Genomic DNA, 72,089 nt, shown 5'->3' with positions numbered 1-72,089 from the left:
TATTGGAAGACACTAATTTAATCTTAGACTTAATATTTAATTTAAGGGTTTTTAATTAATTAGTCTCATTAAATTAAAGCTGCATGTTAGGTGATATGTGTAAAATATAACCATGCACATACATACAACAACCTAAAAACAAACATGTCAACACACAACCATAGCTAATGTTAAGTCTTTTAAGTTAAAAAGAGTTTGAATGGTCAACTTAAGTGAATCTTCATTTTCTGGTCTTCGCGTTTGTCCTTTCGCCTCTAGTCTTCAATAATTATATGGCTTTGTTTCTTATTTACATAATTCTAAAAAAATAAAATAATAACTTCAATTAAAGAAAAAGAGGGATTAAGCCAAGGTGCACAAACCCTATTTTAGAAATACAACCTAAGGAAAATAAAATAAAATAAACATTCATATCACTTATTTGGCTATGTATTGGGCACCATACGTACATACACCCATGTATATACATCCAAGTAAAATTAAATTTTAATTATTATTTAGCCAAGTGTAAAATTTTTTTGGTCCCTAAAATTTTGTAAAATTATTATTCAACCCCAAAGCTCAAGAAAATTTCAATTCGGTCGAAATTCAACAAAATAAGAGCAAACTGTAATTTTCAACTTTGTTAAGCATACAAGCAAGACATTTAGTTGTGATTATAGAATTCAACAAAATTCTAGAAAGATGCACGATTGATGCATGACAAAATGCCATGTTAAGTCACGACTGGACCAATATGAAAAACAATCCAATCATGACACCATTGGGTGCCACCAGCCATAATGTGTCATGGTTGGACCAAATTAGAGAATGGTCTAATCGTGACACTTTTAGGTGTTTTTTTTCTTCATGTGTCACAACTGGACCAATTTGAAAATGGTCTAGTTGTCACACCTATGGTGCCAAGCACTAAATGAGTGTCACAGTTAGACCAATACCTCTTTTGGTGCAAGGTCCTTGCAAACGACACCTCTACTCACTATAGGTTTTTCAAACAAGTCTTAGATTTTCTAGTGACAAAAAATCTAAAAAACTCCTATTCTGAGTAAGCCTCCATTGGGGTGAGAAAATATAGCACATGAATAATACTTACACTAGTGATACAAGTTTTAGCCTGAATTTAGCTTGCAAAAATAACAAAACAATCGGAAATTGTCACTCGATAATTTAACACACATTTATACTGTTCATGAAACTCTACAAATCATGCAACAACACGATTGCAAATCAATTTTATCAATTTTAGAGTTTTGATTAATTCAATTACAGGCAACAACAAGTAAAATAATCAAAATAAACTGATATTATTTCATGAAAACATGCCTAAATGGTGACTCTGATACCACTATAAGGTTTTAAGGTGTTAATAACCAATAGCACAATGGAATTAAAAATTATAAAATCATACAATCCTAAAACGTTGACTAGGATACCTATTTTAAAACATATTTATCATGAATATTCAAATAACCATAGGGTGTTTTTAGGTTTATACTTGAGTTGGTGGCTCATCTATGTCTTCACATGGCAAAGAAACGAACTTTATCCAACCCTTAGAAGATGGTACCCTAGTATCCACATAGAGCATAAACACGGAAGACTATCTAAGAAGAAAGTTGTTAGGGCTCCTATGCTAGACAAATGGCATGTTCACAATAAGAGAGAATTTCAGAAAACCTAGGCAATAACTTAGGTTTTTGTCTATGTATGTGCTATGTATATTTTTGGACTTTTATCTGTAATCTAACTCATGCTTTGTATTTATATATTTGTGCAGGTATCTGAGTCCTAATGAAATTTGATCCAAATTTATCTCTTTCAACACACGTGCATGTCACATGCATTACACAAGGGTGGGCACAAAGATATGCCACTTGGCATGTCACATGCATTGCACGACTAGACAAGGCTTGTTTAGTTGTACCATGTATTGGCCTTGCACGACTGAACTAAAAAATGGTTCAATTGTGTCATGCTTTTTAATTTTACATAGTGACAAATGGCACTGTGCACACCAAGTCAAACTTGGTCAAAACGTGGTAAAACATATTCTCTCTCCTTAAACACTAAGATCGTCATCAAATAATCCTTGCCTCTAGTTTCGTATCAATCCCTATATATGTGTGACCTATGAGCTCTCTATCAAACTGATAGTGTCTGATTCAAGTTGACTCATGCATAGACCAAGATTGGCTTTTAGCAAAATGTCATAACCACCCAAATGATATAGTGTCAGCGAACATCTCTTAAGATTTTACAATATCATAGTTACGTGTAATTTAATCTTTTTGTCAACCAATATCTCTTAAGGATAAGACATAGAAATGTGTCTATCTCAGTAGTTCTTCGATATGAATTGATACACAATAATGACTAACATGGATTAGACTACAACTTTATTCCACTGTGGTCATAGATTCAAGCAATCATGAATATCATTAAGTATTCTTATGTGAGATATCTTCTCTTATGCTTAAGAGTGACGAATCTTTTATTGATCAATTATAGTCCCCATATATCTCACGATATGGTCACACACTACATTCATGATACCCTAGTTATGATGGTATATTAGATAATGTCAAACCATATCAATTATTACACGAGACAGTTTGACAACCTCAAGTTATAGGATTATATGCACTTGTGGTATTCAGAGGATTTATTTTATAGACATTGGAGCAATCATCCAAATGAATATCCTCTGATATGGTCAATCTGACGAACACATCTACAACGTGCACTTATGTATTGTACCAAATTGTCTACAAACAACTTTGACACACAAGAACTGTCACCACCTTTTAGTGGGGTCACTCAATACTATGATAATCTCATCATTATTACATGCACCCTCGTTCATTGTAATGTTAGGATTACAAATATTTTTAGAATGACTACTTGATATGTACATAGGGTTATCATGACCAATCATTTGATCCCCTCATCATAGTTCTATCATTCTAAGGGTATGTTATTCATACAATCATATAAGAAAATACACATATGAATTGAATAACAATTAATGCTTTATTAATTAATGAATGTAAAATTACAATTACAAATATTAAATCAATTAGCTCTAGGGCATCTACCCTAACACGTCAATGGTGAATCAATGACAAAGGTCAATGCTAAAAGGATGAAAGAAGCTCTAAATGGACTAATCAAGGATATTTGGGCTAAGAGTCATGCATAACATGGGTTTGACATGTTGGAAGAGTCACAAAGGCTTAAAAACATCATTCAAGTCCAAAAGCATCAAGATTGAGGTCAATTGGGCAGAACATAAGAAGGATGTTTGGTTTAGCTTGGCATGCACCATTTAAGCTTAATTTGTTATAGGTCATGCAATTGAAGATAACACTTATTATCTCCATATGGGGGTAACATTTTGGGCTTAGTTATGCTTAGTTTTTATCTATGTTAGCATATGTTTTTTTGGGTTAAAACTTTATTTTAACTTAAGCCCATTTGTTTAATTTTAGGGTTTTGTTAAGATTAGTTTTTCGTCATTGGTTTAGGATTATTTTGCCTATATAAGTGTTGTGTAACCCTAAACTATGGTAGTTGTCTTTGATTATTGAAAGAAAAATTTTTATCTTCGTTTTTTTATGAACTTTGCGATCTGATTAAGTTAACATTTGTGACAATTAAACTTATAACGTATCTCCCACCTTCTCAACTTGTTCTTGGGAGTGACGTATATACCTTTAGTTTGTGATTGTCCATAATCATTGGGTTAAGGTTTTTCTCAATAAACTTGCTTTAATCCTTCTTGCGATTGTAATTCTAAATATTGATTGAAGGTGCCATATTAGTGTATGGGATTTGCATCACAATCTCTCTCTACATTTTCTTCATTTAATTTCAGTCTCAAACTCTCTTAAATCTCAACCAAATTTTAATTTTGTCTAGCTCTAACAATTTATTTCTTGTTTGTTTAAAATTTTGTAATTAAAAATATAATTTTTTAAATAAATATTTAACTTTACTAGTTTATATTTCCTTTCAAATTAATACTACCAAGATTCGTAAATAACAAGTCAATCCTTCAAATCACATTGTTTTTATATTTTCAAATTATGTAAAATCATTTTCTATTACTAATTATCGTATTCTAATTAAATAAAACTCTTTATTTTATCGGTGACGTCGTATTGTGACTTGTTTTCCTAACTACGTCTTCTTGGCTTACCAAGTGTTTGAGTCTAGACAGTTGTTGTTCATACACTCTACCAATAACAATAAGAACTAGGAAACTCGTGGATGTGACTTTCAGACAATGTCACTCTTTTTTTTTTTTTTTTATCTGCTATTTCCACCATTCCCTTAAGTTTATTAATAACTTAATTTCTATTTTGTTTTTATAATTTTTTAATTATTATTTTTTTAGAATATTTTATTAATAAAAAATCTTGATATATTCTAAATAAAAAATGTGTGTAAGCATTTAGGACAACTTTACTTTGTAGACTCGATTGACCAGAAATAAGTGTAATGTAAACACTGTAAGAAAGACCTTATAAAAATAAGAGTCCCAAAACCTTAATACGTCCTTATTTGTTTTTATAGTGTCTTTATTATAGTGTTTACATTACACCTATTTATAGTCAATTAAGTTTACAAAAGTGAAGTCATTTCAATTGTTTGAATACCTTTTTCATTTAAAATATATAAGTTTTTTTATTATCAAAATATTCTAAAGAAAAATAATAATTAACAAAAAGTTGAAGGACTATTTCCCACCCAAGTTTTAATACAAAAACAAATACACGCCTATAAGGTTTCAAAAACCCAAAGCCCACCCATCACCCAATTTTTGTTAAAATTTTATGTTATGATTAAGGGTAAAACCTCATTCCACCAGTAATATTAAAAAAATCATAATTTTATTATATTTTTCCTCCTTCCCCAGGTTTTGAAAATTGGCAATTTCAACCCATTTTCAAAACTTTTCCAAATTTGAAAAGTGACTTTTTCTCCCAAATCCTTAGGGTTTTTATTTTCCCACCAGCCACCATCTCTAGCAATGGCAAAGAGGAAGAGATGGTGACATCTCTATCAATGAAGAGACATCTTTGTCTCTTCGTTGACGTCCAGAAAGAGACATCGACATTCGTCTCTTTCTAGACATCAACGAAGAGATGAAAATGTCTCTTCATCAACGGCAAAGCTTCTCTTTGTTGATAGAGATGTTGTCGTCTCTTGCTATTTGCCATCATTGGAAATGGTGGTCAGTGGGAAGATAAAAACCCTAAGGATTTGGGGGGAAAAGCCACTTTTCAAAAATAGAAAAGTTTTGAAAATTAGGTGAAACTATTAGTTTTCAAAACTCATGGGGAAAATAGGAAAAATTATAATTTTTTAATATTATTGTTGAAGTGACAGATTTACCTTTAACCTCAACAAAAAATTTTAACAAAAATTGGGTGATAGGTGAGACTTTGGGTTTTTGAAACCCTACACGTGTGCATATGTATTTGCATTAAAGTTTGGGTGGGAAATAGCCCTTAAAAAAATGGTGACAATAACAGATATAACAAAAATATGAGAAGAGAAACTGTCTAACGATCGTGTGCATGAGTTACTCAGTTTTACTTGTTAGCAAAGTGTATGAACAACAATAGTCTTGTATCTCAAGTGTCGGGTAAACCAAGAAGACGTAGTTAGAGAAAACAAGTTCTAATGCAACATCACCGATGAAATGAATAGTTTCTTTTAATAAAAATACGATAATTAGTAATAAAAAATAATTTTATATCATTTGAAATTTTTTATAAAATGTGATTTAGATGATTGATCTGTAATTTACGATCCTTAGTTGTATTAATTTGAAAAGAAATATAAATTAGTAAAGTTTAATGAGTATTTAAAAAAAAATTGATATAATTACTAGGGCAACCCGTCACAAGGATTAAAGGTTGACTCAACCCACAAAACATGTTACTATATGGGTCTTGACTCGATACGACCCACAAGTACAGTAAATTATACTAAAACTAATTCTTTCTGATCTGACATGACTCACTATCGTCTCTACAATTAAGCTTATCATTTATTACATTGTTTTATTCATTGTAAAACCAACTGTCCATCTTCCTTACCCTGTTTTTTCATATTCTCACATCCAAGTTCGCTGTACTTCTAGCTGTGCAAACTGTCACACCAACATTTACTATTCTATTCTAGATTGTATTTTGAACTCGATTATTTTTTCCATCATAATCAGACATGTTACAGCAAGTTTTGTTGTTTTGTTTTATCAAAGAACTGAGTAAGGAGATGGCGCCAGTGTCTAACTATCCTCTTCAATTTGGAATTATTGAATCAGGAAGGGTGACTGTAGCCATTCAGGAGTCTCACATGGTAAGCTTTTTGGAATCTTGGCCTTTACAAGGCAAAAAAGTCAGATATATCAATAAATTGTCGGGACTGGTCAATAAATTTGGCAATAATTAGTGGGAAAAAGGTCGATTGAAAATAAGTTGTGACAGACGAGTGGAGTTTTACCAAGCTCCGCTGACTTCTCTATCCTGGATTCTTTCACATTTCAGACTCTTGAACCCCACCCATATTTTCACGTTCTAATGATTCCTATGACTATTTCAAGCTGTTAAAATCCCACTTAAAATTTTTGTTGAGATGGGAAATAATGGATCCCAAGAAAGAGTTTGGTATCCAATGTTTCAGAGTTCAATATTTACTAGACTAAAATAACTGAACGTGTCTCATATGGTGATGTGCCTCAGGTGGTGAAACTGTAAGTCAATTAAACTGTGAGTGGCAAATTAGGGTTGGACTCGAGTCTAAACAAGACTAAAATTGAGATTAATTTAAATTTAAAAAAACCAATTTTAAATAGTTTTAAGATAAACGAATTGAAATTGAAATTTGATTATTTAAATTGATTAGAATTTAAGTTCAGAGAAATTCAGTGAGCCTGAGGAAACAATGGGAGGTGGGTCCAACTTTTTAAGACTGTATGTATGGTAATTTATTGGAGATCTAGCTGGTATGAAATAAGTAGCTGGCATCTCTTATAATCTTTAACTTTCTCTTTAAGTGACTGTTGACCATTTACAATTACAGGTTCTGAAAAAACCCATCCCATCAAGTTTAATGGTGGTGTGATATAAAGCATGACTTCGAAGAAAATGAAAAGAATTACCTTGTCAACACCCGCATTTCCAGGGTCCAAGAAAACCGCATTTCCAGTACCGGCATTAACATGGCTTGTACACTATTGCATCTTCATAATTTATTTTTAATCCTTTTATTTAATTTATCAAAAATAAAAAATTATGATAATTTTTTATTATTAATATTAATATAATAAATAATATAGATAGTAATCTGATTATCACTTTTATCTTACGTATTAAAAGATTATCAAGATAATTTTGATTTTATTATAATTATATTATAATTTATTAATTTTTTGAGATAAAAATAAATTTATTTTTAATTAATATAATAAATAATTTAAAAATAATTATATTTAAAGATATTTAAATAAAACAATTTACTAGTATTTTTTATTATTTTTAATCAGACATATTAATTATTTATATCTATCAAATTTTATTAAATATAATAATCATGTTTACTTAATAATTTTTTAACTAATTATTTTTAAAATAATTTTTTCATTTTAATAATAAAATATTATGCTCCTTTAGTGTGAACATCCAAACAACAGGTATCCTAAACAAGAGGGCATAATGAAAGTCTAAAGTTTGACGCAATGGTCATGAATAATAGACACTTTTATTCCACGCGTAGCAGCATCTACCCATAAAATTTATTATACAAAAATTTTTCTTGTCACTTATCCAAAGCAAGAGCAAATGGGAAAAGGACTTTCTGCGGGGATGGAGCCGACGATTTGGCCAGTCATCTTCCCTGGTGGACGGACACTTATAGCACGCCATACTCTCTTTCCTTTTTTTTTTTTTTTTCATATTTATTATTTCAGTCAAAACTTCTAGATATGAAATCACCATTATTTATACTAGGTGGGTTACCACCACAAGGACACTTGGCATTAGTAAGCCTCCATATATGACTTTCTGTAGCCTAATGGCAGTCCCCCCCGCCGCCTTTTCTCTTCGTATTTAGATTTTTATTCGAATTATATATAAAAAAACCTCTCTCAATTCTTTTTCACTTCCGTTGCTTATTTTTTTATCTTCCATATTTGTTAAATTAAATTTATAATACATTATCAATACAATCAACTTAGATATATTATAATCTTTTTATTATATTATTATGTTACTTCTTATATATTATAAATATGAATATCTCAGTTATGATATCCCAATTATCTTTTATTTTTTATTATGTTTCTATTTAATTTTTCTATGATAATTGTACTATATTTACCATCTAAAGTTTATAAAATTATAAATTTGAATCTGAAGTCTTGAAACCTTTGAATCTAAACTTGAAGTTTGGAATATCATAAATCTAGATCTGAAGTCTTGAATATTATTTATAACCTGAAGTTTACAAAATTATGAATCTAGACCTGTAATATTGAATATCATGAATCTGGATCTGAAATCCTGAATATCATTTGTAATCCAAAGTTTACAAAATCATAAATTCATACCTGAAGCCAGAAATTTCATTTATAATCTGAAGTTTACAAAAATCATGAATTTGGATCAGAAGTCTTAAATATTATTTGAATATTTATTTTTATTATAGTAATTGTATTCAGTTTATTTGAATATTTATTTAATTGCATCTTTAGTTATTTGAATCTTTATTTTCATTATAATAATTGTGTTCGATTTGCAACCTAAAGCTTATAAAATCATGAGAATATATATATATATATATATATATATATATATATATATATATATATATATATATATATATATATATATATGTAGGTCCGAAGTCTCAAGTTTCTTCAAAGTCTTTAATTTAGAATAATTATATCTCCTTTGCAACCTAAAGTTTGTGTAAAGTGTGAAAATATGGACTTAAAGTCCAAAATATAACTAGAATATGTATTATAATATTCTGAATATTAATTACAAAATCAAAAGTTTTGTAAATATGGGATAATATATGGACTTGAAGCTTCCAATAATTCTCCTACAAGATCAACTATTTTGTTAATATGAGGTAATAGTTGAACTTGAAGTTTCAAAAATTAACTCAAATATATTGTCTACAAAACTAGAAGTTTTGTAAATATGATAATAGTTGGGCCTGAATTTTCTAAAATTAGATGGATAATATTAAATGAGTTTTTTACATGATTCTCCACCTAGAATTTATGAGCCTTAAAAATTGACTAAAAAAATATCTCAGAATGACAAATACAAGACTATTATTTTTCGGCGTCATATCCCTGAAAGATTGCAAGCGGAAATATGGATATAATGATAAATCCATTAAATTTGTGGAGAAATTTGAAAGATAGAGTTGAACATCGGATACAATAACTTTCAATGGCTCTATAATTTAGTATAACTCTGCGATATTCAGAATCTTTTCTTGAATGTAGAAGATAAAATATTTCCCACATTTTACTTTATGCTCCTGTAGTAGCAATATCGGAAAAAGAAATTTTAAATTAATATTTTCTCGTTATACATAGTTCTCTGAAGTGAACGCAACTACCAGAAGTAGTTATCATAAGTATGAGTAACTTGTCTCATAAGTATTATGTCGTTCCCTGAAGTGAACGCAACCACCAGAAGTAGTTATCATGGGTGTAAGAAATAATTTTTGATTCAAAGATAGTTATAATAAAAAATATCAGTCATACCACTAAAAGTGCTCTAAGATTGAAATGAAATAAATTATAATGCAGAGTAAACCACAAAACAATTAGTGTGGTTATAAATGTCATTGGTTGTGTACCTATAGTATACATAAACATTTGGTTCATATATATTAAACACTCATAAGAATTAAATTTTGATAAATTAGATCTTGTCGATATAATAAATCTTGATGTTTCAAATCCTCTTTTAAAGAATAAAAATATGGGTCACTTGAATAGTGACAGAAATGCCCAAGATTTTTATAATTAAAATCTATCATATATATTTATTTTGGAGTTATGAATATTATTTTGTATTTTACTATCATGTTCTCTTCCTTTCAATATTTTGTGTACGTTATAATTAATTTTATTTTTAAATGAAAAGAAATAGACTCCAAAATTGAAGCGTTGACTTCAAAAGCTGATGAGGGAGATATATGTTTGGTGGATAGTACAACAACGCATACAATTTTCATGGAAAAGAAATTTTTTTTAACTTTACCATTAATTGAAGCTAAAGTTAATACTATATCAAGATTAATCAATCTGATTGAAGGCTCTGGAAGAGCCACAATTATGTTAAAAAATAGGATCAAATTAAGCATTAATGATACATTATATTCAATTAGATCTAAAAGAAATCTACTTAGTTTTAAAGATATAAGAAAAAATAGTTATCATCTTGAAACCATGAGTGAAAATAGAACATAATTCATTTGAATAACTAGTAATGTATTCGGAAGAAGGCTTATACTAGAAAAATTGTCTACTTTATCATTTGAATTGTATTATACAATCATAAAGACAATTGAAACATACGTGGTATTGAACCAGAAGTTCTGTGATCCAAAAACATTTATGCTTTGACATGATCGTTTAGGTCATCCAAGATCTACAATGATGCGTAGGATTAATGAAAATTCATATAGACATGCATTAAAGAATCATAAAATTTTATTGTCCAGTGAAAAATTATGCACCGCCTATTCTCAAGTTAAATTAATAGTAAGACCATTTCCTTCCAAAATTGAAGGTGAATCCCCACCATTCCTGCAAAAGATTCAATGGGATATATGTGGACTCATCATCCATCAAGTGGGTTATTTCGTTATTTTATGGTCTTAATTGATGCATCTGTACGATAGTCTCATGTTTGTTTATTGTCTACTTGAAATGTTGCATTTGCTAAATTGTTAGCACAAATTATCAAATTAAAGTCACATTTCGTAGATTATTCAATCAGGTCAATATGGCTAGATAATGCTGGTGAATTTACATCCAAAACATTTGATAATTATTACATGTCTATAGAAATTGAGATTGAACATTCAATCCCGTATATCCACACACAAAATGGATTAGCTGAGTCTCTTATCAAACGACTCTAGATAATTGCATGTACCTTATTACTAAAAAGTCAATTACCTACTTCTATGTGGGGACATACTATATTACATGCTGTAACATTAATTCACTTGCGACCTTCTTCTTATCATCAATATTTTCCCCTACAATTAGTTTTTGGTCACCAACCTGATATTTACTTGAGAATATTTGGTTATGTTGTATATGTCCTTATTGTGTCTCCTCAATGCATAAAAATGGGACCCCAACGTTGTTTAGGAATATATGTTAGATATAATTCATCATCCATTATCAAGTAATTGGAACTATTAACAAGTGATCTTTTTATTGCACAATTTATAAATTGTTACTTTGATGAGACAACTTTCTCATCTTTAGGGGAAAAGAAAATGCCTCTTGAAGTTAGACAAGAACTTACTTGGTATGTATCTATCATATCTCATTTAGATACTTGCACATCTCAAAGTGAAATTGAAGTGTAAAGGACAATGCGTTTACGAATTATTGCTAACCAAATGTCTGATGCATTTGTAGATATGACAAAAGTAACAAGATCACATGTTCCAGTTACTAACACACCAGTAAGAATTAATATGACTGTTGAATAGTCCATTCAAGCTATGACTGATCAATCTACCATACGTTAGAAGCGTGGTAGACCTATTGGATCGAAATACACTGTTTTTCGTAAAAAAAAAACAAATAATCAAACAAATATCAATCATGATAATCTTAAAATAAATGAAAAATCCACACTTCCCTGAAGAAGAAGAGGTTATGGTGTCTGAAGAGACTTAAGCTCCTGAAATGGCATAACCCCTGAAGTGGTACAAAATCCTAAAGAACAAAAAAATGATAATATTGAAATATCTTTAAATTATGCTCATACACGAAAGATGTGAAACCGTGAAATAATTATAATTGATAATATATTTTCATTTGTAGTAATTACTGAAATTCTAAATGATGATGATTTTGAACAACGTATTGTGTTTGAGTGCAAACAAAGACCTAATTGGCCTAAATGGGAAGAAGTAATTTGAGCAAAATTAGCTTCTCTAGCAAAACGTCAAATGTTTGGGTTTATAGTTCCAACATGTCAAGACTTACAACCCGTTGAATATAAATGGGTATTTGTAAGAAAAAGAAATGAGAAAAATGAAATTGTTAGATATAAATTCAGGCTTGTAGCCCAAGGTTTTTTCCAAAAGCTCAGTATAGACTTTGATGAAATATATGTACCTGTTATAGATATAATCACATTCAGATATTTAATCAATTTGATAATCTCTGAAGGACTGGATATGCATCTAATAGACATAGTTATTGTTTATTTGTATAAAAATTTGGACATTGAAATTTATATGAAACTCCTTGAAAGATATAAATTGTCTAAAGCAAAAATGGTCAATTCAAAAGACATGTACTTAATTAAATTACAAAGATAATTGTACGAATTAAAACAATTTGGGCATATGTGGTACAATTACCTCAATGAATATTTGGAAAAAAAGGGCTTGTGAATAACCTTATATGCCCATGTGTCTTTATCAAAATGTCAGAATCGAGATTTGCTATTATAGTAATTTATGTTGATTACATGAATATAATTGGGACTCCTGAAGAGCTCTAAAAAACTATTGAATATTTGGAAAAAGAATTTGAAATGAAAGATTTTGGGAAAAAAAATTATTTTGGCCTGTAGATCGAGCATAATTCAAATGGAATACTTATCTATCAATCAGCGTATATTGAAAAATTTTTAAAACGCTTTAATATAGATAAGGTTTATCTTTTGAGCACCCAAATGGTTGTTTAGTCTCTCGATCCAAAAAATGATCTATTTCGTCCTAAAGAAGAAAATGAAAAGATATTTGGTCCTAAAGTACCGTATCTTAATGTCATTGAAGTCTTATTATATTTGGTCCAATGTACGAGACCAGATATATCCTTTGCAGTTAATTTATTAATCCTATTTAGCTTTGCACTAACCCGTCGCCATTGGAACAGAATCAAACATATACTTCGTTATCTTTATGGAACTAAAGATTTGAGATTATTCTATTTTGTCAAATCCCCTAAAAATCCTAGTTTAGTTGGATATGCAGATATTGGTTATTTTTCTGACCCTCATAAAGTCCGTTCACAGATAAGATATGTTTTCACTTATAATGACACATCAATATCATGACGCTTCATCAAACAGACCTTGGTTGTAACTTCATCAAATCATTCAGAAATTTTAGCTCTCCATGAAGCCAGCCAAGAATGCATATGTTTACTGTCTGTTATCCATTATATCCGAAATGCATGCAATCTTCCTTCTACAACAGACACTCCTTCCATATTATATAAAGATAATGCAACATGTATTTATCAAATTAGAGGTAGATACATCAAAGGAAACAGAGTCAAACATATCTCACCGAAGTTCTTTTACACTCATGAGCTCTAACAGAACAAAAAGATTGATGTCAAACAAATAAGATTTAGTGAGAATCTTGTAGATTTATTTACCAAGACACTACCGACATCAACATTTGAAAAACTAGTATATAACATAGGTATACAACGGCTCAACAAGCAACCAAATTAATCTTACTACAAAGAGGGAAAATATTCATCAGAGGGAGCATTTGTCAAACAAATATTTAAAGTTTATCATATACTGGACAAAAGGCGTATTGTACTATTTTTTCTTTCACTAGATTTTGTCCTACTAGGTTTTCCTAGTAAGATTTTTAATGAGACAGTTTAAGCACGTGTAACACCAACTTACAAGACATTAAATAATTATGTTTCTTTGCTTTGGTTTTTATCCCACTGATTTTTTCCTTAGCAAAGTTAATATAATTATCTGTAAGTGATAGAAATCCAAGAAAGAGTATTATATACTAGGTGGCTTCCCACCACAAGGACATTTGGCATTAACAAGCCTCCATATATGACTTTTGTGTGTGGAAACATTTACTACAAAATGAAGAAAGTCAAAAATTATAGACTAATGGCAGTGGCTTATGCCTATATATACTGCCCCTTTCTCTTTGTATTGAGATTTTTATTCAGATTATATATAAAAATACTCTCTCAATTCTTTCTCACTTCCTTCCTTCAATTCTTCCTTCATTTCTTTATCTTTCATATTTGTTAAATTAAATTTATAACAACCATATATATATAAAATTTAAATTAGGAGAAGATGCCCCTTTTGAGCTTGTTTCGAACGAGTTTAAAATGAGTCAACCTTAAGCAACCTTGAGCCAATATTTTTGAGCTCGAGTTCGAGTTTGCTCATCAAAGTTTGTAAATTAAAAATTTTAATACAAAACGATAGTGTTTTGACTAATATATATTAAAACGATATCGTTTTAATAACGAAATAATTAAAAACTTGAACTCGAAATGAGCCGAGTTAGAGCCCAAATGTAACAAGCTTGATGAGCTTGAGCTTGAGCTCTATTATATATAAGTCGAATCGAGCTCAACCTCAAACTCGATTCGGTTTGAATCCAACCCTAATTACTATGATCAATTGAAAGTTTCTTTTGTTGGCATATTTGACAATTATTTACCTTTTGAAATAAGGGTATGCATAATTAAATATACAATTATTTACCTTTTGTTGGCATACACACACAAACATACACACACACATATATATAAAACTATGTTTGACAGACTTTTTAAATAAATAATTAAATATATAAATTAATTTTTTATATTTATTTTGTTATTTTTTTAAATATGTATTATATATATATTTCACATTTATTTTATATGTTTATATTATATTTTAGAAAACTATAATTCAATTAATTTTATTAATTTTTGTACACATACACACACATATATATAATTTTAAAAGGTTTATACCATGATAGTTGAATCGTGCATTAAAAACTTAATTTTTTATATGATGTATTATGTATCGTATCGTATTATGTTCTTTTTAAATATTGAAATAATAAAATATTAATAAAAATAATGAAAAATTATAGTTGACATATCATCATTTTAAAAAATATCACAAATAATCTTAACATTAAAATTTTTTCATAAACACCCATATTGTACTATCATTTTTTCAAAAAAAAAAATTATTAATCCATATTGATAATATATATTATATTAATTCAATATATTTTATAATATGTATAATTTTTTATTTAGATTATATCATATTATATTATAAAATTAGAGTAAATCATATTTTTAATTTAATTTAAAAATTTTTTAAACCATTATTTTTAATTTAAGTTAAAAAAACTCTCATCCAAGAGTGTGTACATTCCTATTGGGAAATATTTTAAGAAAATCCATTAACCGTTTCACGATCTCTGTGTCTCCTAATTATTGGATGCTCACCTAAAACCCTGTGCTGGGAGCCGGAACCTATGGCTCCAGGTCAATCGTCATTCATTGCAATATTGAAATGCTGGTGCGACTATTTTTCCTTTTAATTAACTAAGAGGTTTTCAAAATGAATATATTAAATAATAAGGTCGACCAACTGTTTCTTTTGAATTTCTTTCCATTGTGGCTCCTTCTTCAACCTTCCTTTCAATACTTTCGGTTGCCTTTTCGTGCCAAACTTCACATGGCGTTTGGTCAACCATCAGTTGAAGCTATAAGCCAAAAAGGTCATGCGGGTGGGTATGCAGCTTCTTAAAGTCACAACAAGATTTGTGTATATCCCTTAAGTTTCAGCCGTTCGAAGTGTTTTAGGTTATGGTTACCAATGAAAAGTCGTATGTCATGGATTTCCCTGATCATCTTTTTCGCAATCTGCTTCGGAATCGATATGGTTTTGGTTTCTGGCCAATGTCAGAATAGTCAGCAATCATTGCTGCTCCAACTCAAGAACAGCCTCGTATTCAATTCTACTTTATCTGTCAATCTGGTGCAGTGGAACCAAAACACAGATTGCTGTAAGTGGAGTGGTGTTGATTGTGATGAAGCTGGATATGTTTTTAGTCTGAACTTAAGCAATGAGTCAGTCTCCGGTGGAATTGAAAATGCGACTGGTTTGTTTGGTCTTCAGCATCTGAAGCGCCTAAATTTGGCTTATAATAGGTTCAATGCAACTCAAATTCCAAACAGGCTAGCTAATCTCACAAATCTGACTTATTTGAATCTTTCTAATGCTGGCTTCAGCGGGCAGATTCCATTTGAGATTTCAAACATGGCAAAGTTGGTTACCCTTGATCTGTCAAGTCTTACCTTCTTGGGATCTTCTGTCTTGGAACTCAAGAACCCAAATTTGAGTTTGCTTATGCAGAACTTAACAGAGCTCAGAGAACTGTATCTTGATGGTGTAAATATATCAGCCCATGGAAATGAATGGTGCGAAGCTTTGTCTTCTTCACTGCCTAATCTACAAGTCTTGAGCTTGTCCAACTGTTTTCTCTCAGGTCCAATCAGCACTTCCTTGGCACAACTTCGGTTACTTTCAGTAATCCGTTTGGATCAGAATAATCTGTCGTCTCCTCTTCCGGATTTTATAGGAGATTTCATGAATTTGACCTCCCTGCACCTCGTTTACTGTGGGCTACAAGGAACGTTTCCAGAAAAGATCTTCCAGGTACCAACACTAGTGAATCTTGATTTATCAAGGAACGAATTACTTCAAGGTTCTTTGCCACAGTTTCCTCAGAATTTGTCACTTAGGACACTGATGCTCAGTTTCACAAATTTCTCAGGGACAATACCACATTCCATAGCCAACCTCAAAAATCTGTCAAGAATAGGGCTGTCAGGTTGCAATTTTACAGGACCAATTCCCACTTCAATCGCCAATCTGACTCAAATAGTTTATTTGGACCTGTCAGGGAACAATTTGAGTGGTTCAATCCCATCCTTTCACATGTCTAAGAATCTATCTTACCTAGACCTCTCTCGTAATCTGTTGACTGGCGTGATCTCATCAAGTTGGGAACAGCTTCAGAATCTTTCATATGTTGACTTGAGGTTCAACTCCCTTAATGGCAGTATTCCCTCGTCTCTGTTTGCAATCCCATCATTGCAGAAGCTTCAGTTTGCCAACAACCAATTCGGTGGCTACCTTCCTGAATTTTCAGATGCCCCCTCCTCTCTGTTGGATACCCTTGATTTGAGTGACAACAGATTAGAAGGGCCAATTCCCATGTCAATCTTTGAGCTAAAAAACCTTAAAATCCTCTTGCTTTCTTCCAACAAGTTCAATGGCACTGTACTGTTGGATAAAATTCAAAGTCTTACCAATCTTACAAGGCTTGACTTTTCATACAACAGCTTGACAGTGAATGCTACTAGTAATGGCTCTTTCCTTCCCCAGATTAGCACATTGAGATTGGCCTCCTGCAATCTGAAAGTAATTCCTAATCTAAAGAACCAATCAAGACTATTTCATCTAGATCTTTCTGACAACCAAATTTCTGGGGAAATACCTAATTGGATTTGGAAAATTGGTGATAGAGATCTCAAGCTCAACAATCTAAATCTTTCACATAATTACCTGGTGGGTCTGCAAGTACCTTACGTTATTCCTGATCTCAGTGTTCTTGACCTGCACTCTAACAAGCTACAAGGAAAGATACCACTTCCTCCACCACATGTTATCTATGTGGATTACTCAAACAATTCCTTTTCTTCCATCCCAACTAGAATTGGTTATCTCCTCACTTTCACCATTTTCTTTTCCCTTTCAGACAATGTCATTTCAGGACCTATCCCCGAATCAATATGCAATGCAACACTTCTTCAAGTTCTTGATCTCTCAAACAACAGGTTCAATGGCAGTGTACCAAATTGTTTAATTCAAAGGAGTGAGACTCTTGGTGTTCTAAATTTAGGGAGTAACAACCTCACTGGAACTATTCTTGATACATTTCCAGAAACTTGTGCATTAGAAACGCTAGTTCTCAACGGAAATCATTTAGAAGGAATGGTTCCAAAAACTCTGGCTAATTGCACAATGCTGGAGGTTTTAGACCTTGGTAGGAACAAAATAAATGATAAGTTCCCATGCTGGTTAAAGAATATCTCCAGCTTGCGTGTTCTAGTCCTGCGATCGAACAGATTTTATGGAAATATTAGTTGTCAAGAGATTGATGGTGCCTGGCCAAAGCTTCAGATAGTCGACTTAGCTATCAACAGCTTCAATGGAACGCTACCCGGAAAGTACTTAACAACCTGGAAAGCAATGATGGCTGATAAAGATGCAGCAGTCAAACACCTTCGTTTTGAGTTCCTGGAACTCAACAAATTTTACTACCAGGATGCAGTAACAGTTACCAGCAAAGGTCTGGAGATGGAGCTAATTAAGATCCTAACTGTATTCACCTCCATCGACTTGTCGCTCAACAATTTTGAAGGGCCAATACCAGAAGAGGTGGGCACATTGAATTCACTCCGTCTCCTCAATTTGTCACATAATGCTCTCACAGGCCCAATCCCATCATCCATGGGGAACTTACTACAGCTAGAGTCCCTGGACCTCTCAGCCAACATGCTGACTGGGGTGATCCCCTCAGAGCTTGCAAGGCTAAGCTTCCTTTCGGTTTTAAATCTGTCAAAAAATTGCTTAGCGGGAAGGATCCCAGTAGGTACTCAACTCCAAACATTTTCAGCATCTTCTTTTGAAGGTAATGAAGGATTATGTGGCCCTCCATTGACAAACAATTGCCCAACAAATTCCAGCAAGTCAGAACGTTCAGTGCAAGCTTTAAGTGAAGAATTTGATTGGCAGTTCATAGTCATTGGAATTGGATTTGGAATAGGCTCAGCAGCTGTTGTTGCACCCCTAATGTTTTCAGAGAAAGTAGACCAGTGGTACGACGATCACATCATCGACCATTTTCTAATGGCGATTCTCCCAGTGTTTGGGTTTATGTACAAGACTTCTCATCAAAGAAGGATTGAAGCAGAGGAAGATCTCGAAGACGAAAAATCAGACGAAGACAAAGATGATTACGATGAAACGGAACCTGAAGAACTTCGCGGGCGGTATTGTGTGTTTTGCTCAAAACTTGACGTTACCAGGAAAAGGGTTATTCACGATCCTAGATGTACTTGTCATCACTCACTACCAGTATCTTCATCTATTTCCATTTCATCCTCGTCTTCTTCATTGGCTCATTTTGATAAAGATTAACTTTCGTTATTTTCTTCCTTCATGAATCATCCTCATCTTCTGCACATTTTGATACAAGATATCCACGTATTACCACACGTGTCTCCATTTTAAGCTCTTTGCTTCTTCTCTAGACAACACGAAACTTCTCGGAACACCTGTCACTCGACCTCACTCTTTATATAAGACAATCTCAATAATCCTTACTTGTAACTAAAGTGAAGCTTGTAATAAGAAGAAATGGCTAGTGATGAGTTTAGATTGGTTTCTCCACAAATAGATAATGAAGGAAGGTTGCCAAGGAAGTTCGCAGGAGAGGGACAAGGTGCAAAGAAGAATATATCACCGCCACTAGAATGTTATAACGTGGCACAAGGAACAAAGAGCCTGGCTCTGGTGGTGGAGGACATGGGTGCGCCGGACCCGAGTGGACCCATTGGGTTGTGATGAACATACCACCAACTTTGAACCGTCTTCCTGAAGGGTTCTCTGGGAAAGAAGAGGAGACGGGTGGTGAATATGAAGGGATCAAAGAGGGTAACAATGACTGGAAGGTTCCTGGGCGGCGTGGACCCAAGTTGCTCTATGCTCTGGATGAAGAGATGAACCTTGGTAACAAAGTACGTGGTATATGCATATATATATATATGATGAACGAGCCTGTAATTATATTCACTTAATCTCATAATTAAATTAAAGTAGTATGAATTTGTGTTGCAGGTAACGAAAGAGAAGCTGCTGGAAGCCATTGAAGGGCACGTGTTTGGGAGTAGCAGTGTTGACGGCCAAGTTCTGAAAATTGTTTCCAGTGTGCTGAATTGAAAGTGTACTCTTTTGAATATGTAACTCCTTTTATCAAGTAATCTTCGATATCTCCTTCTCATATATCAATGGGTAGGCAATGTTTCTCTTGCTTTATTCCTTGAAGAAATGGACTGACATCTTTCTAATACAGAGGATATAACTTAAGTTGAACTAACTAAATTAAGTGATTGGAAGAGGGTGGCATTGATTATGGGATCCCCGGTGAGTTTAAGTTGGAAGAAATTTCAGTTGCAATTTGATTAGACTTAAATTTTAACTCTGAATCCTTTTATTTTGAGGTGAGTTCTTTGAGCTTGAAAAGGTTAAAGGGTAATTTGGTTAAGTTGAAACTCTTTGTGATTTGTATGTATTAAAACTTATTTTCTTGGTAACGATTCTTTGATTTAACATTTTGAAAGAATCCACATGATTTTTCAGATTTTAGTTAAACTTAAACTAAAGACGAGTTCATTCTTTTTACTTTTAGATTTAGTTAATTCTTTGAGTCAAATATGATTTGGGTTATTGAGTCAATTCCTTTTCAAATATGATTAAAAATAAAAGTAATTATATCTCATATTTTCGTATGATTTTAATGATAAGAAATGTGAGCAACTTACATAAGGTTAACAATAATTTAGTGATAATTTTGAACTTTATTATGTTATAGTTATACTACACCATTTTCATAAGTCTCCCTCTTGTTATTGCCCATGCCACTCTTAATAACCTTCCAACTATTCGTATTATAAGAGTAGCCCAAATGATTATTCCTATTTAACATTTGATGGATGACATATTTTTACTATTTTTTTTTTTCAATTTGAAAATCTAATTTTTTATTCGTATATTAAAATCAATTATTAAATTTAATAATCAAAAGTATATATATTATATTATCAAAATATTACAAATATAAGATTTAAGTATATTTTTCAAAATTTATAAGCGACATATGGACATTTTCTTATCTTATTTTAGACATTATCATATTCATTTATATATTTTAAAGATATATTTAAAATCATGGTAATTTATAATATTACATTAATATTTCTAATTTGTAATATTCTATATTTTTTTTTTAGGGGTGTAATTGTAGAGCTTGAACTTTTCTCACCCTTAATTTTTTTTTTTAAAGTATAATTATCTTAAATATACAATATATGTTGTTGACATTTTTATCTGTATTTGTATTAATAATTTTGATTTTTTTATTAAAATTTATATAAATTAAGGGTACAAAATTCATTTTATAAAATTTTAAATGCAAAATGCTATTTAGCTTAAGAGTTTTCTTGTACCTTCAATATTTTCATTAAAAACTTAATAGAGTTTTAAACAAATTTAATTGATAAGTAGAGATTTACAGGATTACCATTTCTTCAAAGGCCAAAGAACTTATTCCCATCTAAAAATTGTTGTTTTTTCAAGTTTTTATTTTTTAATTTTGAAAAACCTTTTTACTCACCCTTGGTGCGTTAAGTTTGTTAGTTTTAGAAGCAAAATCATTATTTTACTTATAATATTAAAAAAAAATTAATATTTTATCTTTTTTTACTAAAAAGTAATAATTTTTTCTCTGACTCAAGTTTTAAAAAAATAACATTTTTTTCCATAGGGTTTACTCTTCAATCTTTGATGTCATCGTCAACGACCTCTCCCTCCAATGGTTTCTCTCCCCTCATCTCTCTCTCCGACTAGCGTTGATCCAAGTTAAGAAGATGAAAAGTTTCGTTTAGAAGACAAAGATCTCATCTTTCCAGATGAAAACAAGATTTTTGTCTTCTCAGCTTGGATCAATGTTGGCTAGAGAGATAGATGAGAGGAGAAAGATTGCTAGGAAAAGAGAAAGTATCAGGAGAGAGACCATCAATAATGACATTGTAAATTAATGAGTAAACTTTAAGGGAAAAATGTTGTTTTTAAAAACTTGAACTAAAGGAAAAATTTTTACTTTTTATGGTTTAAGAGAAAAAAAAATTTTAAACTAATAAATTTTGTTAATTTTAATAGCGTATAAGTGAGTAAAAATGTTTTTCCAAATCAGAGGATGAGAAGTTGCAATCTGCGGGTGGAGCTACGTCGTTTGGCCTTTCTTTAAATCTTGGGTGAAAAATAAGTCACCTGGCCGTTAAAAGCACTCTAAAAACCCTCCTCTCTTCAATCAATAAATATGACCAGTCAACTCTCCGCTCCTCTCTAATTCTAAAAATTATTTCAGGATCTGACTGAAATTGAAACGACTGCGTTTTATCTTGTGTTTTCGACGATGCGGAATGCAAACTTCCAGAACGAACAACTGGAATGGGAGATGAGGCCTGGTGGCATGCTCCTCCAAAGAAGAGACGATGAATCTGATCATCATCATCAAGACGTTGCTACTGCTTCACGTGGCCACATGATCGAGATCAATGTCGCTCATGGTCAAGCTCAATACAATGTTCCTGTTCCGGCTCAATCCACTTTTGGTAATATTTTCAAACTATTTTGCGTCTAATCGAATCCCTAATTAATTAATGTTAGAAATTAAACTAGGCAATTTAGTTTATTAAGGATCTTATTTTGTAGCATTCGTATTTTCAGTTTTTAAATCGAGAGAACAAATAATAAGCGAGTAAATTTTATTTTTTAAAATTTTCCTACGTTAAATCGATTGATAATTTGCTGATAATAATTATAATTTTTATATCAATGACAGGGGAGCTGAAGAGAGCTATTGAGGAGAAAACAAAATTGGGACCTCAACAGCAAAAGCTTTTGTTTAGGGGAAAAGAAAGAGAAGACAGTGAGCATTTGCACGCTTCTGGTTTGAAAGATAAGTCAAAGGTTTTGCTTTTGGAGGAATTGACAAACGAAGAAGAGAAGAAGCCTGAAGATATGGAGGACAGTGAAGAGATGAGAAAGGCTCTCCAATCTGTTGCTGGAGTCAGGGCCGAGATTGATAAGCTATCAGAAAGGGTATATGTGTTTATATGAAATTTCTTTCAATTCTTATAGACAATTGTTAACCCTAGTATGCATGAGTTGAGCTGTGTTCCTTGGAGAGGTCATCTAAGAAAGTTAAGTTCAGTCATTCTTAACTTGGATTATTTTGTTATTGTAGGTAACTGCATTGGAAGTGGTTGTGAATAGTGGGACCAAGGTGGCTGTAGAGGAATTTGATATGTCTGCGGAGTTACTCATGAAGGAGTTGCTGAAATTGGATTCTATTGAGGCTGAAGGTGAAGCAAGAATGCAGCGGAAGGCTGAGGTCAGTATTTTATGGCATCCATTTTATGTATTATATGACACCACCATTAGAGAGAATTAAAGGATTGTTTGGTATGTGACTGTATGTTGTTCTATTCTATATATAGGTTTGGTCATATCTCTGTTGTTGGCTATCAATGCCAATGACTATTACCTATTGATTTATTGAAATATCATTGTCTTCCCAGAATGCATTTATTAGTTTGATTTTGCATATTTGGTATTAAATGCAATTCAAACTGATGAATAGTCCCCCGTCCCCACCCCCCCCCAAAAAAAAATCCAGAATAAATTTAGAAGGATTAAATATGATACTATTAAAGCTTGAGATTGACGTTTAGGATGTGATTAGCATAGGAATCACATAGTACTGTTGTCGATTAATCTGGCAATACAGATGTTAGTGTTTAATTTTTCACATATAAGGATTTTTACAATGCAGCAGTTAGAGGTTGGGAGCATTGTGATAGTTGACATGCTATACATGGTAGTTAATAGCTCTGCCCAAAGCCTTTGATAATTCAAGGATGCTATATGTATAGAAAGAGCATTGGGGATTTCGTTGTCTAACTGATCTAGCTAATAACTATCAAGAGCACTGAATGCATTAGAGGGTTCATTGGTTGCGGCAAAACATTGTGTTAGGATTAGATAATAATTATTAGGATAAAATATTTTATTAGGATTAGGATTGGAACATCAGGATAATGTTAATTGACAAATTAATATTAATTAATATAGCATTATATATAAATGAGGAAGATAAAATTAGATTTTAATTAAGAAGATAGTATTTGATTTAGGTGATATTTGATTGATTTCAATAATATTGGATGTGATAATATTTGGTATTCGAATGATAAGGATTGGGATAAGATTAGGTTATTATAAATGACGGGTTGGATGGAAAAAGGAGAGAGAAGAATATTGTTATTTGGATAGTTTGGGCAGCCTTGGGCTGATTGAGAGGCTACGACCTTTGGGAGGGGTTGGCAGCTCTTGTTGCCACTTTTTTTTTCTTTCAATATTAATAATATTTGAGTTAAATCCCTATCAAATTGGTATCAAAGTTGTGAGATCTAGACAATAATAATAAAAGGTGGAAAAGATGGAGAATAAAGTTGATGTGAAAAAGATTTTGGAAGCCATGGTACTTACCAAAAGAAAAGAAAAAGATTTTGGAGTCAGTGAAGGAAAAGTTGGAAGCCATTGAATCTGGTTTGGATAATATGACCAATGGAATTAAGACAATGAAAGAGTGTTTGAAGGAATGAAAGGAGATTGTGAAAAGGAAGGTGATTGAGGAGGAAGACAACAAGATTGATGCTCAACTACCATTACTATTGTTTGAGGAGGAAGTCGTAAAAAAAGTAGCGATTGAAGAAGAAAAAGACGAGATCGAGGTTGGATTTTGAGTTTTTGGTGCATTCTCGATGGTGGATGATGTTGAAGTTGGCAAGAAAAGGGTTGCAAGTATGAGATTTGAGACATATGTGATGGTGCTTAGGACGAAGGATGCTAGAGTGGTGTTTTTAGCAATGGTGAAGACTTTTCCGATTAATGGTGACAACTGGATTAATGGTAAAATGGGAAGGGTTTTTTCAAATTGGGTAGGAAGAAATGTAAAAATGAAAAAAAAAGTTATCAAAATGTGTACAAGTGTGTAAAACAAAATTCAGAAAAACAAAAAACAAAACAAAACAAAAAGAAATAAAAAAGAAATTCAATTTTCCACCTTGAGGACCAGGTGGTTTTCAAAGGCGTTGGTAATGTTAGGATTGGATAATAATGATTATTAAGATAAAATATTTGATTAAAATTAGGATTAGGATTTGAATTTGAACGTTAAGATGATATTAATTAGGAAAATAATATTAATTAGTAAGTTATTATTAATTAATATCATTTTTAACTTACTAAATAATATTATTTTATATATAAACTAGGAAGCTTATATTAGATCTTAATTAATAAGAAAATATTTGATTCAGGTAATATTTTATTAATTTGAATATTATTGGATGTGATAATATTTGGTATTTGAATGATAAGGATTGGGATTGTCATTTGGTATTTTGGATAGTCTTTGGCTGATTTGAGAGGAAAGACACCTTTATTTGCCTTGTAAAGAGTTGGCACTTCTTGTTGCCAACACTATTTTATTTTAATTTTAATAGAATTCACATTAAGTCCATAATAATTGCTCTCAAAGCATTACGATTCTGATGTGAAGATTAGACATCACACAAGATGAGAGTGGAAGATGGAGGAAGGTCTAACTACTAATGGAACTAGAAGCTCAAGTAATGATGGAGAACAAAATCTGTCTATGTTATGAAAGCAAAGAAGAACCAAATAATGACAGTAAACATAAATCATGAGATATGTTGTTGGTGGATAAGGACGGATCAAATGACGACGTTATTTTGATCATGTATGATGAGCAACAAGAGAAGAAAGAAATTGATACGATTGAGATGATAGATTCCAACCAAAAATCTGCAAGTTCTGACGAAGTTAGTAAGTTGACAATGAACCACGAATGGGAATTGATGGAATGTGGGGTTGAGTTGGTTGAAGTTGAACATAGCAACTAAGAGGGAGAATTGACAAATTTGAGGGTTCAATCGATAGATTCTGATGAATTCCAACAGTTAGAATCCTTTTATTCACTTAGTGATTTGATTCAGTTAGTAATGGAGACAAAACGGGTAATAAATAAAGAAGAGAACGTGAAACAAAAAGAAGAAGAAAATGAGACATTGTTGTAGACACACTAGGGGTTGACTTATGGCAATTGGAATAATGATTAAATGAGAGGAGGTTTTCCAAATTAGGCAGGAAGAAATGTAAAGACAAAAATAAAGTCATCAAAATGGGCATGGGTGTGTTAAAAAAAAAAAAATCTAATTTTCTCACCTTGAGGACAAGGTGTTTTTCAAAGGGATGAAAAATGTTAGGATTAGATAATATTAATAATTAGGATGAAATGTTTTACTAGGATTAGGATTGGAACATTAGCATAATATTAATGAGGAAAATAATATTAATTGTTAAATTAATACTAATTGATATAATATTATATATAAATTAGGAAGATAATATTAGATTTTAATTAAGAAGATAATATATGATTGAGGTGATATCTGACTGATTTAAATAATATTGGATATGATAATATTTGAGATTTGAATGATAAGGTTTGGGATAAGATTAGGTTATTATAAATGAGGGGTTGGATGGAAAAATGAGAAAAGAGAATATTGTTATTTGGATAGTTTGGACATCCTTTGGTTGATTGGGAGGCTATGACCTTTGGCTTTTTGGGAGATTACGGTCCTACGGAGGAGTTGGAATCTTTTGTTGCCAATATTATTTTGTTTCAATATTAAGAAAATTTGAGCTATGTTCCTAACACATAATTTAGTGTATTGGTTAATGAAAAGTTGCACAACTTAGTCCAATGGTCTTCTCTTCATTCTCTTCATGATAAGCTTGTTAGGACACACATAATGGCATTTGCCTATGTGATGCTTTTGGAATTTATGGTTGCAAGTTAAGTTGTTATCTAGTGTTGGATCCTTTAGTTTCATTGCGATATTGCTGTAGCCTGCTGGAGTTCGGGTTATGGTCTTATCCTTTGGTAAGCTGAAAAGTGAATGTTGAAAGAATGGAAAATTTCAATTTCATTGTTGTGGCATAGCAGTAGATGCATTAGTGTGTACACAAAGTTGCACATGCAAGGTAAACTTTAAAAAAAAAAAAGAAGAGCATTGTCAATTTTGTGATTCCACTTTTCACCTTTTGTGGATCAACATAAACCTGGATGAGCACAGATGCAAAATTATCACTATGTTTTACTTAAGATAAGATTTCACCATGCTTTCAGACTTAAATATTCTTTGATGTATGAAGTGATGTGATTTAGCTTCTACAAGATGCTGTCCCCTGTATGGCCTAAATTGTGATGTAGAGTTATTAATCTGGATGGACGAATTTCCTGTTCCGTGTTTGAATGAGTATTTTGACATTACCTGAATAGTTGTGTAACATCTGTCTTCCCCTTCATGAAATATAACTTGTATTATTTAGTATCATTTCATACATTATGCTAGAGAGTTAGGGTCTTCTGCAACTAGTAAACTGTGTATGTAACTCTGTCATAATTAACATGTGCACCAAGGGTTAAGCTTTATAAATTTATGTATAAACTTTCCGAGTTATCTTAAATTTCCTTGAATTGTGTTGCATCAACTTATAGCTCCTCTGAACAGGTGCGTCGTGTTCAGAAATTCCATAATACACTGGACAATCTTAAGGCAAAAAATTCCAACCCATTTAACGACAGTAGCAATGCTGTCAAGGTGACAACCCAATGGGAGACCTTTGACTCTGGAATGGGAAGCTTGAATCCTCCTCCCCCGATGTCATCCTCAACTACCATAAATCAGGACTGGGAACAGTTTGATTAATTTAGTATCTGCTTTGTTGTTTTAGTCTGGAACTTGGCAGGATATATTATATATAGCTTGCAAAGTACCTTTAGTAATGATTTCTATGCCCCCTTTTATGTTAATTTTCTGTTTGAATTAGAGAAACTGTGAAGAGAATTAAAGACAGTGAGAATCTGTGTACTGTGATTTGAATTTATATAATATTACATGATCTAATATTCCATTGTCGTCTTCAACTCTCAAATGTGCTACTATCTCACTAGATTGTTGAGAATTACTTGTATGTTTCTTCTCATTAAGGTCAAACCAGGGACCAGACATCTTGACAGCCTCTTGCTCCCATTAATATATGTATATCTTCCCCTTTGTTCTTGTCCAGCTGTAGGACAGGCTTCTTTTCCATGGACTGCAGCATCTGCTATCTTGAGCTCCCAAATCAAAACAAGCTTCCAGCAACCGCTTCAGAAATTGCATTCCAAAGCCACTTCCATGGAAGGCACCTTTTGAGTTGGGCACTGCCAGGAACATGCTGCTGAGAGTTGGATGGGCTGTAAGAGCTTCACCCAAGGTTCCAGCGACAGCATGGGTATGTATGTAATACACCCAGTGTGTCATTGACCTTTTGCAGCACTAGCAGCTTGTTGCTCTAACACATCATGTTGTATCAGGGAATGCTTCCTGAGGCAATCACAGTGCAGCCTATCCCTGAAAAAGGCCTGTAGAGGATATATGGTTGGGAATTAAGGAAGATGATGATTATTATCTCAATGATTTGGAGGTTTAGTTGTTCAATAATAGTAATCTCACCTGCAGCAGGCGAGTTGCAAACCAACCCAGTTATCATTCACTGAAGCTCCAAAAACTGAGGCTTTCATGAAGATCACATCCCAGCAAATCCATGCAAGGAGACTGGTGGCAGCACAGATGTCAGTGTTCAGAACTGCAAGTGAAGAATCTATGTTGGCAGCAAAAGGACCTTCCCCACTGAAACCAGTCTAGCCCAGCCTAAGAATACCAGCTCCAAGTAACCAAAGCCAGTGGGAAATTGTTTGGTTGAAATTCTTCCGGGTATTCCTTTAATCTTGGTCCGTCCTACAGGAGAAACAGAGTAGGTCAGATTATATTGATATCACAGTTTGCCATGTATAATGCATCGACTTGCTTAGAAAAGAGGCCTAACCCAATAAACTGCTGGAAATCCTACTGCTCCAGATGCTAAGTGGACAACATAACCACCTGAATAGATGAGCAAGCCTCCGCCCCATTTCTAAATGCCACAACACTGTAAGAGTGATGGATACCTGGGCCAAATGCAGATTGCAGAACCGTTTCTGGGCAACTCCTCTGTTCTCCCCTCCGTCTCCAGTAGACTTCAGCTAATTATGGAGCCTGTCCTGGACATCCCTTCTGCACCCTCCACAGCTTCCAGTAGAACTTCCACAACACACAACAAGAATACTCATGCAGTAGATTACAAAAGGAATGTAAACAATATTATAGCAGCTGAAGAAAATATAAATTGTATTGAATATTGATTGTAAGATTACAAAAGTTAATTCTTCAATACAATGAATATTTCCCAAAATCAATTGTGCATATAATAACTAATCAGAAGTTGCAATTACAGTGATAAGTTAGCTTCACAAAATAATACACAAAAACTCAGTTGAGTTCCCCACTGCATAAGCCCCACTTCCAAGAGACTTCTCTCTCCCCACTTTTCCCTAAATGTTGCATCCCTCTCTCCTCTCAAGCGCCTCCCCTTCTTTTAAACTTTTTCCCAACCGTCACTTATTTTTTTCTATGATTGCTTTTGTACTATAGCAGTGGTTTCTTGGTCTTGTACTGCAGCAGTCGTTTCCTGGTCCTTTTTCCAAGAGCCAAGGTTCTTCTCTTTTTTGCTTCTTTTTTTCCTGCGGGAGATGTAAATGTGAGTTCTAACATTTCCCCTCCCATCGAGAGGTACCTTGTCCTCAAGGTGGAACTGAGGAAATGAGCGACGAAAAGAGCCAAACGACTCCCACGAATCTTCACAATCAGGGAGATTTTTCCACCTGACCAAGATCTCCAAATCACCTCTGTCTGAGTATCTATGCTGGAGGATTTCCAGGGGCTGTAGCTCTAGTTCACCATCATCTGTCATGCAATTAGGGAGTTGTTGTATGTTGGTGGCTGAACCTACATGCCTTTTGAGCTGCGATACATGAAAGACCGAGTGGATTTTTGCTGTTGGAGGCAGTGATATGTGATAGGCAACCGTACCAATTTTTTCTAATATTTCGTAAGGGCCGTAATAGCGGGCGCTAAGTTTTTGATTGGGTCTCGAAGCTAAGGAACGAAATTTGTACGGCTGCATTTTCAGAAACACCTGATCCCCAACCTTGAACTGTAGCTCCCTTCTTTTTTTATCTACATATTTCTTCATTCTCTCTTGAGCCTTGGTTAAGTTCTCTTTTAATTCATCCAAAATCGCATTCCGCTCACTGATCATTCTATTAACCTCCTCTACTTTTGATGGCTCCTCCACCCATCGCAGTAACACAGGTGGGTCACGTCCGTAAACCACCTTGAAAGGCGTCATTCCTGTCGAACAGTTATAAGTCGTATTGAACCAATATTCCGCCCAGGTAATCCATTTTGGCCACTGTCGAGGCTGTCTGAAACAGAAGCACCTCAAATAATTTTCCAAACTCCGGTTTACTACCTCTGTTTGACCGTCCGTTTGCGGGTGATACGAAGAACTAAATTTGAGAGTTATACCCGCTGCCTTGAACATTTCAGTCCAGAATTGGCTCATGAACAAACGATCTATGTCGGAAACTATGGAGCGGGGAAATCCGTGTAGCTTAACAACCTCCCGAATAAATTTTTGTGCTACCTCCACGGCTGTGAAAGGGTGTTTCAGCATAAGAAAGTGACTGTATTTAGTTAGCCGATCCACCACCACTAAAATTGCGTCAACATTGGCTGCCTTCGGAAGCCCTTCAATAAAATCCATCGAAAGATCCTCCCATACTTTCGTTGGCACTAGCAGCGGCTGAAGTAGACCGGCTGGTGAAATCGATTCGTATTTGGTTCGTTGGCACGTATCGCATTCTGCCACATACCTCCTTATGTCTGCCTTCATTCCTTCCCAGAATAATACAGCGGTTGTTCTCTTGTACGTTCGAAAGAATCTCGAGTGCCCCTCATAAGGTGATGAGTGGAATTCCTGGAGAAATTTAAGGATGAAGGAAGAGTTTTTGGCAATACTAACCTGTCGTGGTAAAGGAGTCTGCCGTTCCTCAGGTGGTAGCCATCAGGTGCCTCCGAATTGTTCAATAAGTCATGGATTATGCTCTGGAGTTTCTCATTTTTGGCCACCTCTTGTTCAACTCCTTCCAGACCCTCAATTTGAGACACTGTCACAGCCTGTAGCATGCTTTCGAAACTTGGATTCCTTGATAATGCATTAGCAGCTTTATTTTCACAGCCGGGTTTATACTGAATTTCAAAATCAAATCCCAGCATCTTCATCACCCATTTCTACTGATCATTTCCTAGAACACGTTGGTCGGTGAGGAATTTCAAGCTGCGTTGATCCATTCTAACCTTAAAATGGCGTCCGAGCAAATAATACCGCCATTTCTGGAAGGCCATTATGATTAGCTCCCGTTCGTACACCGATCTGCTTCGATTCTGAATTGACAACGCTTTACTGATGAAGGCTATAGGTCTGCCCTCTTGCATCAAGATTGCCCCCAATCCCAACCTCGATGCATCGGTCTCAACAATAAATTCTCTGGTGAAGTCGGGTAAAGCCAAGATTGGAACTGTCACCATAGCTTCCTTTAATTTCTGAAAGGCTTCCGTGGATTCTGATGTCCAATTGAAGGAGTCCTTTTTTAGAAGCCTCATGAGGGGTTCAACAATTTTTCCGTACCCCTGGACGAACCTCCGGTAATACCCTGTGAGTCCTAAGAATCCTCTCAAATCGCGTAAATCCCTGGGTATCGACCACTCTTTCATAGCTTGCACCTTGCGTGGGTCTGCTTGCACTCCCGCGGCTGAAACTATGTGGCCCAAATAGTTTATTTTTCGCTGGCCAAACGCGCACTTTCCCCTGTTTACTACGAACTGGTGGTCCCTCAACAGCCCAAGCACCAGCCTTAGCTGCATCCCGTGATCCTCAAGCTGCTTGTTGTATACCAAAATATCGTCAAAAAAAACCAAAACGAAGCGTCGCAAATAAGGCCGAAACAGTTGGTTCATCACCCCTTGAAATGTTATCGGCGTATTCGAAAGCCCGAAAGGCATCACCAAGAATTCGTAATGCCCTTCGTGGGTCCTGAAAGTAGTCTTTTCTACATCCTCTTCCCGCACTCGGATTTGGTGGTAACCTGATTTCAGATCCAATTTGCTGAATACAGTGGCACCGGCTAGTTCATTGAGTAGTTCGTCGATGGCGGGTATAGGAAATTTATCTGGAATAGTGATTTTGTTTAGAACACGATAGTCTACGTAAAATCGCCACCCTCCATCTTTCTTTTTCACCAAAAGCACCGGGCTGGAAAATGGACTCACACTTGGCCGGATAACCCCAGCTGCCAACATTTCCTTCACTATCTTTTCTATTTCATTCTTCGAAAAATGAGAATACCGATATGGCCGTATATTCGGGGGTTGTGCGTTAGGGACAAGCCTAATAGCATGCTCTTGGCCCCTCTGAGGTGGCAATCCTTTCGGCTCTCTGAAAAGGCACTCAAACTCTTGCAATAATTCATCCAGCCTCGGTTCCATTATGGGTTCTTCTCATTCCTCAGTGCACAACTTTCTGCCTAACTCCACTAAATACCCTTCCCCTCCATCAATTAGAGAGTTCATCAAAGCCTTGAAAGTGGATTCGACCCTATTCAGAGACAAATCACCCTTCAGCTCCATGCGACAACCTCCCCAATTAAATCTCATAGTCTGCCTCTTCCAATTTATTTTGATATCCCCTAATTTGTAGAGCCAATCCACCCCTAGAATGACATCAACACTGCCCAAATCAAAAAAGAAGAGGTCTTGAGTCACGGACACCCTTTGAAACCACAATTCCACCTGCTGGCACTTCCCTGCTCCTTTAACTTTCCTCTCATCTCCCAACGTCACAGCAAATTTGGCAGTCGAAATCGGTAGGTTCAATTCTTCAACGACTTTTCTAGAAATGAAACTATGGGTAACCCCACTATCCAATAGAATTACCACAACCCTATCTTTAATTTTTCCCTTGAATTTCATGGTTTTCGGTCTACTAATGCCTTCCATTGAGCTTGAATTGAGGGACAGCTCCATCTCCTTCTCTGCCGCTAACACTTCCTCCTCTCCGACGACTTCGCCGCTGTCCTCACCCTCGTCTTCTGATGCAATCATCACCCTAAACTGTCTATTTTTGCATTTGTGCCCCGGATAGTATCTGTCGTCATAGCGGAAGCAAATTCCCTTCTCCATCTTGGCTCGGAATTCCTCGTCGGACAGACGCCGGTAGGTTCTTTCTCACGGTGGGTGGCTGGTTGAAGCGACTGAGTTGGTCGCTCCCTTATTGGAGCGTTGTTCCATTTGGTGCGTTGAAGGAGAATGTCAGGGCATGGTCGACTGGGCTGAAGAGTTTTGTGGGTGACGGGTCGGATTTGAATTGATTATGGGTTGGGTGAAGCTACTGGGTCGGAGCGTTGATTGGGCTGGCTGAAATTTGGGGTTAATGGCTGGGTTATGGGAGTGGGCTGGTGTGTTTGGGCTGAAGCTGGGATAAAAAGAAAATTTTGGGCTGGACGAATGGGCTTTCGGGTTTGGGCGAGTTGGACGGGTTTCGGGTCGGAGCCCCAGCTTGACATCTATAATCCAGTTCTTGTCTTCCACCTACTTCGCTCGCTCCATCACCACTTCCAAATTTTTCGGCGCAAACATCTTCACCTCCGTTCGAATATCATCAGCCAATCCGTTCATGAAGAGTGTTATTAGGGTCTCCTCCATCACGCCTTCCACCGCCGCCAACAGAAGCTCAAACCGTTTCCGAAATTCACGTACGGTTTCTGTCTGACGGAGCGACAACAACTCCTCATAAGGCGTTCAATCCTGATCAATCGGAAAACGCCTCAATATCTCACTCCAAAACTCTTGCCACCTGAAAAACGCTCGCCTTTTCACCCTCCATTTAAACCAACCCAAAGCCTCTCCTTTCATGCATACTCCGACGGCTACCAGCTTCTCTCTCTCTGTTAGGTGGTTGACATCAAAATATCTCTCCGCCTTGAAGATCCAATTGATAGCATCCTCTCCCTCGAACACTGGGAGGTCCAACCGTCGGAACAGTATATCCCTTCGGTTTCCTGCCAACGGCTCTTCTTCCTTCCTTTAGTCGAACGTGGCTCCTTCTTCGGCGTCACCCCCCTCGCTCCTTCCAGTTCATGGGACTGTAGCGTCCCTTTCAAGCAGTGAATATGAGGGTGAGGGCTCCTGCCCTACGGGGGTCTTTCCCCTATCTCCTGCTTCTATTCCCATCGTGGAGTCCCGAAGGTCTCTTAGGTAACTCTTTATAGTCTCGACACTTGCTTCCAAACTCTCCATCCTCTGATTCACTTCCCCAACCTGAGAACCCAATATCCCTATTCGTTCCTTTACAGACGATAGTTCCACTTCTACCTCTTCCACTCTAGATTCCATTCTTGTCATGCTTTGGTACCAAGTGATGGATACCTGGGCCAAATGCAGATTGCAGAACCGTTTTTGGGCAGCTCTTCTGTTCTCCCCTCCGTCTCCAGCAGACTTCAGCTAATTATAGAGCCTGTCCTGGACATCCCTTCTGCACCCTCCATTGCTTCCAGCAGAACTTCCACAACACACAACAAGAATACTCATGCAGTAGATTACAAAAGGAATGTAAACAATATTATAGCAGCTGAAGAAAATATAAATTGTATTGAATATTGATTGTAAGATTACAAAAGTTAATTCTTCAATACAATGAATATTTCCCAAAATCAATTGTGCATATAATAGCTAATCAGAAGTTGCAATTACAGTGATAAGTTAGCTTCACAAAATAATACACAAAAACTCAGTTGAGTTCCCCACTGCATAAGCCCCACTTCCAAGAGACTTCTCTCTCCCCACTTTTCCCTAAATGTTGCATCCCTCTCTCCTCTTAAGCGCCTCCCCTTCTTTTAAACTTTTTCCCAACCGTCACTTATTTTTTTCTATGATTGCTTTTGTACTATAGTAGTGGTTTCTTGGTCTTGTACTGCAGCAATCGTTTCCTGGTCCTTTTTCCAAGAGCCAAGGTTCTTCTCTTTTTTGCTTCCTTTTTTCCTGCGGGAGATGTAAATGTGAGTTCTAACAAAGAGAAAGTGATCCATTCACATTTATGCTCTTCCGACAAAGAGCAGACCAGCAAGGAGCACCACAATTACTGCTACACAGGCATACTGCAAGAAGACCATGGCATTTTGTTTTGTATTTTGTTTCAGGGAGGAAAGCCTGTGGGATCAGGAAGTCCTGGGGAGTGACAAGGCCAACTTTGCCCCAGAATGGCAGAAGTTGATGACCAATTGACATCTTGTAAGTGCAGAGCCAGCAGGGCATAACAGCAGCAAGGATATAAAGGGCCATATTGGCTGAGTTGAAAACCTATTTCTTCTTGATAAGACTTGCATAAAGTATAACTAGCCCAGACATTTCTTGCATGCCAACCAGAGCCGCAGATACCATATGCCATTCATTATCACCTTTGTTTAGCCAATCAGGTAAGGCTGCAGTGGTGCCCTGCTGGTATGCAACCCGAGCAACTGAAGCCACTGCCATTATTGGTTTTAAGGCTTGGCTTCTTGCTCCAAACTGTCTACATGTGAGATGCAATAAACTTATTTTACAGTGTCCAAAACTTCAAATGCCTGGTACGAGATTCCTAAAGGGAATCTAATGTATACCAGTTAGCACAAGCACACTTAGTATGATTACTATACTTTAAGTCTAGGTTGTCACAGTATCTTTTTACGGTCAATGAGGTAGCTTGTTGTTATACTGAATGTAGTTTTACCAACTTGGGGAGATTCCTGTCGAATGTCCAAATCTCAAATCAGGGAAAGAAAACTAGACGCTCATTAATGATGCTTGGCTGTGACTGTGGAAAACTAGTTATATAAACCATGAGAAAACCATCCCCCAAAAGCTAGTAACATTGCATGATGGTGACTATAATATTCACACCAAAAACTCATACTTTTGGATATAACTTTGCATGATGGTAATTCTAATATCAAATTATAACTTTGAGAGCTCAAAGTTATATTAAACGCTATACTAGAAGTCTAAATTTTCTGATGTGGAATATAAGTTACATACCTTGCATTTAGGCTTGTAACACAGACTTCGCTTGAAATTTCCCTCCCAGCTGGAAATGAAAGTGATACTTTAATCTTAATATTGATTGTTTGTTTTTTGACTTGATAGTGTTTATGTGACTCGTCTTGCAAGCTTCTAGATTCCATATTGTTTTGGTGCATTTGAGGCCATTAGTAGCAGAATCTTGATCTCCAGGATGTGTGGGCTGCTCAATTTTAGAAACTGAGTATTCGTAGTAGGTATTCATTGTACATCTCTAAGAATCTATGCACTTTGAGAGGTAGGTTTTTTTTTTTATAATAAAATATTAAATTTAAAATTTTAATGAGAATTCGAGTGATAAATTGCATTCTCAATTTTGATTATGATGAAATAAACATTTTGTTAATAATAAAATTATGTGTATGCATTTTTGATATATAATTTAGGTATACAAATGATATATTATTATGTAATTGAATGATTTTAAATTAATGATAAAATAGCATTCAATTACATGATAACATCATTGGTATATTTCGAGCGCATCAAAAGTTTGCTTATGAAGTTTCCTTTCAGAAGCATAAATCATTTTTCGAAGTATATTCTTGGACTTGCCTTAAAGAATGGTTACGAACGTGAATAATTTGTATTCACGCAATGTCGGTAAATATTGATTATGGGTCATGATATGTAATCAAAACTCCTTGATTAAGTTCACGGATTCGACACTTAAAACACTCGTCAGTTAGTTATAAGCTATTCAATTAGCAAATAGATTCAATGTTAGCTTGCGGGATGATTCAAGATTAAAGGTGTTTGCAAGAAGCATTCCCATCCAAAAGCTTAAGGGGGAACAAAAGTTGGATGTTACCCCAATTTTCGTAATCTATATTATTAAATAACAATTTTTTCATGATTTTAGTAATCTCAATTAAAACTAAATTAAAATGTAATAGTGCAAGTTCATTTAATAATGATATTCATCAATAGTCGTGATATTACATGTATATATCCATATTATGTATGTAACCTAACATCTCCCAATACATTGTACAATTGCCTAAGGGATCAAACAAGTGCCTATAGCATTTAGCATTTTCATTATAATTCTATCAATATTTTCAAAAGAGTCAATAATATAACTGTAAATGTATATTTTTAATTCATAGGCTAAATCATATTAAAAATCTCTTAATGCAAATTTCATTAGTTTCTCCCCCAAGTTTTGGTGAGAGAACAGTGAGAGGTCATAGCAAGGCATATTTTGTCTAAGTTTCAACCTTATAATTTGAGGCCAAAGGATTTATTCTCACCCAAAATATCTTGTTTTCTCAAGTTTTTACGTCTTATGTTTGAAAATTTTAATCACCTACCCATGAATGATTAAAATCAACAATTTTAAAGATAAAATCGTCATTTTATCTGTAATATTAAAAATGAACTTAAATTTAATCTCTTTTTTCCCTCATAAATCTTAAAAACTAGAAGTTTTCTCTTAACCTAAGTTTTAAAAAATGACATTTTCTTCCTAGGGTTTAATTTCCAGATCTTCGAAGTAAAATCCGATGTCATTATTGGCAACGAATATCTCCCGGCCTCCTCTCCCTCCAATGGTCAAGCTTTTTTAGTTTTAAAGGTTTAAATGACATCGATTGATGTTGAAAAGAACTCCCAATTTTATTGGGAAGACAAAACTATTCATCTTTGTCAGGAAGATAATGTTTCATCTTTCTCAATGAAACATCGTCTCTTGTTGGGTTTAAGATTGTCGGCTGGAGGGAGAGATGGTGAGAGAGCGACCGTCGGAGAAAAAGAAGGGAGATGTCATCGAAGATGACATTGAAGTTTGAAAACTAAACCTTATGGAGGGAAATGTCACTTTTTAAAATTTAGTTTATGAGAGAAATTGTTAGTTTTTAGGGTGTGGGGGGGGGGGGGGGGAGGGAATGAAATAAAATTTTAAGGATTTAAGTTTTGTTAACTTTAATTGCTCATAGATAGATAAATGAGATTTTTGAAGTTAAAAAGACAAAAATTGAGATCAGAAGATACTTTAGGTGGAACATAGTTATTTGGCCTATAATTTGACCCAAAGTCATCTCCACTCTGGCCCACAGCTAATAAATATACATGTTATTATGCTTTTCGCATTTAATTTTCGAAAGACACATCCATTATAACAACCGCAAAATAGTATTTACAGTAGCAAAAGTTTATATTTAACGTCACATTAATCCATATCCACTTACAAATTAATAGTGACTCCTCTTGCACCATTAATATAGGGTGACGGTGCTATGTCTTCTGCATATGATGAAGAAGAAGTCAAGCCATGCTTTTTTGGATCATATCTTTCTCCATCTCCCCATAGAGCATATGCTTCTTCTCCATGAACGGCATCGTCTCCGATCGCAAGCTGATCCTCTGGCATTCTCAACGGCATGAACACCCTTATAGCTAGAAGAATGATGGTGGTTGAAACTAAATTCCAAGCTATGACAAAAACCGCGGCAGCCATTTGCTTCAGTAGTTGCACCCCGCCACTTCCTCCGTAAAATGCACCTCTTGTGGGTTCTGGTAGAATTAGCCTGCAGAGATCTGGCTCCGCCAATAGGCCCGTTAAAAGCCCACCCAAAAGTCCAGCCACCGCGTGTGTATGAAACACACCTAGAGTATCGTCCACCTGAAAAAGGAAAAGATTTCACCGCCTCAAGTTCGAATTATGGAGGTGAAGTGCCAACAACCTTACTATGTTGTAAAACTTGGACATTTCTGTCGATTTCTTCTTACTTTCAATCAAGTGCTCTTACCTGATCAATAAACAAAATCCCAAATGCCATTCTCTAATCCTTTTTAATTCGGATTTTATACAGAGTTACTTGAGTTCAAAAAGTATGATTCGAAAAGTGGATTTCTAAAGAGACACCCCCACAATATAGACCTTTATGAATATATTTAAGCAAATACAACAATTAAAACTTTTTCCTCTTGATAGTTTAGTCTGGTAAAGTAAATAAAATATGTGGACTGGAATGATTTGTTGTAGACTTAGTGAGAAAATGCGACTAACAAGTATACTTATTAAGTATCAATCAATATTCAAGAAGGGGGAAGTGTGTGGTGTAAAATGAAATGTCATTATTTAAACAGGTGCACGTACTTGTTCAATAAAAAATCCCAAGTAATACTATCTAATCGTCTTTAATCTTGTGGGTAGATATATAAGTGTGAAGAAACTTATTTACAATGTGAGAGAGGTTCAATAGCACTTCTATTAGTCTAATGAATAGGTATCAAAGCCTAATGTTTAAGAACAATTTTATCCAAAATTCACCCAGACACTATTGATCTATATAATTCCAAGTCCAACTTTGGTAAAAATCTTATCCCTGATTACTCAGTTATTCCATTTTAAAAATCCATCTGAGCAGTACAAATCCATAAGATTCTATCTTCAATTTTGGTAAAATTTTCATCCAGAAATCCTCGCTTTTTTGGTTTGTTTGATCAATTATTGATACAATGGTAACCCAACATGTGATAAATGAATGATTGATTTGTTGTCAGATATGGGCATGGCCCAATTGTTTGTAGGTCGAAAGACTTGTTCCCACCTAATGTTAGATGTAATTTCAAACTCATACTTTTTGATTTTCAAAAACTCAAACTCTCATTAACAAAATTCTGTTAAGATTTTCAATTACAATTAAGGGCAAAACTATCATTTAACAAAAAAAATTAAAAAATTAAAATTTTATCACATTTCTTCTCTCTTAGTTTGAAAACTAACAATTCCTCTCCTCCCCCTCCCCTTCAAAGTTTAAAAAGTGACAATTTCTCTCATAGGGTTTTGAAACCATTACCGGAGATGGTGAAGTAAAGTTCACCATCTCTAGTTGCGTTCACCATGGGTCGGAGCTGTCTCTTCACCTCTTTGACAAGATCCCTTTGTCGTTTGGCTTGGAAACTCATTATCCAAATTGGATTCATCTGAATTCAACGAATCATTTGAACGATGTCAAGTTCTAGATGAATCGTCTGGACAACGATATCAAAGTTGAAGATAAGATCTTGGAGTCAAACAGATCTTAGAGTCAAAGACAAAGAGATCTCGGAGTTGTCTTCATCATCTAGATGATGAGTTTCCAGGCTGAATGATGAAGAGACCTTACTGAAGAGGTGAAGAAAAGGCTCATCATCTCTATAATGGTTTTAAAACCTTAGAGAGAGATTATCACTTTTTAAAATTTAAGTTTGGGTGAGGGGGGGGGGGGGGGGGGAGGAATTGTTAGTTGCCAAACTGATGAAATATAATAAAACTTTAATTTATTAAATTCTTTTGTTAAATTATGATTTTATCCTTAATTTTTATTGAAATTTTTAACAGAATTTTGCTCATGAGTAGAAATTTAAATTTTTGAAAGTTTGAAGGTATAAGTTTGGAATTACACCTAACCTTGAGTGGGAATAGGTCTTTTGGCCTTGTGTGTAAGTGGAAAATTTTGGCACAAATTGTGGCAAACGTGCTCATTATTAAACCATTTGATTTGCCAAAAATCTTCTTTCCATTTGTGTGATTGGAAGTGGGTATGAAAGGAGCCGCCTAACTTACAATTAGTCAAGCCTTTATGAATTATCAAATGAATGGCGTGTTTTTACCTTCTGTAGAAGACTAGACGTCTTGTGAAGGATCATCATGGACACCCACGGAATGCTTCCTGATAATATCCCCATCACAATAGCGGCCCACGATTGCACCAACCCTATTCCAACACAATTAATTCATACAAATGATAAAATTTTATAGAAGAAAATTTCATCTTTTTATGTTCAGAGTATATACCTGCTCCTGGAGTGATGCAGACGAGTCCAGTCATCATGCCCTGAACGGCTCCGATCACTGAAGGCTTCCCAAAGTAAACAACGTCGAGAGTTGTCCACACAAGGAGGCTGGTGGCTGCGCATACGTTTGTATTGAGTACAGCTATTGAAGAGTCAATGTTGGCGGCATATGGAGCCCCACCATTGAAACCTGACCACCCCATCCATAGCAGCCCCGCACCCGCAAGCATCAGTAGAACATTATTCGGAGGAAACCTCTCCCTGTCACTCTTTAGTCTAGGCCCTACCTGTTTCATACATGACAACACAAGTTTAACAAACAAAATTTTGGAAAATTTAATTTGATTTCTTTTTCATTTTACTCACCCAATAGGCCGCTGTTAAACCAGCAATTCCTGAGGAGAGGTGAATGACATAACCACCAGAGTAATCTATTACACCCCAGTGGTAGAGAAAGCCACCACCCCAAAGACTAAAAGCACCGACGGTGTAGGAGAAGATAAGCCATAGAGGCACAAAAGCCATCCAGGCCTTGATATTCATACGCCCAAGAACCGACCCAGCTAACAAAATAAGGGTGATAGCGGCAAAAGTGAATTGGAAATACACAAGTGATGCCATGGGATAGAAAGGCTGAGTCACCTCAGTTTGGCCCCGATAAATATGGGAGCTTTCGGGGACTCTGGCTTGGTGAAGCAAGTACTTCTGGCCGAGAGCTGGACCACCCTTGCCCCAGAAAGGGAGTAGTTGATCACCAAAAGCCATGCGGTAGCCTACAAGAACCCAGCAAATGAGAACGGCCGCAAAGGCATAGAGGGCCATAAAGGCAGAATTCACAGCCCACTTCTTTTTGACGATGCTGGCGTAGAGGATAACAAGACCAGGCATGCTTTGGATGCCCACGAGAGTGGCTGCTGTAAGTTGCCATGCATTGTCACCTTTGTTAAGCCAGTCAGGAACCGCCGGGAGTTTCCCTTGATAAGCTTCTGGTATTTGAAAGCTAGCCATTGGTCAACCTTCTAAGTTATTGAGCCAATATCTTTGTAAAGAGTTGTGTTTGTGGAAACTTTAATATATATTGGTTTGGTGGATTGGCGTGTAGGAAAAGGTGAGAAAGCAATTACTGACCTTATTTGTCTGATCAGCTGCTAATTTAGAAAATTATTTTGGAAAGGACGTGTGAAAATCAAAGGATTATGAAGCGGCCTTTTCACATAATTATATTATCACGAGGACAGTCAAGTACAAAGTGACTAGTGCCATTTGTATTTGGACTTCTTCATGGCCTGCCAGCTTTGGACAATTTTCCATCTGGAAAGCGTAAGGAATTTGCTCTGCTGGGTCAGTCTCTGGTATGATATTTTGTTGTGGAAAAAAGTTTTACATTTTTTCAAGCAGAAATATGATGCAATCTCAAGCGTTAGTTCGATTGATCATCATCAAATTGCGCCTTGTTCTAGAATTAACCAATGTATTTCCGGGCTGCATCAAAATTGTCAAAGTTGTCCCAAGTCAAGGATCAAAGAAGTTTCTAAGAAACTAATTAATAGAGGAAAAGTACAACATCCCACACAAAACTCATTTCTATTAGTACTCGTTTTGAGGCAAATCAAAGATATTGAGTATATCTGGCAAATAAATTTAAAAAATAAAATCGTAATAAAATATGTGTTGAAATAGATAATAATTTCTCCAAACTCAGGAAAAATGCTATGACCATCCCACAAACTCAGACCCATTGGTCAGAGTGTTACAAAAAGAGCCACGGATTTCTTGAGAAATTAAATTGCCGTTTTAACTAATGCAGCCAAACTTTTGACCTATAGATATTACATTGTAATTACACCGCTGAATATAATACAATCAAGTGATTAAGCCAGGCTATTCAAGGCTCTTTGCAACTCTTGAAAGTCAAGAAGATGTTCATACTTGAAATCCGGAGGCTTTTGGTAGATAACAGAGGCTGCTCTAATCAGAATGCTTGCAGTCAAGCCACATATGTGAAAAGCAATCCCTTGTTTAGACTCGAAATCAAAACAATGGAGAATATATTTCCAACCAATCCATTCCCTCTCTTCAATTCTATGATTTTCTGCCTGGAAAAATTAATAATCAACTATCAGTTTTTGTGATTCCCTTAGGTTAAACTCGCATCCATAAAACACTCAAAATATATTGGATATGCATCATTTGGAGATGATAGCAAAAGATTGGTCAAGCAGTTTGTAAATTCCTAATTTGTAACTGGGTATTAAACTAAGATGTCATGATGTTACAATTCATTTTAGTCTTTGATTCAAAAGATAAGGAGAATAATTAATTACCCAATAGAGTGAAAAATAAATAAAATAACCTTGAGAAACATTTCCAGTGGAGCGTCAAAAATGGCGTCAACTTCATGGGAATTGAGAACAGGATTGAAATCTTCTATCCTGGATATTAGACCTATCACAGGGACAACCTTAAGCTCGTTCTGCATCAGTTGCGTTTATAAATTCAGATTTTGGACACCGAAAAAGTAAACAAAATTGGAAAAAAAAAAGTACCAGGGAATCAAAAGCCTCTAAATTGGCAACAATTTTAACCAATTCCGAATCTAATCCAATCTCTTCCATGGCTTCTCTTAGTGCGGTTGCGGAATCATCTTGATCTCCATCTTCCATTTTTCCTCCTGGCAATGCTACGTCTCCTGCCCCAAAAGAAATGGTGCCTCAGCCTCCGTTTTTTTTTTTTTTGACAGAAACATTAAAAGCAATAACTGGACATTACCTGGATAAGAAGACAATTTCATAGATCTCTTTGTCAGAATAACTCGCAGCTCCCCTTCCTGGCCTTCGAAGAGGCAAATCAACACAGCTGCTCTCTTGTCCTTCCAATTTACACAGCTACAGCAATGCTCATTTGGCACTAACAAAGAATCCATGTTTCCAAAATTTGAGCCATTACTAATGTCACCGTACTTGCTCTCTGCCTCTTCTTCATTGGCATTGACATGTACACTTGGGGGTTTGAAATTATAAAGCTGCTCTGCAAGTTTTTGGAGTGTCTGGCTTCCACAATTCTCCCCTTTAATGCATCCCATCTTAGTATTTATGCTTGTTCATGGCACAACACAAGCTATCTTATTTTATATATATATATATATATATACAAAAAAGGAATCACATCTAGAGAATATGTACTGATTCTGTCGACGTATTTGCAATTAAAAATGACATTTCCAATTAACATCTGAACCGTTGTAGAATCAAGTGTAAGACTATGAAAAGACAAATAAAAAAGAATAAAGAGTCGTTTTTTTAATGTGGCTCAATTGGAAATACCGAAAGTTGTATTAAAACGCTAGAACGATTATTAGGAATTTGTACTACTAGTAGACGTTAAGATCATATACATAATTGTTTTTGTAAAATACAGAAGTACGTAGCTTGATAGGTGCCGCTGTGACCCTAATTTAGCAAGAAAATAATTTATTTTTATTATAATTATTAAGATTGTGATTTGATTAAAAGATACTAAAAAATTGTTATTTAATATTAGATAGACGGTAGAGGTCATTTGAACCATTAATTTTTTATTTGTGGCTTTCAAAATAGATTGTATTCTATCTGAAACTTTCTCGAGTTACGAGTTGATTTAACATTAGTTTTTTATATATAATTTAAACATACGGATGATTTGTTATAATATAATTAAATAATATTAAATTATAGATAAAAGAACATATAATCATATAATAATATATTATTTTTATATTTAAATTATATATAAAATATATATACATGTAATATTCTTATGCTAAAAAGGAGTTTTCACTACCTAATAGCATTCACTCGCATATTTTACTTTCTCAAATACCCTCTTAATTGATAAACTCTGGTTTCCATAATAGACTGAGACAGTGAAGCCATGTGCAAAATTTAACAATAATTGCGGAGTCAGAAGAACCATATTCATTAGAAGAGAACTGACCGGGAATTATGCAGATTCAATTGCAAGTCGGGCAAGTATGCACAATTGCTTACAAAGACCGCTGCTTTTACGATCATAATCCCTGCTAGTTGCCAGGTACCACCACTTGTATGTAACTTGAAGCTCAAGTTGAGTTTCCTATTGTTTGTATTTGCAAATGTGCTCGCAGACCCAAATTTTATTTTTGCTCAATTTTCTGTTAAAGGTCTTAGGTTAAATTCAATTTGATGTAAGTTTAAACTCCGGCTGAGCTCAAATCAAAGTAATTATGTTTATTCAAACTCGTCTAAATTAGGATGGTATATTAAAAGATTATCCGTAAAATAAATAATATTACTAATGAAATAAACAATATTATCAAATAAAGAAACAAATCGATCTTGAGTTATTAATTCAATATGAGTTAACTCTGATTGAATTTACCTTAACTGATCCTAAAGACTAAGTTGTCGGCAATTTATCTCCCGTCATTAAGGGCAGACGGACGGGGGGTCAAGCGGGGTTACTTGACCCCCCTTTGACTCATTAAAAAAATCAATTATATATAATATATATACACTCACATACCATTTTAGCACCTTATATTATATATATGATATATTATGCTATCAAGTGTATTTTCAATGTTTGAATAAATAAACAAGTATAGTTGAATTTGAGTCGAGTTTGTTTTAAACTTGAAAATGAGTTTGATTTGAACAAACCTAAAACAAGTTCAATTCAAATAAATTCGAGTTAGAATTCAAGTTCAAGTTTGAAAATTTTTTAGTTTGAACTTGAGTTCAAGTTTAAGGGGTATTTGACTCACTAAACTCACAAACTTGAAAAAATTGATATAAATAAATTAAAACAATATCGTTTTGACCAATATGTATCAAAAAAACGTAATTTTAGTCATTTTTTGCTTCATTATAGTATTGAATTGAGCTTAAAATTTGACTTGGTTCAATTTGAGCTCCTTTCCTTTCAAGCCGAACTTAAACAACTTTAACGAAAGTTTGGTCAGTTCAAGCTCAAGTTTAACTTTCTTCAAATTATGTCGAGCTCGAGTTTAGCTTGACTCAAATCTAATACTATAAATAAGTGATAGAGACAAAATATGCGAGGAAGAGTCATTTGTGTTTCTTACTTGTTTACCCATTTCTCCACAACATTAAATAAATATTTATCTTAATATTTGTGAGCCACATTATATATATTAATATAAATATTTGTGTTTATTTTAAGGCCAAAAGATTTATTCCTACCCAAAGTATGTTGTTTTTTCAAATTTCTTTCAATTAACTTTGAAAATCTCATTTACTCACTCATAGACAGTTAAAATTAACTAGACCCTAACCTTTTAAAATTTTATCTTTTTTTGCCCCCTAAACCCTAAAAACTAACAATTTCTCCCTAGACTAAGTTTTAAAAAATGGCATTCCCTCTCCCTAGGGTTTATTTTTCAATCTCTAACGCCAAATTTGACGCTATTGCTGATGACAAAGCTTCTCCATTGTATCATCATACTCCGACAGTCTCTCTCCCCTCCTTTAGAATGCTAACTGAGATAAATTTGGTCTAGAAAGACAAAGAGCTTCGTCGGAAGTTGAAGTTCTTTGTCTTCCCAAACGAAAAGACAAATACCTCATCTTCGTCTAGGAAGACGATTGTCTTCCTAGACGTCTCGCTCTAGGAAGACAAAAAGCTTCGTCTCCTGATGAAGCTCTGTGTCTTTTTACGTTAGATTTGCGTCAACCAATGTTCTAGAGGAGGGGAGAGAGACCACTAGAGCATGGTGATGCATTGAGGAAGTTTCGTCACCGATGATGGTATCAGATTTGGAGTTGAGAATTGAAAATTAAATCTTATGAGAGAAATATAATTTTTTAAAACTTGGTTTAAGAGAAAATGATTAGGTTTTAAGGGTTTTGGAAAGAAAATGAGATTAAATTTTAAGTTATTTTTAATATTACTGATAAAATAATAATTTTATCTTTAAAATTATTAATTTTAATTATTTATAAATAAGTAAATAAAAAAATTTAAACAAGCAATATAATTTATGTGAAAAATAATCTATTGATTTTATTTTAATTTAAAATATATTTATTTTATTATAACATTTACCCTTTAATATTATTTCCGACTCTGCCACTGCCCTTCGTCGATTCCCAGGCCCATCTGGCCCCTTCTCCAACGCAAAAAATCAATAATAGAAATGTACTAAATTGTATTTATTTGAAAGTGGACATCATTTTCGGTGCCAGTACTGTATGTTTGTGTGAAGTCACGTCTTCTTCAGCTTCCGTATGGAATCTGCCAAAGCTCAGCGCCTATATGAAGCGGCCACTGCTTTTTGCACCTGTCACTCCCACTTGTCTGCCAGCCCTTACCGACACTGTAGAGGTAGACACCGCAAGTTGGTGGATCCGACCAATCTGCTCAACAGTGTTTATCTGAAGGCGAAATGATTAATTTTCACCTAACATTTAATAGAAAGACTAATATCCACCGTAAAATTTAATTCAAAAATTAACCCATCCCATAGCTTCTATTAAAATTTGTTATCAATTATAGGAATAAAATTATTATTTAATCAATAATATTAAAAAAATAAAATTTTATCTTATTTTTTTTATAATTTAAAAACTAATAATTTTTTTTATCCAAAAGCTTGAAAGGTTACTTTTTTTCTTTAGGGTTTTATTTCTTCCCTTCCTTTTTTGACAACATTCTCTGACTAATCTCTCATCTATTAACACTCCCTCCCACATCCTAGACAATGACCCTACCACTGTTCTTCGGTCATGAACACAAAAACTCATCTAGATTCATCGGTCGACAAATGCATTCCTTCCCACTATCTTCATCACGTTTGTGGTCGAAGAACGATCCAGATCTATATGGATTAGCATCAAAAGGTTAATTTGATGTGAATTAGTTGGTTGAACGAAGATGGTTCATCTTCGTCTAACAAAATTGCTCCAGTGGGAAAGTTGACGATAACAGAAGAAGATGGTGGACAGGTTGACCGACGGTGGGAATGATTTTCGGTCACTGAAGAAGGAAGAAAAAACCCTGAGGAAAAAAGTGAATTTTTTAAAACTTAATCTTGAGAAAATTTGTTAGTTTTTCAAACTAATGAGAAAATGATATAAATTTTTAGGGTTTTGTAATGAAATAATGATTTTACCCTTTTCTCTAATAAAAACTTTTAACAGAAGTTAACCCATGGGTGGTTGATTGAGTTTTTGAAACCCCATAAATGTGCATTTGTTTTTGCATTAAACTTTGGGTGGGAAATAGTCCTTTGGCCTTATCTCCATTGTGATATTATTTATAACTATTTTATAATAGGCCAAATGATAATTTCCCACTAAAAGTATGATACAAACTCAACTTTTCACTCGTTAATTATCGAAAATCTAAATTCCTATTCGTTTGTTAAATTTTATTATTGCAGTTGGAGGTAAACTGCTATTTACTAAACTATTTAAAAAAACTAAAAATTTATCACATTTTCCACACTGAGTTTAGTTTTCTAACAAATTTTCCCTACCTAAAGTTTGAAAAATGAATATTTTCCCCTTAGGGTTTTCCAACCACCACTATTAGCAGTCAAAGATGACGACGATCGATTTCTTTCCCCCTCCCAACTTCTTTCTCCATCTTGGTCTATCCCTGGCCATCACCATCTAACTAAACCAATCGATAATGACGCTTTTGCTAATCCTAATGAAGATGATGATTCATCTTCAATCGTCTGAGAGATGATGAGGATTTGTCGTCATCATTTGAGACGAAGATGAATTGTCATCTTTGTTTGAAGACGAAGTCGTGTCTTCATCAACCACTTTTGTCAGTAGTTGATGGTCGAGAATGAAACGATATTGAGAGAGAAGCATGGAGGGAGAGATAGCGTGGTTGTCACCATCTCCAACCGTTGCCAACAGTGGCTGCAAAAACCCTAAGAGAAAATCTATATTTTTCAAACTTTAGATATTTAAATATAAGAAAAATTATGATCAATTTTTAGTTTTTTTAAATATTTTTATAAATAACAATTTTACCCTTGACAATAACAGTAAATTTAATAGATGGATGAGTATTTAGATTTTCGATAATTAATGAATAAAAAGTTAGATTTGCACCAAACCTTGGAAAGAAATAGTCATTTGGCCTTTATAATATTGAATCCTACTTAGAATTGAATATTATAAATTCATTTAATTAACTCGAATTCACCCTAAAAAGAGGAAACTACATTTCCTTCCTGAAAATATCTGCTTAGAGAAAATGGACAGAAATCATTCATTGTCGTCACAAGAAAATGACATTCTTGCTTTTATTTGTATCATCAATCGACCAAAAAACTCACAGCTGCCCTTTGATGCTTGTCCAGCAGTGGATAGAACATGTCAAAGATCGCACGCTTCTACGCAAATTTTTGGCACTATTTCTTTTAATCACAAGCCTCCATTTTGTACTTTTTGTCTTTAGCATTATTGGTTCTGAATTTATCACTTCTTGTGTCAAGTTTCTGATGTGTATTATTAATGTGAAAATCATCTGAAGCTTCAGCTCTTTTTAACATGGCTACTAGTAGTAGTTCTTCATTTGCAGCAGCTTCCATGTCGCCTGGAAATAGTTCTGGCCATGATCAGAAAGATGAGCTTCTCTTTTCTGATGACCCCAACTTTGCTCTACATGGTGAGATTATGATGCTGATATTTGTTCTCCTTTTTATAATATTTCTTTTCGTTTTACTGTTTTCTCTTTATATGAAGAAGCTTTATAATGGAGGTGATCATAGCACAGAGCATTGCTCACTGGAGCAAGTGTTTCCGAGAAATCTCCCAGTTGTCCAGTTTCAGGATCATCTTGAAACTGGTTCCAAGTTGCAGCATCAATCAGTGTGAGATATCAAAGTAAGTGATTATGCAGATCGCTAAGAGAGAGAGTTTGAGGAATATTATGCATTGCTGTGATGTTAATTGTTGTGCCATTTCTTCGTCTTGTTGATTAATAATAATTTACAGCTTAATTATGTGACGGTTTGCTGGTCTTCTTTTATGAGGATATTATTATATACTTATTGTCTAAACAAATGATCATATGGCTTCATCGTAATTAAGCATGATAATTAAACAGGTAGAAAGTAATTAAGCATCTAATTAATCCAATATTATGCTTTGCTTGGTGATCAAATGAAGTTTGTTTATATTAAACTACGATGTAAATTTTAAGAACAAGAAGATAGCATTGCCATGTGTCAAGAGAAGACAAAACAAAAGAAAAACTGTAGGAATTGAAAAGATCTAAAAAAATTATTTTTTAATTTGATGGCAAACAGTATTAATTCCTTTCTCATTTTTTACACTTCCAAAATCAAAGATTTCTCCTCTAATTTGAGAGTACTTGGAGGAGTAATCAAGCTCCCATACTCTATTTGAGTTAATAAAAATTTCTATTACTATAAACTTTGAAATACAAAATTTTTATCCTATTTTTTTCTAACAATGGTATCAAAGTCTGATTTATAACAATGAATGCTTATTTATATAATTATATGCAAATTTAAAAGTTCTATAGAAGGAAATTTGTTTTTAAGGAGGTTTATCTCCACTAGTCTCTCCTGAAAACTTTCCTAATGTATATTAAATCACACCTATACTTGCTACTTTTCTAGGTTTAGTTACTCTTGGGCATCTCTTATTATGATTGATATAAGTAACTCATCCCTGTCCTAATGCCAATATTCATTGGTGAAAAATGTGATTATTAGTGCAATAAGATGATGGGATATAGTCAAATTTGGGTTCAATATTTTGGAAGAGACATTTAGCTCTTCTAAAGCTAAACAAAAGGCATTGGAGAATAATCGGATGAAAGATTCAAGGGCTTTATTCATTTTGCAGCAAACGCTATCAAATGATGTATTTCACAAAATTAGTAGAGCTTCTAGTGGCAAAGAAACTTACGATATCTTATAAGAGGAGTTTCATGGTAGCAAAAAAGTATGCTCTTCAAAATTACAAATTCTTAAAAGAGATTTCGAAAATATTAAAATGAATGAGTTTGAAATTGCAAATATTTACTATTTTAGATTGAAAGAATTAGTAAATCAGTTAAGCGTCTATGAAAAAAAGATTTCTGAATAAAAAATTATAGAGAAAATGTTGATTATTGTCATTGAAAAATATGATTCAATAGTAACTCTATTATTTTTTTTTTTTGCTATGCAATAGTAACTCTAAATTATTAGTGATAGAATTAATGGGTTATTTGGAGACTTTTGAAAAAAGCATTAGTCATAGAAATAAGGGTTCGTTAGAGAGTGTTTTTCAGCCTAAGTTTAATATGCACTCCCAAAAGTCAAAACCTAAGAGGAAGAAAACAAATGAAAATTTTTCAAGAGAAGAGAGTTCTAAAATATAGATAATAGAAAATATGTAATGTGTGGCATTTGTAAAAGAACGTGCCATTTAGAGAAAGATTATTGGTTGAGAGGAAAGCCAAATTGTTTGAAATTACCAGAAATTTGGGCATGAAGAACAAGATTGCCCCTTCAAAGCAAAACATTAAACTAATTACTCTAAAAATAAGGAAGCAAATGGAACACTTTTCTATGATGGTCAATTGATATACAATGTAAAGAAAAATAAGTGGCTTATTGACAACAATTGCAACAATCATATGACTGGTGATAGAAGTATTTTTTATGATAAATACATAAATCAAATCGCAAGTCAGATTGGGCAACAAAGCATTAATGGAAGCAAAAGGGAAAGAAAATTTCCGTAGAAACAAATAAATGTATGAAATTCATCTAGAATGTCTACTAGTTCCTAGCATAAAACATAATTTACTCAGTGTGGGCAAGATTACCCAAAACAGGCACTCCCTTCACTTTAAAGGAGATACATACACCATTTATGACAAAAATAATAAAATTCTAGTGATTGTAGTAGTGAAGATAAAGCAATGAAACTTTCCTAACCAATGGAAATATGCATGTGAAACAATTGTGAAGGCACAACATGATGAGTCATGGTTGTGGCATCAAGGATTTTGTTAATTTCACTTGGATTAAATATTTACAATTGGAAGAACATGGTAAAAAATTTACCTGATATTCAAAAAAAGGATGGTGTAAATGAAAGATGTCTACTTGCAAATAACAATGTTAATAATTTCCTTCAAGGAAAGCATGAAGAACAACCAACTTATTGGGCATACAAACATATGCGATCCAATGAGAACTTCTACTCATAGTAGAAACAAGTGTTTCATTTTGTTCATTGATGACTACTCTAAAATGACACAGATCTACTTTATTTGTGAAGGTCACAAGTTTTTGAAGTATTCGAAAAATTCAAAAACCATTTTAAGAAAAGAATGGTCACTACATAAAGATATTAAGGAATGATGGTGGCAAGGAATGCACCTTTAGAAATTTTGACAAATTCTCATAGGGTGAAGGAGTTGAACATCAATTGACAGTTGGATATGTTTCAGAATTAAATGGAGTGTTCGAGAGGAAGAACAATAATGGAGATGACTAGAGCTATGTTAAAAAATAAATAGTATTCCTAACTTTTTATGGGTTGAATTAGTTTACATTACAACTTACTTATTAAAAACAAAACATGATGGAAACATAAAGTGAACACAAGCCATCAGTGAATCATCTCAAAATTTTTAGTTGTATATTCTATGTTCATGTACTAGATGAGAAAATGAGTAGCTAGATGAAAAAACAGAAAAAAAAAAAGAAGATTTTTTTAGGTTACAACACTTAATCGAAAAGGTTCAGAGTTTATAGCCTAAAATATAAGAAACTGATTATCAATTGAGATGTAAAGTCTGATGAAGATGTTACATGGAATTGGGATAAAGAAAAGCTAAGAAAGGAATTATCACTATCTTAACTTGACCAATAGCTTCAACTTAAGAATAAGAATCAGATGAGCTCAACCACATTCTTATATGTCAACATAAAGAATCTTCTCTTAAAACATCATTATAGAAAGTCAAATCTCTTATTGGCATGAAACTAAAAGATTTTGTGATAGCTTCAAAGTAGGAAGTATAGTGAAAGCCATGTACGAAGAAGTTAAGATGATCGAGAAATATAATACTTGGGAACTGGTGAATCATCCTTTAAAAAAAGGGATTATTGGAGTAAAGTGAGTCTACAAGAAAAAGTTCAATTTTGATGGCACAATTCAAAAGCACAAAGCAAGATTAGTCATAAAAAGCTATGTGCAACAATTTGGAATTAACTACGATAAGACGTTTACTCCTGTTGTATGATTAGACATTATCAAGACTTTTATTGTACTTGTTGTAGAAAAAAAATAAAAGATTTATCAACTTAATGTGAAGTTAGTGTAACACTTTCCTTCATAAGCACTACTCTCTAGATGAAAATGTTACTATCTTGACTATTTAAGCATGCATTCACTTGATATTTAGAAATCCATACATGATATATATCATTAATAAATAAGAAATCACCGAAATAGCCTTAATAAAGCATGTTGCAAAAACGCGCAAATGATGTCATAAAAATCATAAAACCATAATCATTCATGAAATACAAAATGTGTAGTTATAACATAACATACTCATAATGAATCTCAATACATCAAATAACATAAATACATAAATAGTCAAAATGACATATGTGTTGTCATGCCAACTACGCTTGTTGAATGTAGCTTGACCCATATCCATAACGATCACCTACACTTACACACATGAAAAGTAAGGGAGTGAGTGAAAATTCACTCAGTAAATAAGATCCTTTACTACTTTTTTTTACATAATCCCCAAATTCCCTTTATCTCGGCACATCATAACTTAGTCATTCAAGGTTTATCCCTAAACTTCTATTAGGATAACATAAGTCATGTAACTCATATTTATAAACTCGAGAAACTCTAGGCTACATAACATATCTCTGATGGTTAACTGTGTCCTACTCAGTCACTAAGGAATTACTTTGGATCTCAAACTAGTCTAAGCATAGCATTTCTTGATGAATGCATTATCATACTATATCTATAGTTGTATACTGGACTGATCAAGTTAGAATGATATAGAGATTTGGCATCTTGGCAATGTGAGCATTCGCTACGTAGCTCATTCACCTATACCACTATTGGATTACCAAGCTATAACTGTAACTTTGCTCTACTTTAAACAAGTACCTTATTATAGGTACAATGTCCTATTGTAGAAGTACTACACTATAGGTAGTGTAAGGAGTATATACTCACAGTGCCTCTCGTAATGATCATAGATATGTCTAGCATGCATGCATCTCTCGAGCCACATAAACATCTCTCGAAATAACCCTAGTTTGGTTCTTTTTAACTCTTTTACTTTTAATCCTATAAATAAGCGTCCCTTATTGAGTGCATAGACATTCATATACCTTTCCATTATGAACAACTGGTTCCTCATGAACATACCTCTCTTGTTCATTATGAACGGGCATCCCACATTCATATGAATGGGCATTCCTTATTTTATAACTATGAACGACCAACCTCCTCATTCATTATCAATGTGCCCTTCTTCATATATAAATGAGTGTTCACTTATTGAGTGAACAAGCGTTCATCTTAGTCTGAATTTAATCTCTCAACACATAATCATTCTCAACCTATATATTTTCTAGGGATATTTTTGCTATTTCACCCTACATACCATTATTTGTAAATCATGAATGGGTGAACTTCATGCTCTAGTTAACTGATTATCAATCAGCAACATCTAATAGTCATTGGATCATTAGAACATCATTAAACTAATTCTAGGTTTCGTATGAATGGGCATGCATCCTATATTGTTCGATCGTTCATGACCTATAATTTATGCATTCTAGGCATGTAACGATTGTCCTTACTCTATGGACGGTCATTCATGATATCTAAAATTTGTGAAATAATCTATTTCAGACCCTAAATGGTCTCTACGCAAATCTCTACATTAACAATCGCAATTAACAAGTTCTTAGCATCCTAAAATCATAGACACGATTTAATTCAAAGATCCATTGCAATATCATTACTAAACACAACGTTCCAACCCTACATACAATTATTCCTCAACATATTATAAACATACATAACCAATAAATGAATAATTTAAAACATCCATCTAAATCCATCACTTTCTTCTTATCATAGATATTAAATTTTCAAAACTCAACATAGTTATGCTTACACAATTTACACGAGCTATAAGTCATTTTCTTATTATACTCACATTCATATGCAATTATAACAATTATACTCTTCAATTTATCTTAAACAACAATCATAAAAGCAAAGAAAATTTTTATATATTGCAAATATAAACAGTAAGGTCACCCTACTTACTTTGATTCCTTGCTAGATACTTTGATGCTGATTTTGTTTCTTCCTCTCTTTTGCTTAGCCTCTCTAGAAAACAATTATTAAAAACTGTAACACCCCCCAAAATTGTGGTACACAACATGAAATTCTTTCTCTTCTCTATGCAAGATAAGAACACGTAGAAATAATGGGATAAAATACCATAATTCCAACAACGTGTCTATTTTAAACTATTTCCTATTTAATGCCATGACCGAGTGTTCATGCCTCGCATGGACGACTGTTCACTGCTTAAATTTTTTTAACATGGAACTTATCAACTCTAGTTGGCATGACAATCAATGCACTATTATCCTTATCCCATGCATGATTGTTTAACATCTCAAATTCACAATAACTTATTTCATTCCAAATCAACCATAAGCATATTTAAACATATAAACACATATGAAATTAGGCGTACAATGGGTGTTATACTAAGCTTTTTTGAATGAATACCTAAAAGAGGAATTTTGCATAAAGCAACGTCAAGGATTCATGGCTTCAAGAAAGGAAGATAAAGTACTTAAATAAAAGCAAACATTATATGACCTAAAACAAACTTTAAGAGTCTGATATAGCAAGGTTGATGAATACTTCACCAATTAAGGATTCAAGAGAAGTAAAAGTGAGTCGACTCTCTATATAAAGTCTTACGATGATAACATTCTCATATTTTCTCTTTATGTGGATGATATTTTCTAGACAAGTAACACTGACAAGATGATGAAAGATTTTAAAGAAGATATGATGCAGATGTTCAAAATGACAGATTTAAACTTAATGCATTATTTTCTTGGCATTGAAGAAATATACTAAGAATCTACTCAAAAGTTTCAAGATGAATGAGTGCAAACCAATAACAACTATATTGGTTACTAATGAAATATTCAAAAAAGAAGATGGTTTTGAGAAAGCAGATGTTTCACACAACAAAAGTCTTATTGGGTGTATACTTTACATAACTGCCACTCGATTGGTTATTATATATGTTACAAGATTACTGTTAAAATTCATGTAGAATCCCACTCAAACTCACTATACAGCGGAAAAAAAAAAAATCTAAAATACTTTCTGGGTACAAAAGACTATAACATGTGGTTTAATCCTGTGAGTAACTTTAAGTTAATAGGCTATACTGACAGTGATTGGGTAGGATCAGTAGATAACATGAATAGTACTTTTGGCTATGCATTTGCATTGGACTCAAGAATATTTTCATGGGCATCTAAGAAACAAGAAAGTGTATCACAATCATCCACATAAATAGAATATGTAGTAGTCATTAATATAATGAATCAAACAAATTACTCTAAATGACACTTGAAAAGATGACAGAAGCTCAACAACAAGCAATAAAGATTTTATGCGACAGTAAATTCGGAATTGTAATGGCCAATAATTCTATCTTTTATGATTGCACGAAAAATATAGTATCAGGTATCACTTTCTCAGAAAAACTAAATTCAATAAAGAAAAAACACTTTAATATTGCAAAATAGAAGAGTAATTGGCAGACACCTTTACTAAAGCATTACCACAAGACAAATTTGAATTTCTCATAAATCTTATTGGAGTAACAACAATTTGCATCAAGGAGGAGTATTAAAATATGATGCAAATTTCAAGAACAAGAAGATAACATTGTCTATATGTCAAAACAAGACAAAAAAAAATCTACCTATAAAATTGCAAAAGTCTTAAGAAATTAATTTATTTATCTGATTGTAAGCACTACAAATAGGTCATTCCTCCTTCATTTGTAACATATCCAAAATCAAAGCTTTCTCTTGTAATTTGAGTGCTTTGACAAGTAATCAAGTTCCTGTACTCCATTTGAGTTAGTCAAAATTTCCATTTCTATGGACCATCTAGAATACAATTTTTATTCTATTTTTTCATAACAATTTCTATTAAAAACTATTGGATGGTGACCCTTGAAGAAGAGTGACCATCCAAACTTTCGAATTATGATAGGACAAATTTTAGCAACGATGTTAAGTTTCGTAAAAGGGTGAGTATAATATTCTATGCAAAAGATATGTTAAATATGTATGTATATTTCATATCGTTTAATGATATAAAGTTGGTTAAATAGTCCATTAACTCTTAAGGTGTAAACAATTCTTTTTATTATTAGGAAGATATACAAGAGAAAAAATTCTTTGTAGTAGTTGATAACAAAGTGATTGAAATGGTTAACATCAAAAAGTTTAATAAATTTATATGGAATTAGACAGTTTTGAATAGAAAGTTGAGAACAGAAAGAGCAATATAATTTATGGTGACTCAACTAGCCAACCATAATTCCAAACCAATGTTTGAACAATAGTTCATGATTTTAAAATAAACAGCTGAAATCAAAATTTCAACATGTATTTGAGGACCTCCCCACCACATGTATAAAAAAATTGTCCTTCACCTTCTCCATTTCATTAAATTATTAACAAATAAGCTAAAATTTCAATGTTGCCCTTTGTTAATGGTTGTGAGTAAGGATGAATTTGAATTAATGTTCAGATTGGCTTGAACTCTCTTGTTGATAATTCGTTTTCTTTAACAATTCTTTTTTTTTTCCCAATAATAATAACATTTTCTTTAATGATTGATGTGTGTATAAATTACACATATAAGGTTATAATAGTATGCCTTTAAAGTAAATTTTGGTCTATTTTGTTAAATTATTTAAGTTTTATTTAATTTTGATAGTTTGATATTATGTTGCACTTTAAATTATATTTTTAGATGTTTTGGAGATATTCAAATCCTTTCGGAGCAAAAATGAAAGCTTAAAGAAGCAAATGAGAAGACTTTATATAAAGAGGTAGAGATCAATTATAGATTGTTTTATGGTCATAATTGGTGCCCATAATTTATTAGGCATAAATAATATTTAAAAAAATAGAAAATAAGGTTAAGTGGTAGGATATTAAAAAAAAGTAATGTCTTCTCCACTTTCTCATCATCAAAATATAGTAGCTCAAAGAATTTTTAGAGAGAGAAAGCTTCAAGAAACAAGGAGTAAAGTTTCGAGATTACAGAAAAAAAACCCGAGAGAATCAAGATTTGAAGACCTTAGAGTTTTTCTTATCTTTCTTAATTTCTTCTTTTACTGATTTAAAATGTCTCTCTCTTCAATTTTATTTGTAATTTGAACTTTACAACCATGAATAGTTAATTTCTTTTACTACGGTTTATAATGAATCTATAAATTCATAAAGATTATATTATAGGTTTTGATTATTGATCAGTGGTGATGAATGATTGATTTAGTAATTGTGTTTTTAATTTCTTACTTAGTGTTAGGGCTCAATACCATACTTGTTTGTAATTGAGAAATATATAATAAGTTTATGTGTTTACTAAACCTAGGGTTTTTATTTAAAGATAAATATAAATCTTTTGTGAGTAAATTGATTATCATAAAAATTAATGGGTTTTGATTAACATCATACTACGAAAATAGGTCATTTTTTAATCTTAACACATCTAGTTAATCTTGAGAGAAGAATTGAATAAAATACGATAATCAACCTTTAACAATTCATTTTGCCACTGATTTTAATTGGATTTGTTACCGATTTTTAAGTAATTGATAGTGAAATCATAAACACTAGGCCTAGACTTCTTTACATTGGTATTTTTTTAATTTGTAAGGTGTTTATTTCTTTTATTAATTTTAGCTTGTTAGTCTACATTTCAATTAATTTTATTTCAATTTCCCCTATTTAGCATCTTATTTATTTAGCTAATCTAAATTATAAAATGAACTAGTACTTAACAACCAATCCCTGTGAGACTGACATATTTCTATATTATTTGATTGACTCATATACTTGCAAGTCATAGGTAACAAGTTTTTACCATCATTGCCTGAGATTGGTGCTTTGTTGATATTAGTATAATTTGGAGTTTGGCCATGTGTCCTATAACACACAAGTGTGTGCTCATTTCCAATTTCACACCCTTATGTACCCAATTTACACGGGCGAATATTCTTAAATACACATGAAGTTTGTTGCTGAAATTTAGAATTTCCAAAATTTTAATTCTATGTCTCCTACACTTTTCACACTTCCAAAAGAGACATATTTCAAAACCACATCTTATCATACAGTCCTATTCCGTGGTACACACATGAATCAATGAATTACCCATCATCAACATTGTACACACACACACCTAATAAATTTATCCTATTCTACACTACATATCAAATATTCATTAGTCCACATACAAATCTCAGTGAATTTTCTATCCTTCTACCAACCCAAACAACCCATTAACACTAAATTAACAATCATACATAAAGGGAATCATGGCTAAACCAGAATCAAACAACTTTAAACTATAACTAGAACCACAATCATGGAAAAACTTAATCAATCCCTACTTCCACTATATATATAAATAAATAAAACTACCTAAGCAATCAAATATCATATTTTCATTCAATCTAAAACCATCAGTAACACCCAATGTAGAAATATCATAAAGAATCATTTTACTTACATCGATAAAACAATGACGCTAGTATTCTCGTGGCTTGAACGACTTTCAAAAGCTTTTCTTCTAGTGAAATATGATTCTAGCACTCTTTAATCCTCTTTTCTTTCTATTTGGTTGAAAGAATTTTGAGAAAAAAATGATAGTTGTCTCTTCTATAACCCTTTTTATTTTCATATTAAACATACGTATATGTGCATTTATGCTAAACACATGGGCATGTATGTCGGTTATCAAACATTAAAACTACATTGTGAGATTCTTGCAGAACAAATCGTTATCTCAAAATTCAAAATTTGTTGACTAGACACGATCGTGTATCCCATTTACACGTGTGTATCTTGATCAAAATTGATTAAAACACATTATATGCGAAAAGACTATTTTGCCATCTTTGCAGCATCATACACGAATGTGCAACCTCTCATACATGGCCATGCATGCCACAAATCACATAAATGCTTCTCAAGCACAACCTCACACAAGAAAAATACTAAAAAGACCAAAATAACCTTAAACATACCTGCAAATGTTACAACTTTTGGAAGGGATGTTACAAATATCACATCCTTTGGGGTAAAGTGCTATTAAAATCTATATGCATGAATGATATCTCAAATAATAATCAAATGTTCTGCAATCACTACATGCATAATTCTATATCATATCCTAGTAATCTCATGTTTTTAATATAAAATAAAAACCAATAATCCAGTATCATCCCCAAGCTTATAATAAATCTGACATAATAAGGAAAATCAATGTCAATCTCCATGTACTAGAGACATGAATATAATCTATTAAAGTTCGTTACATCAAATTCATAATCACCGGTTATCTACACCTATGAGTCCATCTCTCACATGTTACTTCATCATTGAGTTTTTGCCTTACCATCATGACCTCTAATCCTGTCATTTGTAAAATGCAAAGGAAGGGAATGAGTATAAAATATTCAGTAAGTAATAATGATCTATCTAGTAATCTCAAATCTATTCCTCATTCCTTTACCAACCCGAGTTATGTAAATCTCGGTCTTAAGTTATTAGTATCTGACCTAAATCTCAAGGAATCAATTGCTCTATCCAACAATCTCAATTTTATTCCCCATTCTTTTACCAACCCAAGTTATGTAAATCTTAATCTTAGGTATTGGTATCTTACCTAAATCTCAAGGAATCGATGTACCTACTCAAGTGACCACTTTCTAGGCTTCATTCTCATTTCTAGTCTTTATTATCTAAACACTCATTGCCAATCGATGAACTTATGATCCTAGCTAATTCAATTTGTGGACCTCCAATCATTAGACTTTTTATGTCTTGGTGAGTTATAGCTTTTTGATAGATACATAGTCCTATCAATTATGTATCTCTCAATCTAAGGACATCAATTGATAGATTTTACCCTATCTACGAGTATGTCTAGGTTATGGTTACTCTTCAGACAACTTATAATCTCATAATCTATGTCTCATAAGTATCAAATCATCTCATATTACATTGGGATATCACATCCCTATTGATATCCAGTCTCTCAAAACTCTCTCAGACTTATATCGAGTCCAATCTATCTTTACTTGGGTATGTCTCTCTTTTTTTTATCATATCCAATCCATCCCCTCAAGTGTCTATCTCATATTCATATATAATTTACCCTCGGGAATCTCTCGTCTTTATACTTAATCAACATCATTAGTATTCTAATTCATGATGATCCGTATGTAAACAAGATATGACCATACTCTTTCTTTGATATGCAAGAATATCATTGGTTATCTATAAGTGTATTAATTGATAGGTTAATATATGATCACTTCTAAGATGAAACCTGAGCATACATTATCAAATTTACTTGAGGTACGGGCATCCCTTGATTCTTAGGTATGAGCATACCTTGGTTTTGAAGCACATACAAGTAGCTCCATAAGGAAGTCTCAGTTGTACCTATGATATATGAAAATGTACAAATAGGTTACATCTCAAGCATGAGCATACATCTACGAAAATGTTGCATATGGGCGTAAATTACCTTTTCTCTATTCATTGTCTTTTTTCCAGCCCACTAAACCCGTGACTTGTTGAGTCATGATCGCACGTTGACTTTTGCTAGCTTTTCACAAGCTCTAATCATCTCAATATCAATCGCAATATTCAATCATCAAGTCAAACAAGATTTCAACTATGAGAAAAAATAGCATTTTCGTACCCTATTATGTACTCAAAATTGTGTACACATGGCATTGTTCATGCAAATATGAGATAAACTATTCCTATAATAGCTCCTTATAATATGTCCTATAATTAGTACTATCCAAAGGAAGAAGTTATACAAATAGAATGATAATCATACAAATGTAAAGATAATCTTCTTATACTAAATCAATAACTATATACAACTATATTGATAATCTTATTAGTGATGATGATACTTCAGGTCATTGATTCGATCACAACATTGAAAAACTTGAAAATTCTTTGATTCCATAAGAAATAACCCAAGCTTTAAATATGAAATGACTCTCTTTTCTATTCTACCCAAACTGATAAGGTTCGAAAATAGGGTCATAGCTTGTGGGACACTGACATTGACTTTAAAACTTTAAAATGACGGATTAATTATTCTTTCTTTGTGTACTTAGTTAATTTTTTCTTGGTTCATTTGTATATAATGTATAGTATGTTTTTTTTATCTAGATTTGTTTTGTAGAACTCTCACATGTTAATAAAATTTATTTTTCTATTCGATCTGATTCTAATTTTATATGATTTTAATTTGTTATGGTTTTGATTTGTTGTATATATTTTTTCTATATTATAGGATTGGGATTTCTCATAGAATTAAGATTTCTTTTCAAACTATATTTTAAATACTATATCTTGTACAATATTTCGTCAATAATATTTATTCAGCTCATAACCCAATTCATAATTTTTTATGGTATCAAAGTGGTTAATATCCACCTTTACCTTTTGGTCTTGAAAACTACCTTTTCCTTCTAGCATAATATTTTTTAGTTTTCAAAAGTGACTTTTTCCCTCAAACTCTAGGATTTCATACTTTTCAAATTGCCTTTTTTTACAGTCGCCCCCTAACCCCAGATTTTTTGAAACTTTTGTTTCACCCCTAATGGTTTACATATCCTTTTTCGACAATCTCCTTCCTTTGTCACTAACCACATTCTCTACCCAAGACTGAGCCAGCATTAGTCTACCTCTAATTTTCAGTGATTTCTCTTCCCTTGATCGTAGTAACTTCATTCGACTCCCCTTATATTTTTCAATGATCCTTTATCACTGGCACTCCTTATGCTAAAACCAAGCCTCTTTTGTCATGATTTCTTTACCAACAATATGACAACTTCTTTCTCTATCGTATTTTGTCTATTCCAATTGTCCCTTTGCATGAGCTCTCATCTGCTTTGCTATAATTTCTTCACCAAAATAGACTTGATTTTCGGTTGCTCTTGCATCACATTTCTTGTTACTACGTCATGGTTGAGCCACTTTTACTCTACTCTCTTTACTGGACTTTCTTTTACATGTACAATTGACATATATCTAGCTAGTTGATGGTGCTCTTGAAAATGATTTTGGTTCAAATACCTTCTTTTTAGTCACAACAATAATGGTCTCTATTCATTTTTTTCTCTCTCTCTTGACGATATCACAATAAGCGTGTTTCACTTTTCTCATGTCATCATCATTGAGGGTTTTTATCTCTCTCGATTTTTGTTGTGAGTTTTTCTGAGATCACATACTTCTCTACATTTTCCTCGTCGATAGCAACCTCGCTCTTTATTGTGTCGCATCTTTGACCACTCTCTCACATAATTAAGTCCCTGTTCTCATTTTCACATGATTGAGTTGCTACTCTCGTTTTTCACATGATTGAACATCTGCTCTTGTCTCTTTCTTGTTAGTGGTTTTTCCTCTTGTATCGATGATTCTTTCTCTACCGTTGCCATCGACGCTACCTCTATTTTGGGAACCTTCCTCTTGGTTTTTCAACAATGATATCATATCTTGCTACTGCCATGATGTCATTGACTTCTTAGTCTTTGTCTCCAATTGTAGTTGTGAGAGCTCCCACTATAATTATATTGGAGTGTTAATAAAATTTGTTTCCCCATTGATGTGTGTATTTTTATACATACATTTATAGCTTTAATTAGTTTATTTTAGGTACATTTTGGTTAATTTTGATTAATTTTCTTGATTTGAGTTCTCTTTTAAGGTTTAATCTTATTTGATACTTTAAATAATATTTTTAGGTGATTTGGTAAGGTTTGAGCCTACTCGAGACAAGAATTGATGGTTCAAAATGAGAAATGGTGTGAATTGTTCAGTAAATGTACGAGTCAGTTATGGTCTTAATCACTTTCAATTATACCCATAACTATTGACAAAAATAAAAAATGCGAAATTAAAAAAAAGTTGAGTTGGTAGTGCTATAAAAAGAAAAAGACACCTCTTTATTAAAGGGGCAAGACCGTTACAGCAGCATAAAGAGAAAGTTTCAAAGAAAACCCACAAAAACTAAGAGGAAGGTTCAAGGTCCAAGATCGAAAAGAAATATCTACCCTATCAAGTTTAAAGACCGAAGAGTCTTCTCTATCTTTTTCTTCTTGATAACTATTTTCTTCTTTGATTTGAGCATTAACAATCTTTCTTTAGCTGATTTTTGTGGATTTATTATGATGACTATGAGTAGTTAAATTTTCTATTTAGGATTTATGATGGATCTATAAATTTTTGTGATTGTTAATGGAATTTTGGCCTAATTTAATGTTGATGAAGATTGATTTAGTGATTGTGAGTTATTTCTTGTTAAGCCCAACAACTAGCTTATTTGAAAGTTGATTTTATGTCATTAAAAGATAGGTAATCAAATATTTCATGCAATTACTAAACCTGAAATTTTAATTTAGAAATAAATCTAGGTTCCTTATAAATTTTGTGATCATCATAGAGAAATTTAATAGGTTCAACTGCAAAAGAAGAGTTAAATAATTTAGGATGATCACCCGTCAAATTCTCATCAATTTATTATTTTAGATTTGATCCATTAATAATTATAAATGATTCATAGTAAAATCTCATATCATAGACAAGTTTGTTTAATAAATAATCTTTTAATTTTCTGTTTGGTTAATCACTTTGCTGAATTTTAATTAATTTGTTGTATTTTATTTATTTTCTGGATTAAATATTTGGTCTCTCTAGCTAATTCAAATTATGAAATGAACTAATTCTTAATAACTAATTATGTGGGACCAATATATTTCTATATTACTTAGTTGACTCAAACACTTGCGAGCTATAGACAATACCTATTCAGTCTAATTTTGATTTAATTTAATTTTAATTGATTTGACTCTATTTGATTATAATTTTATATGGTTTTATATCTTTTATAATATTTTATCAATAATGTTTATTCAATCAGTTCATAACCCAATTTATAATTCTCCATCACAAACCAAGAATCTGCTCAAAGATGTCAGCTGGAAAGCAAGAGTACATAAACAAATTCAGGAGAGAAATAGATGCTGATAAGGTATTCGGATTTCTTTAATTTATCTTATATAGCTATTATTTTTAGTCTTAACTTAACATATAGTTTCTTCTAGTTTCATGTGTAGGCTAGATTATCTATGATACATTCACAAGTATCTTACTATAAAACTCGGTGCAAGCTTCTGGAAATTAAGAACAATGAGATGAAGGATGATATGGAAAACCTTGAAAATCAGATAGCTATAAAACAAGGTAACTGGACTCTTAATTTTCCAGCTACATAATTGATTTTTTTTTAATTTTTTATGGATATGCATCTCTGGTAATTTGGAATTAACTCTTCTATTCAGCTGAATTTTAAGCTCTTGCTGAAGAACTAAAAGTGAAGGGATTGGCTTATATGCTATGCTGCTTCAAGGAAAATAGAAGAAGGATTTCCATATATATCTGGCCCATAATGTAAATCAAAAACCAACAATTTTACCAGTTTTGTTTAATTTAGTTTGTATGACGTGTTCTAATGTTTGAATCGCAACAATCTAGACTGCAATTAAGTTTCATATGAATGTAACTCAATTTGCTCACCTTCTGGTTGATTTCCTTGATTCCTTCACAACTATATCTAGTTCAGGCGGAGTGGAAAATGGAGGTAGGCATAAAATGCTTATGTTGAAAGTTGAAACTTTTGCTGGAAAGTATCAAACTTTCCAACAAGGGTTGTGCCGTGGCATAAGAAAGGCTGTGACGCGACATGAGAAATGTAATGTCATGGTACAAAATGAAGACGATTGAAGACAGAAAAGTTAATGTGGCAACATAGAAAATATCATATCATAGCACAGTTTCAAATATTTGAATTTCTTGAAGTTTTCTTATCTGAATTTAGTTATATAACTTGTTACAAACTGTTTTGGGTATTTAATTGTCCTATCCCTGATAAATAGAAACGTATATAAAGAGCTATATTATATATTGTAATGTAGACTGTTAAAAGCAATTTCATCGAAAACTCTGTGCTCTAATATACTTTGAGGCCTCAAATTCTAAAAGTAATAAAGCTAGCTATATATAATGAAGAACCACTGAAACAGTTAGATGGAATTCATTTGTATAAGGGTACAATACAATATAACTGTCCCATCTTCTTGGATAAGTACCTCAAGATCTCACTTAGAATTTTCTCATTCATATAGTCAGATCTAGAGTACTTGCCCTCCTAGCATGCCTTTTATTATTATCACCTTGTCCTTCCTTCAACTTGCCATGCTTTGAAGATGATGATGATGATGGTGAGTACAAAGATAAAGATAACTTACTATCAACTTCTCTCTCCTCCAAACCTGGTTGCTCGCTCTGATGATGATCATGATCATCGCTAGGTTTTAGCCTTAGAGATAGATCCAAATCAAGGCTACAATCCAAGGCCTTTCTTTTCACCGTCGACTTATTACATTCTTGTGCTGAGTTCAAAACTGAAGGGATACTTCTATTCGAACTCATACGTTCTTCTAGTTTTGCTTTTAGCTGTTGGGTTACCCTGTTAGGTTCAATCTGGAGAAATCTTGATCCAGATAGTTGCCAGAGGTCATGTTTATGAGATGATTGAAATTCTTCTTTAAATTCATGCATTTTCCAAATAGAATTTGCCCCATAAGATGAAGAACCCAAACGGAAATTGCGGTTAGCCCAATTACTATTGTTGCTATCAAACATTTTTTCAGCCACCGTGCCGTATAATCTTGGTGTGGTTTCATCAATCAAACTCCGGCTTACACAAGGACCAGGCAGAAAGTATTCACGAGCAGTCCAAGCTGCAGCATCTCCATATCTTGCAAAGATTTTTTTTTAGTGAATTGAGATTTGTAAATGTCAAAATTGATTAAAGAATTATATGTAACACTCTGTTAATTTTTTATACCTGAAACTAGAACTATGGCTTTGGTTATAACCTTGTAGCATAGGAAGTTGGCTAAGATTATAAATATTGCGATCTCCACTTTCCACAAGATGCCTATGATCGGCCATGACTGTAATGAAAAAAGTCACTTAAATGCATTATTAGTTGCCCATGATGAAAAACCCTAATCTTTCATTCAAGAAATGAAAAACAAAAATTTTAAATATAGAGAAAAATTAGTGTTACCTTGACCTGGATCGTCTATCCTCTTGCTTCGATACATCTGAAGAAGTGGAAGTAGGCAGGAAAGAGAAAAAAAAAATTAAAAATTTATAAAATTAATTGAATTTCAATATAGTAATGAACTTATATAAGAACCTGTAAATGGCTTTTGACATTAGCAATACTGAGTCCTTTGATATTCATTAGCTGAAGAACCAACTTTGGCGTTGCTCCTGAACCCCAAAAAAGAATAAAAAATAAGTAACACAAATGTTGCCAAAAAGAGTTATATGACTGGCTAGCTAATTAATTATGCAACTCACTCTCTTGTCCTCCAAGTCTTTCAACAGCATGAACAAAACGAAGATGAAGATCAGGAGTCCACCGAAGCCTTGGCAGCTTGGATCTAACATAAGGCCTAACCGATGGCTTCTTCTCATTCTCTTCAACCGTACTATTGCTTGAGCTTCCACCATTTCTTGCCTTACTTTCACCGTCGTTCTCTGCAGTACTCTCACTCCCATCTGGAATTTCATCAGAGGGGGTTGTTTTAGAACATTTAATCCCCCCACTTCCTTCCATCTTTCTAGACACTTTTCTTAAAAATCCTCCAAAGCTCAAAATTATTGACGGAGAAGAAACAGAAGATTGATTCCTTGGATTTATATGTTGGTAGTTTAGAAATTAATGAGCTTAATCATCTACCTTCTTTCTTCCAATTTCCTTCCAAGGCAGGACGCAGAGAAAATATTGTTTAGAAGAAGATCTTAGTATTCAAAAAAAGAAATGAAAAGAAAAAACCAATGCAAAGAAGAGCCACAGTTTCATGAAGATGGAAACCCTAGATCTTGAGTATTGCCCCTGCTTTCAATCTCTCCTTGTTTCTTTGGTCTCTCTCCCTTTGAACATTTAACTATCTTTATTCATTCACCTTAATTTTCAATGGTTTATTATATTTGTGCATATGTCATACCATACATGTATGTACATGTAACAAACATGCATGCATTTCCATGTCTATGTCATTTATTAATCATGCTCATGTGAGATTTAATCTATTCTACAGTATTATTCTTTTCGAGAAATGAACTTGGGTAGATTAGTAATTTGACATGCTTAAAGCAAAATAATTAAATGAATAAACAAGATATATAACAAGAATTGATCAGACAAATACGTTTACTATTGCAGAAAAGGATAAAGAATTTCTTGACAAACTTAATTTAAAGTAGACTTTTGCCCTAATTTTGTCTCTACCCAATGAACAAGATCAAAGAAATTCATACCATATATCAAAATTGTCCGTATTCTAATTTCAAACAATTATATTTCAAGTAGTATACAACAAAAATATAAGGAAACTTTGCATGAATTCTCTCATTCGCATGGTCAAATTTCCATTCCCAAAATGCATTTGGATCCCTACTCACCTATTAGGGATATAATAAATGTAATACCTCTAAATAAATTTTATATTAATAAAACATAAGAGAAATATTCAAATATATATAGATATTTTGTATTTTTTGAAAATGATAATAAAAGAGTTGTTAAATACCCTATAAACTATTAAATTGTCAAAATGTATTATCGGTTGCAAAACTTAAAAACAAAACTATAACGAATTTCATGTTTAAAGCTGATTAGAGCTATTTTATATACATTTTTAAACTATGATGAAACAAACCTCAATAAGAATCTTAAATCTTATAAGAAAAGGTAAATATAATATTTTTAATCAAATTTTACATAAACAAAACACATAAAAAATGTTAAATATGTATAGATAATAAAAGATACTGACAATATTTTGATAGACAAATCCATAATGATAAAACAAGTGCACAAGAGTGTTAATAAAAGATTAATCAATTAAGTAGTTTATAGTTTTTTAGATTGTCAAGGTGCGCACTATATTAAACACTATTTAAAATAAATTATATTTTAATAATGAGTCAAATTATTGAGCCACGTCATTCAATTTATTAAAATAAGAGAGTAAATTATATATAGACGGATGAATATGGTGGATAGCTAGATGAATCATGCATGTGTGGCGATGCTCTGCCGTGGTTGAAGATTACCCAAAAAGAAGATTTGGAAATTGGCTTTTTATAGGGAATCACGGGCTCTGTTCCTCCTCGGATAAATGAAAACGGAGCTCAACGCTTAATCGTACGACGTCATGATCCCTGAACGCAAGACGATATAATTTATATTTATTTTAAATATATATTTATATATATAATTTAATAATTTAATATTATTTTATTTTTAATTTCAATTTATTAAATTATATTATAATATATGTGATATATATTTTTATTTATATACTTAAAATAAATATACATAATTAAATTGATATTTTATATATGAATCCAAGACATACGTTGTGTGTTTTAGCTTTTCAATCTCATTTTCCTTAATGACTGAGAGGGTTATATCTCCAGCTCCAGCTAGCTTTCAATGACAAGTACAATTTAGTTGTGAATGAAGTAGCTTTTTCATTCGCCCCACGTGTATTGCAGGCCGTGAAGTTGATTGACTCATATCGGAAAGTCTACAATGATAAAGAAACTAATGGTTCTTTTAGTTGCTACTGTTCTAATCAATCACAGGCATCTTGCCAGCAAGAGTTGTCATTTTTATTTTTCATTAATCCTAAAACTATCCTTTTATTATGCAGGCATTTCATCCATCTTAATTAGCCGGTTGTACCTAATACATTCTAAACCAATTCCATAAGCATAACCTCTGGTTAATTACCTTCAAGACCGCCAACTCCAAACGGTTAATTCTTAAACACCATCAATATATTTATTTATTTTTTATAATTATGCTTTGAGGGCATATTAATCTTCAGATCACTATGATCAATTACGTTAGAATTTTATATCTTTTGTGGATTCACTTATAGACTAATCAACATATATTAGTGTTTTCTGATTTGTCTATATATGTGTGGCACAAATCAATTGCAATGATTCTTTTAATTCTAGATTAAATACTTGTCTTTCCAATCACAAATAATATTGTTCTTACTGATATTGTGCTTTAAAATGTTTAGGTGATAAAAAATTGACGCCTGCCATGGCTGAAAGATCTACGGCATCCTACTTGGGACTCGAATGGCAATACAGAAAGAGAGTGAAGAGAGATTAATTAATTAAAGAAGGAGAGCCAGCACAAACATATCGATCTCTCATTAAAAAACCGTGGTCTGAAAAGATTCATTTCAGCAACTAGCCGGGGAGGTCAACCCCAACAGTGTTTTCTTATCGTTTATATTATTTTATTCTAATTTTTAATTTGCATGATAATACGTGAACCTATTAACGCGGATCTGCTCTATAAATTTTAGAGTCGGGGATGTCTGTCGTTTTATACGAAACCGCTGAGCTTGCTCCTGCATCATGCATTATAATATATATTGGAATCATAACTGATGATGCCATGCGCCCATGCCACCGTCACCATGATGTGGATCCATGCATGCCTGTAGGGATGGATCCGCAGATCCAAAACTTGGTTCAAATAAATTGATTTCGAAATAAAGTTTTAATTTAACAGTTCGATATAAGATTATTTTATTTTTCTATTTAATAATATTATTTATTCTACTGATAATATTGTTTATTATTTCAATGACATTATTTATCCTATCAATAATCTTTCAATAATATCATACATCAATTTGAATGAATTTGGGATTAAACTGACAATATAACTTTGATCTACGGCGATCTTAGGTTCTATTTGATTCCGATTGAATTCATATCGTATGCATGCATCCATTTGAGGTTTTCATTAATAAAAATTAGGTTATAAAATCAGCCTTCCAGTTTCAGAGAAGCTTCGCAACTGCTACGAATTTATTTTAAATTCTAGGTCTAGAATTTAAAATTGGGAGGTACAATAAGCCATGCAAATTTTCTGAAACTAGAAAACGATAGCTTAGAAGAAATTAGATACAGACTGATGTTTCAATCGTCACCACTCCTTATTTTTTAATTTTTTTCGTTTCAACTTTGTAGGAATATTCTGCCCATTCACTTTTTCTTTATTTTTGCTAATGTATGTTTATTATAAACGAGGATACAACGTCTCAGATTATATAATCTTGAGTTTAGGTTTGAAATTATGTAGTGTTGTACCTATAAGGATTGGAAGAAAAATTTGAGAATGCTGTCACCCAGACCCAATCTATCAGTCCTTCAGGCTCTTGTATATCTTAGCAAATTAGAATACAGCGATTTTCAATTTACCCAACCAATCTTTATTGAAATCTTTAAAACTATTTTAATCTGTTATATGCTAATTGCGTAAAATAAAGCTTGGTCACCTGGTTTTCCTATGATAGAGGCCTGATCACAAAGATATATTTTCGTAGGCCCAAAAAGAAGAAAGTGGGAGATGGTCTAGTGGAGAAAAGAGAAGGTGATCCAGAGAGGCTCTCAGCTGAAGATTCAGAGAGCAGTGATGAGGAGGGCAATCTGGGAATCAAGGAAGCTGCACTGGAACAAAATGATCTTGTCCATCCAGTTGGTGCAGATGGCAGCATGTGAGGAAGCAGAGTAGAGGATTCTGTTAGAGACTGCAAATCCTTTATATGGCAGAAAAAG

General features: G+C 33.3%; 5 protein-coding genes, 1 long non-coding RNA gene and 1 pseudogene across 7 annotated transcripts; 4 read left to right on the top strand and 3 right to left on the bottom strand.

Annotated features, from left to right (window-relative positions):
* Positions 1-15,557: 15,557 nt before the first annotated feature.
* Positions 15,558-19,311, top strand: LOC123201791 (receptor-like protein 33). The gene has a single exon (XM_044617346.1). The coding sequence runs from the start codon at positions 15,897-15,899 to the stop codon at positions 19,287-19,289; it is 3,393 nt and encodes a 1,130-aa protein (XP_044473281.1). The 5' UTR covers positions 15,558-15,896; the 3' UTR covers positions 19,290-19,311.
* On the top strand, positions 19,310-20,153 carry LOC123201793 (annotated as a pseudogene).
* A 2,077-nt stretch (positions 20,154-22,230) lies between these two features.
* Positions 22,231-28,001, top strand: LOC123201792 (BAG family molecular chaperone regulator 4). Its single transcript, XM_044617348.1, has 4 exons — positions 22,231-22,543; positions 22,774-23,033; positions 23,179-23,325; positions 27,599-28,001. The coding sequence occupies exons 1-4, from the start codon at positions 22,345-22,347 to the stop codon at positions 27,794-27,796; spliced, it is 804 nt and encodes a 267-aa protein (XP_044473283.1). The 5' UTR covers positions 22,231-22,344; the 3' UTR covers positions 27,797-28,001.
* Positions 28,002-38,239: 10,238 nt separating this feature from the next.
* Positions 38,240-42,162, bottom strand: LOC123201320 (ammonium transporter 2-like). Its single transcript, XM_044616772.1, has 4 exons — positions 41,330-42,162; positions 40,965-41,250; positions 40,781-40,884; positions 38,240-38,804 (listed from the first exon to the last, which is right to left on the bottom strand). The coding sequence occupies exons 1-4, from the start codon at positions 41,969-41,971 to the stop codon at positions 38,367-38,369; spliced, it is 1,470 nt and encodes a 489-aa protein (XP_044472707.1). The 5' UTR covers positions 41,972-42,162; the 3' UTR covers positions 38,240-38,366.
* Positions 42,163-42,620: 458 nt separating this feature from the next.
* LOC123202303 (nudix hydrolase 15, mitochondrial-like) lies at positions 42,621-44,106 on the bottom strand. Of its 2 annotated transcripts, none has more exons than XM_044618162.1 (4): positions 43,733-44,101; positions 43,510-43,652; positions 43,317-43,436; positions 42,621-43,059 (listed from the first exon to the last, which is right to left on the bottom strand). In XM_044618162.1, exons 1-4 carry the CDS (start codon positions 44,043-44,045, stop codon positions 42,835-42,837), a joined length of 801 nt encoding a protein of 266 aa, XP_044474097.1. In that variant the 5' UTR covers positions 44,046-44,101; the 3' UTR covers positions 42,621-42,834. The 2 variants fall into 2 exon arrangements, with proteins under 2 accessions (XP_044474097.1, XP_044474098.1); XM_044618163.1 differs by having other exon boundaries at positions 42,737-43,059; positions 43,288-43,436; positions 43,733-44,106.
* Positions 44,107-49,187: 5,081 nt separating this feature from the next.
* Positions 49,188-49,964, top strand: LOC123201587. Its single transcript, XR_006498858.1, has 2 exons — positions 49,188-49,627; positions 49,708-49,964. It is a non-coding gene; the product is annotated as an uncharacterized LOC123201587 (long non-coding RNA).
* A 16,364-nt stretch (positions 49,965-66,328) lies between these two features.
* LOC123202441 (two-component response regulator ARR18-like) lies at positions 66,329-68,378 on the bottom strand. Its single transcript, XM_044618389.1, has 5 exons — positions 67,791-68,378; positions 67,624-67,700; positions 67,492-67,528; positions 67,267-67,375; positions 66,329-67,176 (listed from the first exon to the last, which is right to left on the bottom strand). The coding sequence occupies exons 1-5, from the start codon at positions 68,047-68,049 to the stop codon at positions 66,534-66,536; spliced, it is 1,125 nt and encodes a 374-aa protein (XP_044474324.1). The 5' UTR covers positions 68,050-68,378; the 3' UTR covers positions 66,329-66,533.
* Between the last annotated feature and the right edge of the window lie 3,711 nt (positions 68,379-72,089).

Source organism: Mangifera indica, chromosome 18, assembly GCF_011075055.1.
Source record: "Mangifera indica cultivar Alphonso chromosome 18, CATAS_Mindica_2.1, whole genome shotgun sequence".
Lineage (NCBI taxonomy): Eukaryota > Viridiplantae > Streptophyta > Magnoliopsida > Sapindales > Anacardiaceae > Mangifera > Mangifera indica.
The sequence above is the reverse complement of the archived record's forward strand: the minus strand, read 5'-3'. Positions and strand labels throughout refer to the sequence as shown.

What these genes read in the sequence shown, in the direction of transcription:
- LOC123202441 (XM_044618389.1), bottom strand. Translation starts at nt 68,049, where the DNA reads ATGGAAGGAAGTGGGGGGATTAAATGTTCTAAAACAACCCCCTCTGAT. An exon ending in AAGACTTGGAGGACAAGAGA is followed by an intron (nt 67,701 to 67,790) that starts GTGAGTTGCATA and finishes TTTGGGGTTCAG; the next exon opens with GAGCAACGCCAAAGTTGGTT. An exon ending in GATAGACGATCCAGGTCAAG is followed by an intron (nt 67,376 to 67,491) that starts GTAACACTAATT and finishes TTTTCATTACAG; the next exon opens with TCATGGCCGATCATAGGCAT.
- LOC123201791 (XM_044617346.1), top strand. Translation starts at nt 15,897, where the DNA reads ATGAAAAGTCGTATGTCATGGATTTCCCTGATCATCTTTTTCGCAATC.
- LOC123201792 (XM_044617348.1), top strand. Translation starts at nt 22,345, where the DNA reads ATGCGGAATGCAAACTTCCAGAACGAACAACTGGAATGGGAGATGAGG. An exon ending in TCCGGCTCAATCCACTTTTG is followed by an intron (nt 22,544 to 22,773) that starts GTAATATTTTCA and finishes TATCAATGACAG; the next exon opens with GGGAGCTGAAGAGAGCTATT. An exon ending in GAATGCAGCGGAAGGCTGAG is followed by an intron (nt 23,326 to 27,598) that starts GTCAGTATTTTA and finishes TCCTCTGAACAG; the next exon opens with GTGCGTCGTGTTCAGAAATT.
- LOC123202303 (XM_044618162.1), bottom strand. Translation starts at nt 44,045, where the DNA reads ATGGGATGCATTAAAGGGGAGAATTGTGGAAGCCAGACACTCCAAAAA. An exon ending in TAGAGGCTTTTGATTCCCTG is followed by an intron (nt 43,437 to 43,509) that starts GTACTTTTTTTT and finishes CAACTGATGCAG; the next exon opens with AACGAGCTTAAGGTTGTCCC. An exon ending in CACTGGAAATGTTTCTCAAG is followed by an intron (nt 43,060 to 43,316) that starts GTTATTTTATTT and finishes TAATTTTTCCAG; the next exon opens with GCAGAAAATCATAGAATTGA.
- LOC123201320 (XM_044616772.1), bottom strand. Translation starts at nt 41,971, where the DNA reads ATGGCTAGCTTTCAAATACCAGAAGCTTATCAAGGGAAACTCCCGGCG. An exon ending in CTGCATCACTCCAGGAGCAG is followed by an intron (nt 40,885 to 40,964) that starts GTATATACTCTG and finishes GTGTTGGAATAG; the next exon opens with GGTTGGTGCAATCGTGGGCC. An exon ending in CGTCTAGTCTTCTACAGAAG is followed by an intron (nt 38,805 to 40,780) that starts GTAAAAACACGC and finishes TTCCTTTTTCAG; the next exon opens with GTGGACGATACTCTAGGTGT.